Consider the following 72,089-nt stretch of genomic DNA (forward strand, 5'->3'; position numbering starts at 1 on the left):
TTCTTCAAACGTTCATGTCCCGTTTTACCGTTCTTGCATCGTTTATTGTGCCAATAAATGCACAATACCGTTCGTATATATTCATTTTCTACGTTTTCAGTTCCTGTTCTTTTTTCCTATCTAAGTCAGTAACGGAATGTTTTTGCCTATCTTTTGAATTCAAAACAAGTTTTATTTTTTAGCTCTATGAATATTTCCCTTTTTCCCTTGTTTAATTACAATATTCTAAAGTAAGTTATTTCACTTGAAATCAAAACATTTCCCACCTTGTTTTTATATCTTATAAATTCGTATCATCATTAAAATATTTTACAATAAGGGTATTTGTTAAATTATATATTACGTTTCTTCTTGCACTGAGTTTTTATTTTAATTTCTAGTAATCTTCAACTTTATCACTGAGTTTGATTTGAATTTCATAAACACACTGAGATGATCAATTAAGTTTATAATGGCCGTTTTTTTTTATTTATAGCATTATATCAGGGGGATAAAATCGTTTCTTGTTAATAACATGTCTATTCTGTCCAGCCGCATTTTTTTTTCTTTTTGGCGTTATCAATATTTTCCGTCCTTTTTACATTAGAATGCTGCCACAAATCTATTAATTTACTAGTTTTTATTATTTCTTTAAATGTTTTACTGGTTGTGTATTTTCAGAATTAGCACTTAAAGTTTTCCTATTTATTGTTTTCAGTGAATCACGAAAGTCTCACCCTATTATCGGGATTTCTACTCCGTGTTCCTTTATTATACGATCAAGCTTTTTTGAGAAAAAACTACTCGGTGGTGGCCATGGTACAGTAATCGTTGTACATGCATCTTCATGCAATTGCCTAGAGAGTTGAATGTAAATGCGGTTACCCCTTTCAAACTGGCAACTTATATCAGAAAGGGTTTTGTCGTTTCATCGAAATGGGGAAGAATATAAGTCACATTATGTATAAAAGTCTATAACTCTCTGTCATAAATCCAGTTTCTTTGGCAAATAGCAACACAAACCACAGAAAAACACTCCCCTAAAAAACCTATAAAAAAACAACCACACCAAAAAAGAAAACAAGACACAGCAAAACATAAAAACGTAATAAACAAAGCAAATAAAAATATAAATTAAAACAAAATCACAATTTTACATAAAAGTTTAACAGGTGAAGTTACACAGAAATTATGGGAATATTTAAAAAAAAAACAAACAAAAGAATTTGAGAACGATTCCACTGAAGGGATCGACCAGCATAATAACATATTTATATTTTATAGATCTTTGTTTTGTGCAATTTCAATCATCGTTTGGAAGGCACTTTTGGTTTGGAACAATTTAAATTATAAATAAATAAAATAAATAAGGGTTAAAAAGAGTAAATATATAAAACTCATCCTCGCACACTGGTTGCGTTTCATTCAAATTACCTACAATCGTATACTGAAAATCTACCATTAACCCTAAAGCTGGAGGGTCATGGATATTAAATTTCTAAAAACAATGGAAGTATAAAGTTTGCTAACATTTTTCATTCAAGCTTAAATTATATTTTAATTCTACTATTTTTTTTAATCGACAACGTATTTGTCCAGTGTGGTGAACGCGTTTTTCAACAAACGGTTGGCATTTCAAAGGAAACAAATTGTGTTCCTCTACTTGCTGACTTATTCCTTAGCTCTTATGAGGCTGACCTTATAGCTGCTCTGATCCGAAAGAAAGCATATCGTTTAGCTAGATCCTTTAATCTCAGTTTTCGCTATATAGATGACGTATTATCTTTAAACAATCCTAATTTTGGGGATTTGATACATCGCATTTACCCAAAAAAACCTGAGATAAAGGATACCACAGACACTGTGAATTTAGCCGCATATCTTGACCTATACTTAGAAATCGATGGTAAAGGAAAAATATTGATCAAACTTTACGACAAACGTGATGAATTTTCTTCTAAATTGTCAACTTCCCTTTCATCTGTGGCAATATCCTTTCAGCGCCTGCGTATGGTGTTCATATGACAACTCATACGTTATGCCAGAGTTCGCCGAGACTACGCAGACTTTTTGTATCGCGCTATAATTCTAACAAATAGGCCTTTGAAGCAGGGTTATGTTGCTTGAAGATTGCAGCCGTCACTACAAACGTTTTATGGCCGTCATTATGAACTCGTGTATCGTTACGGTGTATCCATCTGCACCATGAAAACTGATTTGTTCAACGTGTCATAGTTGTCCTATCCTCTTTTGTCTTTTATGAGCAACTCGGCGGGTTTTCTAGAAAAGCAGAGGACGCTCACCCTACCGGTGCACTTGGTCCATGCTCCCAGTTATTAATGGAGTCCGAGTTGCTCATTTGATTTTGTTACTAGTATGTATGATTTTAGTGACTTTATGTTCCTTGTTGTGAATGTTAGTTTTCCATGTCTGGTCTTTGTCCCTTAATTACATTCTTTTGATTATCGCTATAATTTTGGTTCCCTTTTAATATAAAAAAACAAAAACAAAACAAAACAAACAAACAAACTTGTATGTATACATTTATTTCCATTTGAATTTTAGTTTTATAGAATAGATAAATTGAAATCAGAAACATGATTCGATTCATAAAATTGAATTAGCATTTAGGTAGAAATTTAAAGATCCAAAACATTTAAGCTGATATTACAAAACTGTTATTTGATTATTGTTTAAGTAAAACAGCAGAGCACACCATGAACTCACCATCTCATGCTAGTTTTTTACTCCATTTACCAGATTCTGCACATTAAATGCTATTTTCTATAACTCCATGTAAACGGTGACGAAAATCACATGATACTTTTATTTGTTATGGGAACCGTCGTTAGGTCATGATTTGTACATTTGAATGTTGAAACGAAATTAATGACAATCAACACCTAATGAAACACAAATGTGTGTGGATATATTAAAAAAATGTATATGAAATAAAGTATAAATAAACGACTGTTTCAACATTATACCCGAGCACCTTGTCAAGTAATACATATAAACTTTTAGTTTGAACATTTCACTCTAAAAATTGGGTATGGAAGTATCTTAATGTGACTCTGTTGTTTCGGACAAAGGGGTCATATACTTTCATTAAAATGCTTGAATATTTGCTATTTTCAGAGCATTGAATTCAGTATCAAAAGACAACAATTTTTGGTGTTAAAACCAAAACTATATATTACCTCCTGATTCAAGTGTTTTGAAAAATCAAAAGCATAAAAGAGAAAACTTTGCATTATAAAACAACGTATGGAGATCCACGAAGTAAAACACTAAAATGCTGTCATGGATTTTAATACGTTCTACATTGGAAATTGCCGTAAGAAAAACGATTACTAGAACGAGACTCATATACTCTATTCAGTCGACACTACATAGGAAAATGCAGCCTTATTGTCGAGCATCGATCTTGTGTATTTCAGTTTTTTAGTTTATTTCTTATAAAAAGTCTTGATGACTTGTCACAAAATACAAAAATATAAATGAGGTGTTGCAGGGGATACATTGACATAAAATACAATGTACACACAATTGTGTTATAAACCACGTAGAATCGACTATGTAATATGCTATATAACTTTATGTATTTCATTAACAGTATAAACTCAATATAAAGATAGAACATTGTGCTAAATATTCACATACCGTATTTACTCCTCTCGTACAATATTAAAGTTCTCTTCAAATATTGTAACTGTAAATAAATTTCATATTTCATCTCCGCTTTCTTGTACCCTGAGATGAAGGGTTTTCCTGTTAAAGGGTCCTTGATTCGTTTTCACTCTGGCTATATAAGTAAATAGTTGTACTAAGTGCAAAACTTAACCACACATTCTGGTTGTGTTACATTCCAATGACATTTAATCGAGTGGTGTGCATCCACAGTACACATTATAGCTGAAGGACCTTGGGTTTTGTATCCTTTCGTACATCTAAATATCACCACTGACCCGTACTGATACCCTGTCAGGATTGATGGTTCAGTCAGTAGATCAGATCCTACCAAGTCAGGACATATGGTAGTTTGAAAAATTGAAAAGAAATGCTTATACTATCAAATTCTTCCTCTATCTGAATTTTACAGTGTGATTTTCTCCATTTATATCAGTTCTACATAAACTTTTTTATAAATATTACAAAAGAGAAAATTGGCTTCGGATAAGCATCTAATATATTGGAGTTATAGTGGTCACAACTTTTTTTACAACATAATTTGTATCAATACTCTTAAAATTGTTTTGTATTATCATTATGTATCAATTCATCAGATATATATAGTTCATATCGTCGTAAACTTACTTCTGATGTCACCTACAAAAGAAACGTTAACTCAGTTAAAACTTCCCTTAATGCAATTTTACTAGAAAAGTTTTAGTTTTAGTATGCCGAATTTGATGATAATTCTTTCATATCATTTTACGAATTGCGTCATATGTTATTTATCGAATTCAGTGATACACGCATACAGCATACTTAATGCATTGTAATTTCAAAAATGCACATAAATTTTGTTAACAAAAATATTTTTTTTTTTCGTTCATAATAAAATACACTTTAAAATTAAATGCTTCTGCAGAAAACAAAAACAAGTTGAAACAGGACATTAAAATGTTAAAAATCGACAAATGGGCAAACATCATTACAATATCAAGAATAATCTTATATGGATATTTTCAGTAGGATAAGATAAACAGATGTGGTATTCGTGACATTGGTAGATAAAAATTTCACAACGACAATAATAGAGGGAAAATAATGTAATTATATTTCTACATTACTATGATTAAAACATCGTAGGTCCATTCGTAAAATTTATCGGAACTACTTACTACATAATGAAACATTACAATTCTCAAATCGTTTTTCTTTACTGTTTATGTAGCATCATGGTGTAGTCTCCGTGTCACCAGGTGGTGTCCTGCAGTAGTTTAATGGCTCATTATGATAACTTTGTAAAGGTCCGCCAGCTGGAAGATCGGACGCCATGTTTCGACAATAGTTTCCGGAAATAGTTACATTTAGAGTTCCACTGTAAGTTGTGTCATTTAGGTTTTTTTTGCAATCCTGAGCTATGAATATGACAACGTAAAATAATTAATAATGGAACAATCGGAAAATTTTAGCTGATTAAATAAACAAATGTCCCTTGGAAAAACATAATATATATGTATTGGAACAAATTGGAACAAAACATCGTTCCCACCTACGAGGATGATAAACATAGAACCAAGGTCCTTTGGGCGAGTCGACGTCATCCTTTAGTGCACGACAGTAGTTCATTATTTCATATTGAGGATACTTAGTATTTTTCCACATTTTACATGTTTTATCAGTGACAGTAGTATTTTTTGTTCCATTGTACTTTCCTTTCCAGTTATTTGGATATTATTCAACGCAATCATCCCTTCCTGTAACAAATACAAGACAATAAAAAAACGTAGAGTATCCACTGCATTTTTTATTTCAAATTTATAAGCTTTGAATAAGATATTTTCTGACGATCAAAGGTTTGCCGTTATAAATCAAAATCTGTAATAATCGTAGACATGTTAGTCCACAATGCAATAATCAAGTGAAGTTAGAAAATGAATTTATCATCTTAACAAATATATAGGGCCTTTTAAACATTGACAGTTTACCGAAATTAATACGCAATCAATAACAAGTACTATATATTTAAGACGCTTTAATTGTTTAATTTAATGAAAAAAATATGTATGTATAAGAACACATCATATTTCAGTTCTAGACTTTAGTAAGGGAACTTCAACTGTTTGAAGTTTAAGAATTAGCTATAGATTCAAATGTGTAACTTATATATAAAGATCTCACTGTGTTTCTTTTGATTTGATAGAAAGGATAAGTTTTTAAAATAACTACGTCGAAACGCAAAAAAAAGATCACTTATGCGTATCGAATTTAATGAAAACCAGTTTTGTCACATATGTTAGTAAGTGCTTAAATGCTGGCCGATTTTTGATGAATGACAATGTTCTTTGTCATTTATTAAAAAAAAATAAACAAACACGATATATATACATTCAAGAGATAACGAATCGTGATATTTTCTATTACATGTCATTGAAACTGTTTGTTGGTAAAAGTATTAGCCTTAACATTTATGGCTGAGATACAACCACGCTAACCCTTACGGTGCAATTAGTCCATGCACCCATCTTTTAGTGGAGTCCGAGTTGCTCATTTGATAGTGTTACTTTGTATGTATTGTTTTAGTTACTTTATGTGTTTTGTTGTGTATGTTTTTCGTTTCTGGTTTACATTATTTTGATTACCGCTATAACCTTGTTTCCCTTGATTACTCTAATAAAACATATTTTCATTGACGCGAATTCTGTGCTCTATGTCTCATATGGACGCCGCTATGTTGAACCTTATTGTTTTGCCGTTTTCCAAGGAAATAAATATGAAGAACAAATACAATTTGACGAGGATTACAGACATCTGTTTTCAGATTCATTAAGGAATGTAATTTATGTATAAACAAGTTATACAAAAATTACCTTGCATTAACACGTTAACGGTTCGCAATACATCGTCCGGACTAGTCGACGTTAAAAGGTCTCATTGATAAAACCTGATATCACAATATAACCTGGATTGTTCAAAGAAAAAATCGATTCGGATCACCTGTTTAAACCAAATTAAAAAGATAGACAGAATGAATTCTGGAATACTTTGTAGCTGTTCAATTTAGTCCGTACTAGAAAAAAATCAACATTAGACTAAACTTAACATAAGTATATTTTATCTCTGTCAGGTTATTTAGACTCTAAAGGGTGATTCGATAAACAGTTTCGAGTATAGAGTCAGTGGCATTAGAAATGAGACGTCTATGTATAAAGGGGCGTAAAAGAAAACAAATTCGAAATAAAAACATTATTTCTAATACATAACATTTGCACTTTTTTCTGATTTGAAAGCGGGACTGATGTAGTTATCACGATGTTCATCCGTTCTTCTGTCACCCTGTCACAGGTTTTCCTTACAATTTACTCTGCCATTACTTACCACAGCCACTCTATATTGATTAGTAGAATATTCCATCACCAAAATATAAAAAAAAATGCATTTTACATAATTATAAAAAATAACAAAAGTTATGTAAGAAACATCATATGTACTATGAAGAACATACAGAAAATCCTTCGACGTTTTTTGAAATTATTGTTGGATAAAGATTTTACCACTCTCGGTAAACGCTTTGTAAGCATACATAATTATTACAACTTATGGTAGCGACAAATTAATGTTTTCACACCAAGGTTTCGCGCACCACGGTTTAATATATCAACACCTATAACACATGTTAACCAGTTTGGCTAGACTACAAATATCACTGAAACCTATTAAAGTTATTATTCATGACATTCTGTATTACATTTCTAGTATGTTCAAAGGACATTTGAGAGAAGAAGTTGATAGATGTTTTTGAAACAAGATAGGAAGTTTCGGAGTTTTTAAATTATATGATGTAAACCGCAATTTTATTATTATTTTTGTTTTTTTTTATTTTATTATTATTATTATTATTATTATTATTATTATTATTATTTATTTATTTTTGTTAAGGAAATTAACTCAAACATTCAAATCGAATTCATATATTATACCGAACAATAACACATAATACAAATTTATGGCTGCCAAAGGATAGTTTGGTCGAGTTGACAGAGTCAATGGGTTTATTTGTGGTAAATGAAGGCGATCAATTGACTGTGATCTGTCATTTATACAAGCGACGCGGCGGATGTATAATAGCGTCGCTACCGGTTCATACTTCTAGTTGTATGTGTCTCTTGGTTTTTCAAAGACATACATGCATGACGTTGTTGTGTATATTTCTTTGGTCAAGTTCCGATGAACATAGTGTTTTCGCCTGTGGTTTTGGCATAGTCTTTGTCTACCGGCTATGTATATCCTATTCCTCTTTCAAATCATTGTCCCATCACTTCTAATTTTGTATATAGAAAACGTGTATATCTTATGATGGAAGAACTCATGTCTTGCTTTATACATCTGGTACTTTTATAATGTAACATCGATAAACAAGATTTAAATCATTATTAGGTTAGGACACATTGCAGTAATTAAATAACAAAGATGTAACCATTTCATCATTATCATCCATAAGGTTATGGAAACTTTACCTGATGTTAATTCAATTTTTATTCATAATAAAAATTAATCAGCTTATATGAGTACACATGAAATGAAACCTTTAATAAATTCTCCCCGTGTTACAAAAGAGATACACAGAGAAATGGCGTGATTCTTGATGCTTTAAAGGAGTAAGAAAAAAATCTATAACATGCGTCTATTTATTTACGTTATTCAACATCACTTGACAAATTTCAATAAGATGAGCCTTTGCCCCTCAAAACCTCAAACACACACGAATAAGTATTCATTTAAATTCAAATTATATCAAATGTTTTATTCGGAGTAGAACAAAGATGAAAGCAACAGATATTATAGGAAAAAAAACTACGTGACAGACTAGGATTTAGTTCAAAAGATAGACTATAAACTATATTTAGTTCGTGAAATGTGAAAGGAAATATCATCGGTTACAATGTATGACTTAGTAAGCAATAACAGTATATCGGTAGAAAGAAGCAAAGTCAAAATAATAACAGTCAGGGGACGCGGAAGGTTGTCAAAGCCAAAGGGTGGTGTTGGGAATGGATTCTCAATATCATTTTAAATGCTCCTTTCGGCGTGCGTCTCAAACAGCCTCTGACAACTAAAGTCCAACTCCAACCTTTACGACGGGTTTACCAACTGGTGGACCTTGTCGGCGGTTGTGATTGACTGGAGAAGGGGCGAAGGCAAATCACTGGCGCCTTAACACCAGAAAACCTCGGGTAGATGGGGCTCGTAAACCTTGGAGGGTAGCCCATCTAGGAGAAGGAAAACTCTGATATAAAACCTCCGCTGTCTTGCGGCTTCACCCTTCGACAGGGGAAGGCTTCAGGAGATAAGCTCGATGGAAATCCAGAACTAGGAATCTGTAACTTTCTTTCTGAACTTCCAGGATCAGAACTTCTGTTCAGAAGCTAAAGGTGGGGTATCCCCTACAGAAAACCGAGAGTGCTGAAGACGGAGTTGTTGACACAGTCAGGGAACAGATTTAGTAGAACAAGTATAACCCTCATTTATAACTGACCAAGTCGTAAACTTGATTGTATATTGGCTAACAGAAATATTATGTGTATGTAATTAGGTGTAAATTTTCCCAATCTTTATAAATAATGAATATAAAATAAAAACAATTAGATGGTTGAGAAATGTTTTAGTTCATGTGTTACTGTAACTTAATATTTATAGATACAGTTACATGTAGGTACAAGTGGAATACAATTGTATTTTGTAAAAGTTTAGTCCTTTTAAGGTGGAGTGTGTTTTGTAAAATACAAGAAATTTAAACATTTGTTCTCCCTTTTCAGCCAATTGTTCAAATGTTGGCACAGGTTTAACAACTCATTGAAAAAACAATATTGAAACAAGGCCACATGACGAAAAGATGCGGCCGACAAAACCCGACGAACGGTCAAGACGAAAGAAAGGACTGACATACCAATGTATAATTTATATCACAACTCATACGTTATGCGGGAGCTTGCCGAAACTTTGTATACCGCGCTAGAAATCTAACAAGTCATCACTACAGAAATGTTATGGTCGTCATCATAAACTCGCAGATCGTTATGGTGTATCCATCTGCTCCATGGAAACTGATTTATCCGACGTGTCATAGTTTTCCTTCCGTCTTTTATCTGACCCGGACTTACATTTTAATGAGCAACTCGGCGAGTGTTTCTAGAAAAGCAGTAAACGCTTACTTTACCAGTGCACGTGGTCAACGCTTCTAGTTACTTCATCTTCTTTGTTATGCAGGTCTGTTTTCCATGTCTGGTCTTTGTGCCTGGATTACATTGTTTTGGTTACAGCTATAACCTTGGTTCCCTAGATTATTCTTAAAACATGTGGGTATAACAATTTGGTTATGCATGTATATATGTTTATCTTAGAACAGAAACAGTCCAAATGTAAGTTTTTACCGATAATATTGACATCACCTTGATGAAAAACACATGAAACCAATTGATGTTATAGTAAGTGTCTGACCTTGTTTAAGGAGGTAGACCTAGGCTAAGGGACACAATTCTATCGATTCTAATACAAAATAAGCACTAGCTATTGCACTCGAATTTAAGTTTCCTTTCAAAACAAAATTCAAAAGACAATTTAAACGAGGTAGTTGTCAATAAAGTCGAAGAAAATATTTTTATTCAAATTTTAACAGTATGTTATTTATGTGACGCCAAGTATAGTTATAGCGTTAAGCTATTTACAAACTGATACTTATTACACCTTCAAGTATATTGTCCGCTGAAATGTTTTACCAGTACTAAAACAAATGTTTCATAATTATTTAAATATTACCGTACCTTGAACTGTAGTTAGTATTCCAATGTTAAATATGAATAAAACAAAAGGTTTCAGCATTTTTACCACATGAAGACAGTACGGGTATGGATGTAGCCATAGACGGAAGTAAAATGCTTCACTTGTATGTGTTGTTATAGATGATACCAAATTATCTATAAATGTCAATATCAATATGTCACTGCTTAAATACGTTTATATTACAAATAAAAATAATTTGTAATGTGTTGTTCTGATAAATAATAAAAATTCATATGTAAATAAATAGATAAATAAATAAATAAATAAAGACAAAGACAAAATAAATAGATAAGAGCAAATAACATAAACTTTGACAATACATATATAATACAAATCAGTTTAAACAAAAACAATCATACAAAAATTTAAAACAGCTGTGTAGTCGATATTTCATTGTTTGAAATATATGGTTTTTTAACCTGTATGTTTTGTTCTATGATGTTAATTTCTTGGTATTTTATTAAAAACGTCCTTGTTAAAACGGTTAAATTTTCTGGCTATTACTGATACATGCGCAAACCAGATCACACCCATTTTGATAACGGTCTTACAAAGCATGTCATTTATACCAACGGGAGTATGTTTGATGCAGTCATATACAGAAAATATGGTTATGTTCATTTTAATATTTCAGTTTTAATCGTGGATCCCTAGATCTTTTAGAGGAAAAAAAAGGGTTTTATTTATCAAACACAGTAATTTGATAATCAGTTGACGGTTTCAAATTTGACAAGTAGCATCTGATTTTTTCTATACAAACAGGTGTATCGTATACGTGACAAATAGTACAGATATCAGGTTAGATAACAAAAAATCAAAATTTATAATGTAAATATTTAGTCCGACTCAACTATTTTTATCTATGATTCGAAATGATTATTTTTAACCTTCAGTTTTTTCCCAGATATGTTTATTTATTTATCATTAATTATTAAGGCGTCCGTAATAAATGTTTAGGTTTGTTCACGAAGAAATTTGCATAATATATTATGCATTCGTCGGTAAATCAAGACTTCTGTTTTACTTTCCGTTTTAGTTTCAGTTCCTACAATGTAAAAGGTATCCGACGTTATTGTTAATTGAAATTAAAATGAATTGACAGTCTCTGTGCTTTAACCCGTAATTCACTGAATGTCACTACAACGACAACTGATATCGTTGGAAAGATTGAAAAAAATCATTCTTCTCTTACGATTTATTTATAATTAACACTTACAAAACAAATAATCCGGATAAACCAAAGCCTAATTAGGGCTAATAAACATTTACAAGCAGTCTAATGAAACATTTTTGATTGCTAGGATGTCGACCGTTCGAGAAAGCTTCTTGACATTTGAAAGAGCATTTACATTCTAAGTAATGTTATCTTCCGACAAAATATCTTCAATAAAACGTAATATAATTTATGGTTCATCTTCTACATAAAATGTAATCAAATCTTTACCTGGAGAAAATGTGGGTTCATGTGTCAGAACCAAGCTTATATTCTAATCGTCTTCCGATCAAATTTACTAGGTACAAAAGGCTAACATATTGACATTGACCTTACTTTAAACTTAACTACCATCTTTAAAAAAAATCAGTAAATAAAGAAACAGCCTAAAAATGACAACAACAAATTTAAATATTGTATTAAAAAAAAATAAATTGTGCAAATTCTGAGAGTACGATTTCCTATAATTTGTTTTCCTTAGCATTTTCATGTATTCATTTTTGAAATATAAAAGCGAATATTTATTTACCAAAATTTGAACTGTCCTACAAAGAATAATCATAAGATCTAGGGGAAAATCAAGGGAACTATGATTCAAACGGTAATCATGAGGCTGTCATTGAAAGCTAACAATTACACGTGAAAAATACATACACACACACACACACGCACACAAAGTACATGAAGTAATCACATTTCAACGTACACAGGGACAAAAATAAACAATCTGGACAAGATGGACGATAGGTTGAGCGAACCATGCATTTTTGAGAAATGCAAGTTTCAAACACGTAACAACACCTTATGTAAGAACATACAACATGAAACAGGACACCCAAACTAAATGTAAAAAGGTTCAATACGGTTTACAAAATTTGCCTTTGTGAAAATAACTATACAATTCCACATTGATTCCAAAGGTTCTGGCTTAATTTACCCTCCTTGTTTTGACAAAAAAAGTTGTTATTATTATTACAGAACTACATTTTGTAAACCGACAATTATTTTATCATTCTCATGCAAACAAACTCAAAACTTTACAGAATTTCTTTTAAATTGCAAAGAAGTGCGTATCTTAAATGTTGAATTAACAAATGTACATACATTTACATTAGTAAAGGTATCTTTAAAAGAGTAATAAAAGGAATCAAGGTTATAGCGGTAATCAAACGAATATTATCCAGGGACAAAAACAGACATGGAAAACAGACATCCACAACGAAGAACATATATAGTAACTAAAATCATACATACAATGTAACAAAAGCAAATCGACAAATCGGACTGCACAAAACACTGGGAGCATGGTTTTGCATTTTACTTTTCTAGAAATACCCGCCGATTTGCTCATAAAAAGTAAAGTCCAGGGTAGAAGAAATAGGAAAGCAAAACTATGACACGATGAATAAATCAGTTCTCATGGCGGCGATGGATACATGGTAACGACCAACGAGTTCATTGTGACGACCATAAAACAGATAAAGCTTATTAAGCCTGTTTGTTATAATTCTAGCTCGATACAAAAAGTCTGCGTAATTTCGGCAAGCTCTGGTATAACGTATAAGTTGTGATATGAACACTCCATACAATGTTGGCAGAGATGAAAGGAAGGTTGACAATTCTGAATGAAAAGTCATCACGTTTGTCGTAAAGTTTCAATAGCCTTCCTTTACCATCGATTTCTAAGTGTAAGTAAAGATTTGAGACTGACTTCGTAGTATCTGCAGTATTCCTTTCTTTGGGTTAGATGCAATGGGATAGGATTGTTTAAAGATAATACATCAACTATAAAGCGAAACTGAGATACAATGTACTAGCTAAATGATTTTCTCTCTTCCGGATCAGATCAGCAATAATGTCAGTCTCATAATGGTCGAAGGAATAGGTCAGCAACTAGAGGAGCACAGTTTGTAACCATTGGAATGCCGACAGTTTGTTGAAAAACGCGTCCACCACATTAGACATTAATGTTGTCGATTAGTTGCCGATTAAAAATTCCTTCGTTTTTTAAACATCTTGCTCTGTATATTGGTTGTAAAGGGCGTTTGAATGTCTTTGAACAAATGTTCCTGAAGTTCATAAGTATCAGTATTTCAAAAGATCATTAGGCGGTGATGCATCATGTCAACAACGTACATATTATTGTTGTAATAAGTTTATATTATCGAACTTTTATTTTTCTCCCATTCAATTTTTGTATTTTAACGAACTTGAGGATCAGTATCGCAATCATTCACGTTGCAATTTCCGGATAGGGGTCCTCACTTCTAAAATCTAACAAAAGATCCGTGTGAAAATTCGTTAATCTAACACAATGATGCTTCAATACACCTTTAAGTAAAAACACCATGTCATGCGGTGTTTATGTCCATAAATTAAAAGTGCAAAAGTGGGAATCTTTTACGTATTTTTTTCAGTAGCCACCTTAAGCCTAAAGTGCCACATACAATACACATATAGTGGGTGCTAGCTTTCCAAATTCGCTATTTTGGTTTCTTACTTTCTTAACATTTTTTTCATAGTTTTTCCTGGGCTTCATGATGGGGTTAAAGTCTTTCCTTATTGCACTTTTGAAAATATTGATTCAAATCTAAATTGATCTCAAAGATTCTGTCTTAATTTATGGAACTTGCTTGAAAATGAGGCTGTTATTGTCATTGTAGATAACTACATTTTGTAAACAGATAAATGTTTGATCATTCTCACTCAATTGCTCGCACCTTAAGTGTCTATCCCAGTGAGAATCAGGCAGTTGGTGAAAAAACGATCATTTTGATAATGTAATTTGTCTATTGTCTGTTTCCACTATCAGACTAAAGAAAAACAGACAATTTTTCCTATCATGCTGGACCATTGAGTTACTATTTCGTTGAAATGCACTGAAAATGAACATTTTAAGCGAAGATAACTCTGTCAAAAACCTTATTTTTCTGAGATTCTATTGACATTTTTTTGCTCAAAGCCAGTGAGGCATAGATCAAATAATGGTCTTTTCAAATAGAAAAAGTATCCTTGAGAGAATTACATTTTCAGGGGTTTTGACATGCATGTTTCTAATTTTTCCATTTTGCAAACGTTTACACTTAAACTATTTCACTGAAAGGAACCTGTCTCTTCGCATGCTTCAGTCTTGTGTACTAGAACGGCAAATGCAATTTCTTGGTTGCCTAACAGCTGCATTGTAACGGTTATACAATGTGCAATCGTGTACGTACTGCAAATTTTAATTCTACCATGGATATTATGTGCGTTAACTACTAACAAGATTCTTAACACTTAATGTTGACTGGTGTCGACGTTTTTGAAAATGTTCTCCAATGGGTTACGATTCCATCCAAAGGCAAAAGGCGTCATCGAAAAAATGTTTTTCCTGATGTTAATGAAAGCAAGTTCGTTTGCTTAATGGCGTTAAGTATAAATAATGTCAACAGAAGAACTAAGCTTTATTTCATCAAATAGTAATCTAGGTTGACAGTGCTACATGACGGAGATTCTTATTAAACAAAATAATATGAATATAATTATTTGCTAATTCATCCAATCTAAACTCTATCAAACCTTCTAAGGACTATTCCACAAACAACATAGATCATTATGGCATTGAAAAGGCATTTCAGATAGCATATTGTCTATGCATTTACATTTTTATATCAATATTTTAAATGTAAATACCAGCAATTTTTTTGGACAAAAATATTATATCATGTCTATGATTTCTGCATTGTAATGTTTGAAATAAAAAAAAATAGTTTCAATTCTGGAAAAAAAAAAGCTTAGTTGAAAAGATACACAGTATATCGCAAATAAACTTCCAGTTTCTAACAGAAATGAGATATGTATCTACAATTTGTGGGATCTCTATTATTTCGATACGCCCTTGTGTACTTTGATAAGATGTGTACCGATATAATTTAATATAACACACATTCCACGATTTTGTTAGACAATGAAAGACTATAAATGATGTTTGTTGGTCATGTGCAGCCATTTTTGACAGATTTTCGGATTCCTCTTTTTTAATCTATTTCATAGCATTAATATTTTTTGTCATTTGTTGGAACAATTTGTTAAGTGTATGGAAAGTTCGGGTAAAAAGTAAACTATACTAAAAAACCTATTTTTCTTAGTTATTTCTTTTCTTAACTTCATTAAATACACATTAAAATGTTATTTTTTGAAGTTTTTATGAAACCGTTGTTTCCTCGGTGGTTTTAATATTAAAACGTCCTGACGAAACCTATGGAAAATCTAGAAAAACAAAATCCTTTTTCCGCCAAGATTTTAAATGCTTATATCTCAAAAACGACCAACCTGACCACACTAACCATCTATGTTTGTTCTTATTTCGTTCTATAATGAAAGATTTCAAAAGACTTCACAACCCTTTACAATCCTTGATATTCTTAAATAGATCTGTGAACATTTTTAACAGTTGGAAATTTGCTCATATCATATTGCAAAAAAGACTCTGATGGTTAAATATTTAATTTATAAATGTTTTATCCATAAAGCACATCAAGCATGTTTGATACCTTTATTCATATCATACTCATACTTTAAAAAACAAAATCTTATATCCAAATCGGTAATGAATACAGAAGCGTAAATGATTGGAAAAATAAGATACATAAAATCCTAGAAAAGACAGGAAATAAAACTTCAATAAAGTATGACATAATCTAACATTTAAAAAAAATGAAATCCTACTGGTTGATACATTTATTGCAAAACGTCAAGCATATAAAATGATAAGCTAATATAAGTTAATTATCCACGATTGGGATAATAAACTCAGTAAAATTTGTTCATTTACTTATAATTTACTACATTACATTAAGGAAATAACACACGGCATGCAATTTTATGTTTTGATGCATTTTTTTTTCGAACGCCACTAAGTTATCAGTATTTGGCAAATCGGGAAATAGAATTGCGTACAGGTGATTTTTCGTTTCCAAGGAAAAGCGTCTTTAAGGTCAAAGGGTAGAAAGCGAAACTATACCGACTGCGTCGGAAAAAAACACAAATGAAAGCCAACTGGTTTATATGTTAACGTCAAACATATCAAATGATAAGCTAATACAACTTAAATACACACGTTATATATTTTATATATTGATTGTTTTTACAAACTGCTAACTGAAGTTGGCGTATGTTTCGAACTGTTTCAGGTATTCAATGACAGCTTCATAAAGAAAACGGTACTGCTCCTACAAAGTAAAGAATATAATTCAGACATGATTGTCTTCTAATGATCTTAACATGCAATTACACCTAATTTTATACTTTTTTTCTGTCTTCATCCGCATACTCTGTAGTTTGTTTATTTTTGGAACAATACACATTTTGTTGTTGGATACAAATGGTTGTTTATCAGGCCAGGACGGATTTAAGCGGAGCGTGTGCCCCCTCCCCTAAAATGTGCAAAGCATGGGTTGTTAAGGGTAGATGTAAGATGTTTTAGGTTGAAAATTTAATTTCTTACTAATTTTACCGCACAAAATATCTACATTGCACCCCTTCTATAAGAATATTTCAATAATTTAACCTAAACAATTTAAATGTGCCATCGCATCTAAAATCCTGGATCCGCCTCTGTATTAGGCATAAATTATTTTAAGTTCTTCATTTAACACTTAATGAATCGTATAGAAACTACGATACCTTAAAATTGTAATTAATTTGACAGGGGGTTGGGCTTTGGGAATATTTGTGAACTAGAAGTTACTTTAGCTCAGTTCTTATTTTTTTATGAAGCAATGATATACGGTTTCGTATTCTTCGAATATGCTATAGTTATACATGTAACAGTATGCATTTATGTGTTCTTAACATGATTAAATTGAAATGGTGTTATCTAGATTCCACTATTTTCAGGGTTTAATGACTAGTATGCTTTGTTTCGTTTTTTTTTTATATGGACGTGTGTTTACTCTCGCAGCACTGAAATTGTTTTGCATACTCAAAAATGTGTTGCTCCCAATCGCTAAGGTGAATATTGTAATACATGTAAGTTTTCTATTTACCTACAGTCCCGTGCAGGTTCGGGTGTTAAAAGAATAGGCCTGCAGAAGCGCTAAGCTTGTCGTATAAGGCGACTAAATAGTGCTCAAAAACCTAGCCGGGGGCTAGGCGGTCTGCCCACAGAGCAACTAGGATGTGTGTCCCAGGTGGTGGAATGAGGTACCCCTGGCGTGTTACATGCTGGGGTTGTCAGGCTATAATACGGAAAACCTGACCGCAAACCATAGTGAAGCACCGTGTTGGGAAAGATGCCACGTTCCTCGCACGTTAAAGAACACTGCTGGGGTATTCGATAGGAGTAGGAACCTTTGCGCTCCGCCACAGGAGGCTTAATTCCCCGACCTTAACCATCACCCCTTTTTCCAGTGGCAATCAAAATTTGTCGACCCTATTATCCTTGTGACCCTAACTTTTTTTTTCATTTCATGTGCATTTTATCATCCATTTCACGTTCATTGTCTGAATATAGCTGAAATATTGCTGCTCGGGCGTTAGACCCAAACAAACAAAACAAACAAATCTATTCACTTACATAGTTAGATATAATTTGAGGTCTTCTATTCCTCATCTGTTGGATGGTATGTTTTATGTCAACATCATGTTCTATCCTCATTTTTTCTATAACAGTTGACATTACACAATAAAGACCACTCTTGTCACACCCATTTCTGAAATATTAAGAAGGGTTGTTACTTCAAACTACTTATAAAGAACTCTTCTTTATTTATATATGACAAAAGTATAACATGCATATCATTTTCAATGATTCATGACATATCGTAACAAATTGACAATCGTAGCTGTGCGGTGTATACCATTTCTTGCTCAATGAAACATGATTGTTTTGAACTTAAAACCACTTGATCGTTCGATTCTGCTGCATATGAATAAGAGATCCGCGCGGGTAGTCGTTGTCTCAAAACTATAACAAAGATTGCTTTTCGATAAGTACAGACGTACAAAATTCAAAAACCCTAAAATGCAAAAGCACCATTCTTTGTTTTGCACAAGGTAGAACATATCGGTTTCATACTTTGTGTTATTTTATATATACTGAAACTTACAACTTTTATTTTCCTATTTTCATGTACATTGCCTCTTTTAAAGATATGTGGTTTTTATTTGAAATCGAACGAAAATTTAATTTAAAAATTATAAAGGTTATAACGGTAATCAAAATAATGTAATCCCGGGACAAAGACCAGACATGGGAAACAGACATACATAGTAAAGAACGATAAGTAACTAAAATCATACATACAAAGTAACAAAAGCTAATGAGTAACTTGGACTCCACTAAAAACTGAAAGTATGGACCAGATGCACCGTCAGGGTAAGCGTCCTAATATACATTGGATTCTTGTTTACTTACAGGCAATGGACGAGGAGAGGACCTTCCCCGCTTTCCCTTCCCCGTGCATTTTCTATGTCAGTTATAAAAGAGAAAAAATCTTCGATGTTATCTGGTATGGTTTTGTCGTCATTCCAGAACATTTGCTGGAAAATGGTTACTCTCTTTTGGTCCTAGAAAACATGTCAAAATTTAAATTAAGAGTTATTTGTATTATTGTTCAGTTGCCTTTCAAGTAAAGCAAATGATTAAACAATGTACATGTGTGTATATATTGTTGGTGTGCCGTACGCTTTTATGCACATATTAAATTATTTATCACCAATCAGTTACTCTTAGAAATATTAAAATTCCCATTCCATTCATGTTGTGCATTTTCCGCATGTATCTTCTTCTTGAAAGTGGGTAAGTAATAAAAATAATGATTTATACATCATTACTATAATTGAAGTCATGTCAAGTCAATATGTACAAATAGCTTTACAAAACTTACATGATTGGAAGTTAAGGAAAGTTCCATGACTACATAATGTTTCTCCCGGCTTAGCTTCTTTTGTTTGATTTTAAACGGTCCTAAACTTAAATTTTCGTCTTTTTGCTTAGGCCAGTACACATCCTGTAAAACATAATCTCATCTTTGATAGCATTACCTTCTTTAAATGCAAGATAAACCGATTTGACATTCATTTGCAAGTACAAAGAATTTTTCCTGCATACTGCATACACGGATACACTTTTCATGAACACATATAGCTTAAAGTATTCCTTATCGGAGGTTTAGTCCTAATATGTTTAGTTTTACTCTTTATAATATTAACTGGAAGTTAAGCAGATAGCAGTTACCACATGGATTGCGTCGTCTCTCTATACAAGTGTAAGTAATGGGATATTTAAAATATGTCAATTTGCTGAATGAGAAAATATGAAACAAAGAATGTCTACGTACACAATGTAGCAAATTAAAATAAAAAACAAAAACACAAAAAAAAAGAAAAAACAAAAACAAAAAAAAACCAAAACAAATGTTATAAAAAAAACTAATGCACGAACGATATAAACTCCTACCCAAAAAAAAGGAAATGGTTTGCGAAAATCTATTTTATTCATTAACGCTTCATCGGTATTTACCTTTTGTTCATATTCGGTATTGAGCATGACGATAACTGAAATTCCATAGTCATAAACCAGCCTCCAGAAATCTACCAATGTGTTTTCCATCGGCATCTGGGTTACAACAAACGCTCGGCTGCTTTTGTAGCCCTGAAATATTTTATCGACAAAAATAATTACTTTAGAGTTTTAAATCTTGAAAGACTCAACTATTCGACAATCAGTTTCTATAAGGAACACATCATATCCATCGATTTGCAACTGTTTCAGTTAAGAGTTGAAGTATCGTACTAATTTGATTATTGTCGTCTTTGATGTGTTTTCGAATGAGCATTTACGGCATTGATGGAAAGAAGTGATGACCTACATAATGTCGGGTGACGCATTTCAATGACTTCATATTCAATAGACCTTCATTTTATTAGGAGCTTCATGAAGATATTTATCTCAAATAAGATAATCTGATATATGAATACGTTATATACTGAATAATACAGGCTAAAATTTGATTGATATGCCGTATCAAATCTCGACCTATATCACCGTCGGCCTGTCGTTTCAAACCGATAGTCCTATTCAAATCCAAGGGCTACATGTCATGTCTATTATGTTATACAGTTTAAATATACTTCAAGTGTGATCTTAGTAGGTATGTAATATGGATATATGGTATGTGATATACATCCAGGGGTTTGTTCCTAGTAGGTATGTAATATGGATATATGGTATGTAATATAGATCCAGGTGTTTGTTCCTAGTAGGTATGTAATATGGATATATGGTATGTTATATAGATACAGGGGTTTCATTTTTGTAATTGTTATGCTATATAGAATAAGTAATATAGGGTTTACAACACTTGTAATGTATATGCAAAAAGGGTAAAATTCAATGTTAAAATTTTATATATTAAAGTACACCATACCGGCAGGAAAACAGCGTTGATGTACTCATTGTGGCCTTCAACAGTTGATATTAAACGTGGCATTTCTGATTCCACTACAAAAATAATACATATCAAAGTAGCTCAAATTAAACTTTGTTTTCATTTACTGAAACAATTTGTATCTCAAAGATGCCAGTTTTTTAGCACAGGTTTGTAACCAATCACATGTAATTGAAAAGCAAGGTTAACAGGATTGCTTTTGATACACCTTACAAGAATAAAGTTGACAAATAAAACAAAGCATTCCATCAGAGTCAACGATATTTATTTCCTACCTGGGATTATATTACTGTATCTATTTTTTCCCCTGTTTTCGGAGTTCTTTCCTTTCACAAAATCATCTTCGTCATGTTTCCTTGACAGTGATGTAATAAGCTGAAGAATTATAACAAAGAAAAAGGTAATAAGAAATAAAATGCAAATCATATATTGTGGGCTTATAATTTTTTATTTTTTATTATTATTATTTTTTTTTTTTTTTGGTAAAAACAATACATGCATATAAAGTTATATAATCGCTGTCCATACGGTTATGGACGATGGCACAATACCTTTCTTATTGGAATTTAATGTAAATAATGAGTTTATCTCGCCGATTTTTTTTTCCATTACCCTTCATTTCCATCATAGCAACATCAACATTTAAAAAAAAAATAAGTGTCACATTGTACATGTATATTTCGATTTCAAATGAACAATTCAATATTGAAGGAGTAATCAAGGGACGAAGACCAGACATGGAAAACAGACACACAACAAAGATTATAAAAAAAACCCAAAATAATACACGCAAAGTAACAAAAGTTAACCAGCAACTCGGACTCCACTGAAAAATGGGAGCATGGATCAGGTGCACCGGTAGAGTAAGCGTCTATAAGCACCCACCGAGTTCATAACACTACATTACTTACATCATATTCAACGTGTAACTTATGTTTTTTCTTAGTAGAATCAAACTTCATCAGATCCTTATAAACTTCTGGGAAATCGTTGGTAGGGGTCCCAGTGTAAGGACACACTAGTGCTTCTAAGACAGCATCGTGAAGGAATACGTACTGGCGCTGATATGACAAAATTGAATTCGTAAGAAAAAAAAAGCGCGTTGACAATTACTGCGGAACGGTCATTTTATTTTCATTGGAATTTAGTTAATACACCTAGTATCATTTACAAAAATATACTTACGTCACACAGAGGGTGCAATTTGATAGAGCCACTAAGTTTGTAAAATCCCTGATTCCATTACTATTATTTAAAATAGAAATTTTAACTCGTAAACATACTAGTGTCCGAAAGTTATTTTTTGTAATTAATGCAACGATCCAATTTTGTGTGAAAATTTTTGTTGCTTGTTTATACGTTAGTAAACCTCCTCAATAAAGTTCGATTTATTGCCCCGGATTCACATAAGGACAACAAGCTAGTTTCTGTCAAACAACAGTGAAGCTTGTACATGTAGTTAATTCAACTTACAGCGGTCTGCACCATGTTTACTCTCTGTCTCCTTAAAGTCTCAACACAGCGAAATACATCAGCATAGCCCACTTCTGTTGCCTCGGTTACAGCGTAATCAAGAGCTATATATGTTCCCGTTCTTCCAATTCCAGCACTTAAAAATAAAGTAAAACATCATCAATACACCTCTGATAGATCTTTACATTAACGATAAGGTTGCAAACCACTTCATTTAAAGTAAAATAAAACAGTTGACTTCGTCATACTGCTACTTTGCTACTTTGTACATGAAAAAGACTGTTTTACCTGCAATGGACGATAACTGGGCCCTTTGATGAACTTTCTGTCGAATTAACCTTGTGTCGAAAATGTACAAGAGAAGACGAATATTTTGGTACATCTTTGTCTGGCCAAGCTGTGAAATGGAATTGTATGATGGTCTTCTTTTCTCTTTCCTTATAACATGAAAAAAGAAGTGCTGAATTTAAAAATTGATGTTTCATGTATTATTTATATAGGTTTAGCAGTGTAGCAAACATTATCGCTTAAAAAGGCCCACTTATATAAGTGTTCTTTTTTCTCTTTATATTTTGATTAACATTATTATTCATACTATTATACCTTGCAGCAATAAGCTATGTACCAAAGCTAAATTAAAGCAACAAGGTCCAATAGGTACTTAATCATTGACGAAAAAAATGTGTTTAAATGTTTTCCCAAAAAAAGGCCAGTACTAATATACTACTGACGCCTATAGAGCATGGATTTTTATACATAGGTTTACAAAATTCGCACATACAAGCGTATGCAATTAGAAAAAAAAAATATGATCTTGATCAATTGTTTAACAATCATGTCTTATATTGACTACCTTTAGCAGTTTGATATGCCTGATTGTGAATTCTGAATACATATCTTCTTTCGCCAATGCTATTACAATTCCGTCAAAATCAGCTGATTTTCCAACAGTTTCCGGCCAGTATTGGTTGCATTTTTGCTAAACAAATCACAATTATAATCGAAATGAAAATATAGCATTTATTCAGAATATATCTCTGTATGTTTTCTTGCGTGAAACATGAATTTCGATTATTACCAAATCTCATATAAATGTTCTAAAAATCTTTTAAACGTGGAGGCTTTCATGCAAATTGATCCCATAACAGATGAATTGTTTCTGATAATAATCAAAAACTCTTATTTAATTAGCAATGTATCTTATAACTACAATCTTTTGCGATTGTATAAAAACAGAAGTCAAAAGATTTTTAAACTGGCATTAAAATGTTTATCATTAATTTATTGCCTAAATACATTTTCTTAAAATGATAATTAATTTGATTTGCATAATTTAGACAGTACCTTGGCCTCTTCAAAAACATTAGTCAGCATTACTATTTTGCCACAATCAACCTGCCAAACCATTTGCCAAAATTCATTTACAGTATTGTCCTGCGGACCTAAAATGTTTATTGCAAATGTCTATTAATACTACCCAAAAATTTATAATTGTGTGTACTACCTTTTATGATGGATAAAAGAAATTATTACAGAAATTAAGCTACTAAATATTTGCTCAATTCAATTTCAACTGACATTTTTTTAATAAATTTCATTTGCATGATTTTTATAAGAAGCTATATTTAGAACATTTTGTTTTTACAACTTACCCTGTGATGCAATATACTTCTTTAATCGTCCATAACCCTGAAATAAAGACAAAATGGCACCTAATTAAAGACAAAAAGCACATTTCCACAAGCAGATACTGTTCATGAAAACCACTGAGCGATGAATGTATTTATGTTTTACTTGTAAATGTCAAAAAAGAATGATTGAGATATTTTTCACATTTTTCATTGACTGACACGTTGAATGAGTGAGGTACTTTTTTGTATTTTTGTTTTAAAAGTAGGTAGGTGATTTATGGGGTAATGAAGAGGCGACGAGGTTCCGTAGAATCAAATACATTTGTATTTAACTTTGGAAGGCGAAATCTGTCAATCTTAAATGTAATGGTTGCAGAAAAATAACTTGTATGTACAAAAAGTATCATTGGTCTATTCTGTTATTGAATTTTGAAATTATATTTTGAGCATGGACGGATTCCCAGCCGATACACAATAAAAGCATTCATCAATCTAAGACGATTTTCTTCAACTGTTTGTGTTTAGTAACTAATAACCAAATATTAATAAAACAGCACCATTTTTTTTCTTTCCTTAGCTTATATGTACTTACATTTACATAAGAGGAGTTGATATAATCGGATGTTAAATGTGGGCTTGTCTTTAAAACAACTCGAGTTTCGTCATCTGTAGCACAAAGTACACAAAAATATAGTAAAAGTGAATTAGATAAAAATGTCAAAAATTTGTATGATTAAAGATATAAAGAGGTCATTAAGTTAGATAAGGTAACTTGTATTTGATGTTTTTGATAATTTTAAATTGGGTAATGTTAATATCAATGAAACCACACGAACATGTTTCATGATATAACGCTATTATTAACCGGGACACAATGTTATCGCTTTTATTGATTTACTACAATTGTAATCTCTACACACAATATGTTCCATATGTAGTTATTCCTTTGTCTACATCGTGATTCTTGATTACATTTGTTTATGTCGGCTATGATTCAGGTTTTATTTGATTGTAATTTTTGTGATGCTTCGTATTCTTTTTCGAATTTAGTTTACGTTTCTGTGATATCATTAACGGTGAATGCATTAGGAAATTATCTGAAACTATTAAAATATACTTACAAGCGAAAAGATTTTTGTACTTATTTTTAATTTTATTTCCAGGTTTCATGGCTGCAGTTGTTGGGTACTGTAGACCAGTCTTAAATTTCTGTAATATCATTTGATTGTATTACATTGTTTCGCATCAGAACTATTTCTGAAATCTATAGTTTCAGAAAAAATGACCAAACATCCTCCCAAAACAAAACAAACAAAACAGTGGAATAACAATAACAAAAACACAACACAAACACATAAAGAAGACAAAAAAACGAAACACATACCCAAAACGAAACGAAAAGCGTCATAATTGTGCGAAACTCCGCAAGCTACAAAAGAACATTTTGACTGATCTTAGCTATAGGGAATACTATTTTAAAATGTTGATTGAACATATTTCAATAAATATTTTTAATACATTAAAAAAAACATGATTTAGGAACATTATTGATCAATGAAAACAGTTGCATTGATTTATCACAAGACATGTCACCAATAGTCGCGATTTGCATTTTAAATTTCAGTAACTTTCATTCAAGTTTTTAGCAGGTAAATTGTTCATATTGTTAATCATCATAGTTTGCTATGTGGCTTTTTACTTCCCTATATATCTTTTTTCTGATAATTAGATTTTTTACGATCAATATGTTTTATTTTGATGTATAGTTCTTTTTATGCATTTTCGACTGATATAAAGCTTTTAACCATCGATTTATATTCCTCTGATTTATAGCTCCTTACTTTCTAAATATCTTCTGATATTTAGCTCTATTTGTTCCTAAGACAAAGTTCAAAGGCCGTATGACTGGAAATTAAATACTGACTAACTGGCCATTCGTGAAAATATTTCAAAGAACAAGAACAATATAAAATAATCTATAGTTAGTGATTTTGTAGCTGCATTTTATTACGAAACACTGAATCGTCCCACTTAAAATTGTTTTTTTTTAAAGTTTAATCAGATGATCTGTGTATTATATCTTTTGAATAATAAAAATAATTCAAATGTATATTATGTTTTAAAACCTGCCTCCCTCAGTACATATCATTCAAATCATATGTATTCCTGCTTGGACCAATTTTATGTAAAAATCCTGAACATGTTATTCAAATCATGAAGGGTTATAACAAATGTACCACGGTGATAAATTATTGGTACACGAAAAGAATAGCAAAAACAGGTAAATTAATGAAAGTCCATACACTAAATGGCAATATCGTGGTAAAATAGTTTTCTTCATTTTGTTACTGAAATTTATATTAAGCACCCAAAAGAAACGGAACATCAAAACCTGCTTTCAAAAGTTTTCATAGGTCTAAAAAACAATTATTATAACTAAAACGTACCAAAAACTCGTCTTCAAGTTTTCCTCCTTTGATCCGACCATTTTCTACATAGTTATAGAAATCTTTAACTAGAATAGCTGTTTTTGACATCTGTGGACCTTCAGTGAAATCATAATATCCACCATCTTCATTCGTTTCGTTATTGTAAGTCCTGTCTATGCCAGAGATATTCATTTCTGGTGAAGGATCACGATTGTCTTCAAGTAATTCAAGACCTGCATTTCATGTTTAAGCAAATTAACTTATGTTGTATGCATAAAAATAATTTTTAACGATAAAATGAAAATACAAAGTACAGCTTCGTCGATCGAAATACACAGTATACCATAAATTAACTGTATTAAATATCAATATTCTCTATGATTTTGTCGTTTCACCTTCTTCTAGGAAGGCTAGATAACAGCAATATCACACAATGGACGATGTGATACCAACTTGTTATATGCAAAATTTTCCGTTGCGATTGACTCTTATGTGCTTGTTTATCATTTCTTATAAAACCCGATTAGTTATAGGCAGCACCCACACTGGCGACATACTCAGACGATTTCAGAATGACTGCCATAGAAATAGGAGCAGATGTGGTAAAACGAACAAATGCATTATCATACAACTGGGAACACGAAAAAAAAAGCACCAAAGTATGACGGAAGTCGAAACTTCATCGGCCGAAATATTAAAGATGAATCGTAGAGCAAAAGTTTTTTTTTAAAACTCCTGAAAATCGAACATCGCAAAATATCAGCTTGTTTGTTATTGTGCTGAAATAAATAAAAAAAAAAAAAAAAAAAAAAAAAAAAAAAAAAAAAAAAAAAAATGCAATTTTCAACTAAATACCTGATAGGCTGATTTCAGAATATTCGCTGTTTTCGTTTTTGCTTATGTTCGGTTCTTTGTAATTGGTTCGTTCTTCTTTTCTATTACTTTCACGTTGTCTTCTGAAAACGAGTCCTTATTATTTGTAACGAATATTCTTTAACAAAACGACAAAGAACCCATATTAAAAAATAATAATAATAAAACACACATTTACAGTGAATATTGAAACACTGAAAAAAAAAAAAAAACAGAAACAGAAACAAACAAAATATAAAGATATAAAGATTTTAAAACCCCAGCACAGGCTGCTGAGAACCTGGCATTGTTGATTTAGTTACCAATGTAACAACACATCGATTAAAAATAAACACATCGAACTATGAAAGGTTAATGGATGGAAATAGCGATTAGATATGTTTAAAGCTAAAAACTGTTCGTAAATACGCAATTTTCTGAAGCTAGACTTGCTTTTTTTAATTATCTTGGTTCATGCTTTTTTTTTCACGTTAGAACGTTTATCAAAAACAGAAAGAAAATATCGTTTTTGTTTTTGTCTAGTGTCAATGGTTGTATTTTCCTACCTTTTAGTTATGAATATTTTACAAAACATCGATATATGAAAACAACAACAACGTCGTCGATGTTCGTGGTGTATCAAAATATGTTTAATGTTAAGTTGGTTACGATTCGATCTGAACAAACTTTGGAGGAACAATATGCAATCGTCCAAATTAATTCAATTTTAAACTAATAAGATTTTTTTGTTCATCGCCTTCCCAGATAATGAAGAACGCATACTGGAATATGAAAAACGTTAACCGTTCATATTTATGCAAATGCACATGCTGCTTGCAAAAGGCAAGAGAGTTCTATAGATAAATTTAATCGGTTCGCATTGCATTGATAACATTACAATATCTTACCTTTTGATGAAGATAACAACAATTATTACTATTACAACAACGAGAACAGCTGCAGATATACCCCCTCCTATAACCGCTCCAGGACTAGAGCTTTGTGTAGAAGAATGCAAAAGTTCTGCAAAGTATATGTAATAGTGGACATGAGCAGAGATCACCTATTGAGGAAAAACTCTATCACTAATATTGCATTTACGTATAAAGATGGACGCATTAGTTTTTTTCTTCCCTGATATATCTTCTACCAAGAACGACGCCTGAAACACACCAGATGTTGTTTATGAGCGAAAATAAACGAACAAAACCGACAACTAAGCGCAATATGAGTTGATGTATCTTAAATCAAAACAAACCGAAAATAAACTCTTTAAAACGAAATAAATTACTATCTGTTCGGTTTATATACGTCAAATTGATCGAAAAATTCAGGGTAAATTGTAGCAAATTTCAGTTCAAATGGAAAACGGCAACTTATATTAAACACATATAAACAAATAACATATATACATTAACAAATGTGTTGTAGTGCTGTCTGTCACAGATGTATTCAAATTATGGCGCACGTACCATCGTTAAGTACTCGGTTCCCATATATATTTCTATTAATATACAATCTACAATACAAAATATAAAACCGTTTAGATTCTTTGTTAGATGATGTGATTTAAAAAAAACTTCGCCACTGAATAAGATAATGAAATGGAAGGATTACAAAACATTGATTTCAAATAATCTGAATGAGGAATGAATTCGTTTAATTTAAATGTATGCATAACGCTTACCCACGCATTCTGGTTGTGTTGTATTCCAACGGCCCATAACCGAATTTTCCAAATCAACCGTACACATTATAGCTGAAGAGCCTAGAATCCTGTATCCATTCTTACAGTCAAATGATACCACGGAATCAAACTGATATCTTGTAAGGTTCGATGGACGAATGATCAACAGGCCAGAGGTGTTCAAGTCTGGACATATGACAGCTTGAAAAAATAAATAAGTATATAATTGTATTTAAAATTCTCGGTGAGCACTTTAATTAGGAAATGAAAACTAGGCCAGACAAACAAGTCTGAAATATAAATAATCATCTTATAAAAAATAGTGAAACATTTATTGAACATATACAATTTTACAATTCACAGTAGCGCCACTAAATCAATTTTTGGGGCGACATTTATATATGTTGAAATAAGTTCTATGGAAATGAAAAATAACACTTATTAACGGGTATGTCGAAAAATTATTTGACCAATGTATGTTTGCATGTAGATGTTTTTTTTTTTACAGCACAATATCTTTTCATTTTTACAAAATTAAACTATATTTTTTTTTGGAAATAATACGTAGAAGATAAGTACCACTTTTCTTTGATTTTCATTTAAATTCAGCATTGTGACAATGCATTTCAAACATTAATTGAAATTAAGAATGTACGAATGTTATACATTTACCTATTAAGTTCCTTAATTATACTTCAAAACTTTCTTAAGTAAGAGAATCAGTGTTATTAAAACAGGATATATTTCTTAATATTTGTATTTTTTATTTGATTGCATGTGATTTAATGTATAAACAAGATTTTTGTTCATATATCAAGTAAATAAAATATGAAAGAATCATCAAGCGAACCAAAATTCTAGAGGAAATCAAGAGAATGTAATGACGGGACAAACACCAGACATGCCAACATACATACAAAAAAGGGACATAATACATACAAAGTAACAGACGTAATTAAGCAACGCGGACTCCACTAAAAACTGAGAGCATTGGCCAGATGCATCGGTAGAGAAGTGTCCTCTGCTTTTCTAGATACACCCAGCGATTTGCTCATACAAATTTAAATCCGGTGTAGACGGAAGAGGAAAGAGAAACTCTGACACGTTTCACAGACAGTTTTCATGGTGCAGATGGATACACCGTACTGATCCGCTAGTTCATGATGACGACCATAAACTTTTGTAGTGTTGACTTCAAGTTGTTCCGGAAGCCTGATTGTAAGACGTCTGACGCGATACAATAGTCTGAGTAGTTACAGCAAGCTCTGGCATAACGTGTGAGTTGTGATATAGAAAAAATACGCAGCTGCTGAAGGAATGTTTTTACAAACGGAAGTAAAATTGACAATACAGAATTAAAAGTCATCGCGTTTGTCGTATAGTTTGATCAATAGTTTTTCTTAACCATCGACCTCTATGTGTAGGTCAAGATATGAGGCTGACGTCACAGTGTCTGTAGTATCCTTTATCTCATGTTCTTTGGGGTAGATGCAATGTATCAAATCCCCGAATCTAGGATTGTTTAACAATAATATGTCATTTATATAGCGGAAACTGATACAGTCACTGTATTAAATGAACTTCCCACTTGCCCCATACCCCACTGCCCCATTGCCCATTCCCCATTGATGCATGCCCCATTCCCCATTGGCTCATACCCCATTCCCCTAGCCCACTCTGCCATTCCTCCATCGCCAATTGTCCCATACTCCATTCTTAATATCCCCATTCCTTTATTGATCCATCCCCCATAGCATCGACTTGTTTCGAAAAGAAAATCAGTAAATGTTTTATCAATCATACTTAATGAATAAGGATGTAAAAACCTCAACTTTACATTAATCAGTTCAAACAACAAATACGAAATTGTCAACGATTTGATCTGACGAATAGACACAGACAAATATAGTAACAGGATGCAAAAGGTTTTGTGTGTGCAATCAATATTGATTTTGGAATCTCGCTGCAGTCTGAAATTTACCGAAATCACGCGATATTTGCATTTTGTACATATATTATCGCCACTCCGAGCTGCATGAGAAATAATCATCCAATTTATTTTTTAAAACTATAGATATTTATATAAATTGTACTTGAATTTCATTTCTATAATGATTCTTAAAATGTATATTCTTGTTTTATTTAAAATTTAAAATAGGGAAACACTTTTCCAAATGTGTACATATTCAGTCCCAGTTTCACAAATAACATATTTCTGTATAGGTGCAAACAAATTCAATTTCAATGATGGACTGATAGTAAATGTAAACAATTGTCAAAATAAGCATCATATGTGTGACTGCGACACATTATTTCAGTCCAATTTCTGAAAATGACATATTTCTGCAGATTGTAAGGATGTGAACAATTTTGACTTCAATAATGGGCCAAAATTATTATTTGAAATTTTAGAAATGACAATATTAGCATCCGGTTAATGGTTGCGACACTCATATCTCAGTCAAAAATCTTCAAAATGACATTTTTTTGCAAAGTGTGTGTTTGCGAACACTTCTGATATACCTATTAGACTAAAATTATTGTAAAAAATGTTAAAACTGTCTATTTTAATATTATGTTGATGGTTGTAATACATATATTTCAAACTAAATTCTTGAAAATGAGATATTTTACAAAGTAAATGAATGCGAACACTTAAAATTACCTTTATGGTTTTGTATTATTGTTTGAAATATCAAAATTGTCAAAATTGGCGTCATATGTATGGCTGTAACACATTTATTTCAGTCTAATTTCTCAAAAAATATTTTTTTGCAGATTGTAAGAGTGCGAACAATTTTAATTTCAATAATGGTTCAAAATATATTCAGATGTTAAAAATGGCAATATTAGTATCAGGAAGGTGGTTATTACACTCAAATTTCAGTCAAAAATCTTTAAATGGCATATTTTTCAAAAGAGTATGTGTGCGAACAATGTTCATATATTTATCAGTCAAAAATTATACTCAAAAATGTTAATATTGTCTATATCAGTATTGTGTTGATGTGATGGCTGTGATAAATAGATTTCAGGTCAAATTCTTTAAAATTACACATTTGTTTGCAAATTGAATGAGTTCAAATGCTTGAAGTTACCTTATAGTCATATATTATTGTGTAAAATGTTAAAAATGTCAAAATAAGCATCATATGTGTGGCCGTGACACACTTTGTTTGTACACCTAGATACAAATATATAGTTCTTTGTAGAGATTTTTCATTCTTTGTAAGAAATAATTCCAAATTATCTTCCAAATATACAGAGGAAGATGTTTACCAAATGCTGAAATTTTTTATCGACAACATATTTGTCCAGTGTGGTGGACGTGTTTTTCAACAAACGGTCGGCATTCCAATGGGAACAAATTGTGCTCCTTTACTTGCTGAACTATTTCTTCACTATTATGAGGCTGACTTTATAGCTGATCTGATCAGAAAGAAAGAATATCGTTTGGCTAGATCCTTTAATCTCAGTTTCCGCTATACAGATGACGTATTATCTTTTAACAATCCTAATTTCGGGGATTTGATACATCACATCTACGCAAAAGAACTTGAGATAAAGGATACTACAGACACTGTGAAGTCAGCCTCATATCTTGACCTTCACTTAGAAATTGATGGTAAAGGAAAACTATTGACCAAACTTTACGACAAACGTGATGACCTTTCATTCAGAATTGTCAACTTTCCTTTCATCTGTGGCAACATCCCTTCGGCTCCTGTGTATGGAGTGTTCATATCACAACTCATACGTTATGCAAGAGCTTGCCGAAACTACGCAGACTTTTTGTATCGCGCTAGAAGTCTAACAAATAGACTTCTGGAACAGGGTTATGTTGCTACAAGATTGAAGTCATCATTACAGAAGTGTTTATGGTCGTCATCATGAACTCGTGGATCGTTATGATGTATCAATCAGCACCATGAAAACTGATTTGTTCAACGGGTCATAGTTTGCCTTTCCTTGTTTGTCTACCCCGGACTTGACTTTTTATGAGCAACTCGGCGGGTGTTTCTAGAAAAGCAGAGGACAAAGTAAGGGTACGAACAATTTTAATATCAATAATGATCCAAAATTATTTAAAAAAAGAAAAAAAATGGCAATATTATTATACTTTTCGAGGTTGCGAAAATGACATATTAATTTTTAATTGTCTTCTTCTTATTGCTCAAAATGTTTAATTTGTCAATATTAAAATTATGCAAATGTCTCCGACATAAAATTATTTAAATCCAAATATGAAAAAAAATTACATATGTTTATAAATCGTATGAGCGCGTAAATTTTCAACCTCTTTTAATTGTTGTCATATAATTATGATTTGTAAGTTGGTTGCGGAAAAAGGCAAAACAATTATTTTTGATTGATCAATCAGAAATATTTCCAACGCCCAATTACCCATTGTCCCATCCAGCACTGCCCCTTATCTCATTCCCAATTACCCCATGTGCCCTCTGATGTATCAGATCAGCCATAATTTAAGCATCATAAGAGTTAAGAAATAGGTCAGCAAGTACAGGAGCACAATTTGTTTTCAGTGGAAGGCCGACCGTTTGTTGAAAAATTTGTCCATCACACTAGACAAATAATTACGTTGTCGATCTCCAATTCTTTCATATTGAAAACATCCTTTTCGGTATATATGAAAGATAATTTGCAATTTGCTTTTCAAATCTCTACCAAGAACTACATAAATGTATCTATCTGTATCAACTTTTTTAGAATAACAACGATGTATAATGTTTCTGAGTCGGGATTTTAGCTGAGTATAAGGAATAGAAATATGAAGAGTTGAAAAATAATAGGTTTTAAGTTCATTGTATTCGGATAATAATCATGAATTTAGGGTTTTAAGCAGAACTTTTGAACTTTTCGGGATTCAAATACATATGATACACAATTTTAGTTCAATAATAGATATAATTATATTAATACATTTCATATTACAACATCTGAAATATTTATGAAATATAGTAAGTTTACATTAGCCCGATAACATTCGTACAAATTTAACATTTTTGTTTAAGGTGGCCAACAGAAAGGACCAGAATGAATTTTCCGTATTTGTTCTGTATAGGACAATCTTTTTTTCCCTTTTATTATTTTTCCCTGTAACCTGTCCTGCCTTATATTGTTCTCAAGATAAGCTTTCCTTTTTTTTCATAACAATATTTAACAAAAAAATAACATAGTACTCATACATAGATTAAACCACTAAATTTGTTGCTACATTGTACTTGCATTGCAACGAAAGTTAAGTGTGTAATATATATATCGTGCAATTATACATACGTTTGGACTACGTTCTATTTTCACTCTTAATACACGAATTGAGTCTTCGTTTGTTCCGCATGAAAAACACCCGATAGAATTGTTCGACGTTCATGCTTATGCTGAGCGCTTAGTGTGCGTCTAGATATCGCGACTGCAAAAAATCTAAATCTCAAAGAATTTTTAAACATACACATTTTTAACTCATCTTAGATAGTAATGTGAACCAAATTGCTAGTTCATGATACCGAAAAATTACTATATGATACTTATCAAATGCAAGGGTTCATTATATAACTCACCATCACATGTAGGTAAATGACTCCAGATACCAGATTCTGTGCACTGTATACTACCGTGTCCATTCAATACGTAACCTCTATCACATTCTACTTGTATTGTTTCTGGGAATTTCTTCATATGGTGCAATACATTAGAATGATTTAATGTAATAGCTGAACACACAATACCTATTTAAGTGAAATAGGAATATATCAGATCTCATAAGTATTGGAAGTGCAGATAATCAATAATGCTTTTGTGAAAAATAGAAAAAACAATATTTTAACTGATACATGATATGAATAATCTCCTGTTATATTTTTGAATGATATTTATAAAGGAAAAGTTTTTGTTTTTTTTATGAATCTATATAAAGCCGTGAACTAAGAAAATTTTCACATTGGGTATATAATTGAACGGAAAAACGAACCAACATGTTAGTGTTGTTTATGCATTGTATTTAAACATTATTAAAACAAACTTCTATACGGAAAACTATGCAAAGATGGGGAAAAAAAACTTATTATTGTAGATATTGGCACGACATATTGATCGACATGGTAACATAACACCCCGTTGAACTTCAAATACTTTTTTAAGATCATTTCATGATCTTCATCAATGCCGAAGTTTACAAAAAAATCATATTGATTAACACAGAAGCCAAAAAGTCCTTTCCGTTTAATGGGTTTAATCATTAACGGGAAGTATGGGTGTTTTTCAAGAAGCAGGATTAGTTCACCTACCGGAGTACATAATTTTGTGATAGTATTTTGATGCATTCATACTATTATACCAGAATTTATTTATTCCGTTCAAATGTTCTACATAACAAACTCCTAAAACCACCAGGTTCAATGTAGGAAAACACTTAGAAATGCAACAATTCGAGTGAAAACAAAACCAGTTTTATCGTAGGTAATGAAACAAGTTTCTTACATTTATAAACGGTTTTATCTCAACTGCATTATCATACATGTACCCATGCTGCACACTTTTATTTTTTTGTCTTATCTTGTTTTTTTTCCTTTTTTTAAACAGATAGTAAAGACGCTGAATTGCAATTTTGGATGATGTGTGGATTACAATACAATTCAAATTCGACCAATGAGAAATTCCTCTTGTCATGACCGAAGACGAATAAGTCAAATTTCAGAAACTTAAAAATATGACTTTGTACGCTCCACATTTCCCTTTCGTTAAACGTGTTCATGTATTGGAATAATTCCATTCAGATGTCTATTTTCTTATTGAATGTTATTAAGTTTTGGACATTTTAATGTACTTTGATCTTGAAATTTCTGAATTGTTTTTCCATTTTGATGGTTAAGATTGTACCAATATTAAACAAACTTTGACATGTAAAATGCTTGAATTCGATCAAAAGTAGACATTATGAATAAGAATGATACAGATATTATACAAATAACCATGTCATGGAATAGGTTTTATTATATATCATACCTTCACATGCAGGTAAAGAACTCCAGTTACCAGATTGTGTACATTGTATACTACTCGATCCATTCAACTGGTAACCACTATTACATTTTACTTGAATTGATTCTGGAAATCTAATACTTCGGCTCAGTACATTGGAATGTTCTAATGTGATGAGAGGACACTTAATGCCTATGGAAATAATTAAAAGTAGAAAATAATTCATCGTTTTACTTATATTGCACAATATTATCAAAAAGAGGGAGTCCAACTACCAACTCAACTACCCCTTTCTAAAGATCCCATACTGATGAACAATTCTATTCCATTAAGGTATACATACTGTGTTTTAGGAAGCACACAAAGAAAAATCAAACCTGCTAATTGTAGATGTATTTAATATAGTAGACTTTAAAATATTTAATGTTCTTCTTACGTAACAATGACACTGATACTGAATTATATTCTATCTGTATTCAAACTTTGTTTCCAATACAGCTTTAAAAGCAATTCAAAATTCTAACTTGATGACTACGCAATGCAATATTTTTTGAAGTACTATTGGTGCATTTATTGCTCAAGGGTTTTTTTTTTTATTTTATTTCTGAATAATTCAATTCAGGCATTATGGGACGGCAAAGCGAGTTTTGATCAATTGAGAATGACTCGCTAAGAATTTTTACGATAACGCGATTTGATTCTGCTAATTTTCAATATGTCGACAGTCAACAAGAAAACATTCTACGCCACTCTAATTATTTTAACTCTGGACCAACTTTATCTTAGCATCTTCTTATATGTGTTTATAACTATTCACTCTACAGACTTTTGTCTGACTCGGCTTTGGGTCGATCAAAACAATGACCTCAAACACTCAAGTCGAACATCTACTACGAAACCTCAGTCTTTAATCTTATCCAAGTTCCATGATTGAGAGAATATTTGTCAGGTTAATAAATGTAATAATGTCAGAAACGTACTTTAGTCTTAGTCTTCATATTTATGAAGATCGCCTCTGTTACCAGGTTTTTTATTAAGTTTTGGACATTTTAATGTACTTTCATGACCGAAGACGAATAAGTCAAATTTCAGAAACTTAAAAATATGACTTTGTACGCTCCACATTTCCCTTTCGTTAAACGTGTTCATGTATTGGAATAATTCCATTCAGATGTCTATTTTCTTATTGAATGTTATTAAGTTTTGGACATTTTAATGTACTTTGATCTTGAAATTTCTGATTTGTTTTTCCATTTTGATGTTTAAGATTGTACCAATATTAAACAAACTTTGACATGTAAAATGTTTGAATTCGATCAAAAGTAGACATTATGAATAAGAATGATACAGATATTATACGAATAAACATGTAATGGAATCGTTTTTTTTATAACCACTATTACATTTTACTTGAATTGTTTCTGGAAATCTAATACTTCGGCTCAATACATTGGAATGTTCTAATGTGATGAGAGGACATTTAATGCCTATGGAAATAATTAAAAGGAAAAAATAATTCATCATTTAACTTATATTGCGCAAAATAATCAAAAAGAGGGAGTGCAAGTATCAACTCAACTTCCCCTTTCTTAAGACCCCAAACTGATGAACAATTCTAGTAATTTATGTATACTGTTTGTTTAGGAACCACACAAAGAAAAACTAAACCTTCTAATTGTACATGTAATTTCTACGGTAGACTTTCAAATATTTAGTGTTTTTCTTACGAAACAATGACACCGACTCTGAATTATATTCTATTTGTATTCAAATTTTGTTTCAAATACAACTTTGAAAGCAATGCAAAATTCTACCATAATGATTAGGCAATGCAATATCTTTGGAAATACTATTGATGTATTCATTGCTCAACGGTATTTTTATGCATAACGGTAGTAATGATGACATTGTTCAACAAAATAATCAAATGCTTTTTGTAAAACTGTTTTTTTTTTTTATTATTATTTATTATTATTATCCTGTCAAACATATGTTTTATCGTCATTATCATAACATGATTAATGTGCTTAAAAGAAAATACTTTAAAATAAGGCTATTTTATCAGTGACACTGCGAACAGTTTATTGCATATGTTAACTGACTATTCACCTGTATTTGGGCTACACATTTATAATATGGTTCAATTTTCTCTCCACAATGCATTTTGCTTTTTATTGCTGTGTTGTCATGTAATTAATTTATATGCAATATTCATATTCTTTTATTTGTGTAGTTAAAAATGATACAAATAAGCGTGGTTATAATATCCGTCTAATTTGGTTCCAAATGTGTTCTTAGACAATTAAAAATAAACATAATTAAAATATTTAATTATAAATTGAAAAAGTCGGTTACGTGAATTAAATTTTTCATTATACATACATGTATTATTGTTCATAATATTTGTCAAATAAAAACATTTAGAATGTAATTTACCCTTGCATGAAGGCATATTACTCCAGTTACCAGATTCTGTACACTGTATACTACCGTTTCCATTCAATTGGTATCCAATATCACATTGCACGTGTATCATATCAGGATACCTTGTGATTATATTGCTTTTCTGTATTTTTGAATGGTCTATCAAAATGGGTGGACATTCAACACCTAGTTCAACAAGCAAAACAATGTGACGTATTTGACTCTTTATATGTAAAGTATGTAACATGTAAGACTTATTTCGTCAATATAGGTATCGTGAAAGGAATAACATGATAAAATTAATCACCTATGTAAATAGGGTAGACAAGAAGAACAAAACAGTGTGAGTTTATTTTTTAGAGAAGGTGCAGATGAAAACTATAATGAAGTTGCATCAGCAATGTAAACATTGATACAAAAAAAAACAAAAACAAAAACAAACAAAAACAAACAAAGAAACACAAACAATAACAAACAAAACAATAAACAAAGCAAAACAATACAGAAAAAAAAACAAATATTCACATACGAAGAAACTGTTTACATAGTGAACATGTGCCAAAATGTTAATTGATATGAACATTATTCTACTCTTAGATACCTAACTTTCATCGTTCCAAATTAAAAAAAAAATAGCTACGACGATTTGTCATGGAAATATCAGAATTGCACGGTAGGATCCGTATGTATATTGCGTTCAAATGAAAATCGGAAAACATTGTTAAATTAAAGTACCTGTTACTAGGTTACAGTTTAGAACACTTTCACAGCGGCATAACTTTTTTTTTCACGAGAATGTTAAGGAGTTTTCTTAAACATCTGGTTGATGTCTGATCACGCGCATAAAATATGACGTTTTAAGTTGGGAGAATTTTTTTCCCGAAGTAGCCAAAATCTTTGTAAATAACACAAAAGAATATTTTTAGTATTAAATGTAGTCCTTAGTTCTTTTAATCTGTACATTAACGATTGAATAAACCCTCGTCTTTATTAAGAAACACGACATAACAAAACTGACAGCCTTTTTTGTATTGATTTTGACGTCACAGAGCAGCTTGGAACGTCAGAGCACCTGTAGTAAACAAATAAGACGTCATGTTTGCATTGACCGAGACATTACACTTCGATCATCGACGAATTCTGAAGTCATACATGTTACCAGTACAACGTTTGGGTAAGTGGTATCTTAAAATCTTTTTTGGTATAAGACGGTTGTAACTATGTGCGGGACCGCCTAGTGGGGTTCATTCATCACTGACCTACTAACATGCATCGAACAACTGTCATCAGTTTCAAATCTTCATCTGCCGAAATGTGTATTGAAATGATAAATATATTAACATTATCGCAAATTGTAAATTGATACTAGTAACTGTCTGTTTATATTATCTTCTTTTAACAGTGTTAATCAAATTGTAAAGTATGTCTTTTAAATAAACACTAACTAAACAGGAATTCAAGTTATCGTTTTCTTTTCGATAATATATTCAATGACTTGTCAAATTGTTGTATTATGTGTGAAGAATTTTTTTGGATTCATTTCTACCCGTGTGGCCGGATGCGTGGCTCTTTAAATGACTGACCAGTGATTTAATTGCATGAAGGAAATGCTAATTTGAATTTTACTGTCTTTGTTTACAGAGAGATTTCCCAACTCCAAGCTGTTTCAAAACCATGAACAGCAGGGTTAACTTTACTTATGGTTGATAGATCTAGAACTTTGATGATGGAATATCGAGTATAGAATATTATCGAACTTCAACAGTTTTCAACTGAGACTGACAGGAAACTTGACTTATTAATTGTGAAATTGTGAATAAATATTCCCTGGAACTTAGATTCCGGATTTAATTTTGATTTCAATAACTGTTTGCAAAGTTAACAGAAGGAAGCATTTACTTGCCATAATTCATGTGCACATTATACATATACATTGAAATTGGATGTATTAGTGAAATACAAGTAGTTATGTGTTCAATGGAAAGTGCATTTGAAAAAAGGTTCTGTGCCAAATTGTGTTTTAACTGCATTCCACTTGATGGAGGTGTTAATGGAATAATATGCTATAGGACAGGTACAGTGATCAATATGATTAACATAACTTTCTATAATGTGCTAACACTTACTATTGTTTTGTATGTATACATACTTATTTTGAAAATAAAATGTTAAAAAAAACATTTCTTTTGCAATCTTAATCTGAACAAAAGTTGAAAACTCAGAAAATTTTAAGAAGCATTACCCTTTTTGTTAAGCATACATATATGTGTTAACTATGAACTATAAAAAGACCTTTTAGTATGTTCAAAGCCATATTATATAAGATTAAATTATTGAATTATTGCATGAATATACATGTACATGTAGCAATACTTATCCCTAGCATATTAAAGCAAATATACAAGTAGTGATGTATAGACATAAATAAAGCTAAATATCGCTAATTATGTACATCCTTAAAATAACTGTTATATACATGTATTCCTTGAATGATGATACTTCATTTACTACTATGGTGAAGTGTGTTTGTGTATATGTGTGTGTGTGTGTGTGTGTGTGTGTGTGTGTGTGTGTGTGTGTGTGCGTGTGGTTGGGTGGGGGCTATGTCAAAATAACTATCATTGAATTATTTTATCTATGTATGAAGAAAAAGCACCAAAATGTTGTCTCTTCTTATTTGGCAAATTATTCATCAACTTTAAGTATCTATGATGATACCTCACATTCCTTATAAAACAAATACTTTAGTGAGTTCAATGTGTACATGTATACTCGTGCAATGTCTTAAACATATTACATTTACACCAAATACTAAGCCGCTACATACTATGTTATTTAAAAAAAATAAACTTTCTGTATTCATTTGTGTAGCTTTTGGGGATTGAGAAGTCGTTATAAATTTCTAATGTAAGGAAATATTGCCACGAAATTGTTGGATATGGAATATTTTCTACGATACCATACAAAAAACGGGGTAACCATGTTATGAAAAGAGACATCTTTAACACAACTAGTAACTTTTCTGCAAGTTATATTATAAATAAGTACAATATTCAATAGAAAAATGTTTTCATTTTTCAAAAAATAAGAAATTTAAAGCGTAGTCTGCTATGGCAACTAAGCCGGTTGCTCACACGTATTTGTCACAAGCCAACGTATCTGAGGTCGCCAGTGCGTTTGTTTCTATGTCGCCACTATGTGTTAAAAGAATATGGTTAAGAAAATGCAAAAGTGCAGTGGCATGCGCTATTTCAATTTACTTGATTTATACTTCCTTTCAAAGAGCATATTTCATTTTACCAGAAAATTGTTCCGGGAATTTATCTATCATTAACGTTTTGTTTTAATATTCGTTAAAATACAAGGAAACACCATATATCTCATTTCATGCAAGTTACAAGCCATTTTTTAACTTCTATGTAGATATTTCAGACTTCCCGCAGCAATTTTTGAAAAAAATATGCATATTCATTGACCTACCATTAAAATTTGGATTTACAAATTTGTCATCTTCCCACTGCACTTTTGACATTTATGTGGTCCAACCAAGGCTTGATTCACTGATCACGTGACTCATTTTTATTGCACATTTTGACATTTTGTTGATCATATTATGTTTGGGAAGTTTAATTTTATCCCCTTGTATACTTAAAATATGACCATCGACGAAATTTTACGTATTAAGATGAGTTTGTAACAATTCATGACATTTCTTCTTAATACAACCGCGTTTTTTTTTCATTTTTTTTTGTAATACTTAATACTTGACATTTGAGCAAATTAAGATCGCTGTATATAATCAATTTAATATACACATGATGTTAAATCAAAACACTTACGCACACATACTGGCTGTGCTGCATTCCAATGACCTTTAAACGTTTTATCCGCATTCACCGTGCATCTTATTTCTGTGGGGCCATGAATCATATATCCATTTTTACATTTAAATGTTACCACTGAGTTATACTGATATCCTGTGAGGATTGATGGTTCAATCAACAAATCAGAACCGTTCAAATCTGGACATATGGTAGCTGGAAGTTTAATTGTAAATGTTAAAAGATTTTAAATTCAATCTTATTTTTTTGCATATTTCATTGTTCTTTATTACTGAATTCCTCAGACAATTCGGTAAACACAAAAATGAAAACTCGTGACCGTCACTGCTAACTATTTATTAACCAATACTTATGATACGTTGCTTAAATATTTCTGAAAGAAACAAGATCGCATAAGTTATATAACCAATATATCAGTATGTTTCTACAAAATGTGACGAAAGACGTTACAAGGCTTATTTCTGTCAAATGTATGTTTTAATAACTTTACTAGATATATCAATCACAATCTCACAGGATAATTATTGTTCAAAGACAATATTGAAATGATCTGTAAATTTGGACAAAAGTATTTATAATGAAATAGATATAACACATTTGACACACTGAAAATTACATATGGCTATCAAAAGAAATATTTTAACAAAATGTTCCATCATGTTTTAGTGCATGTACACAATTGTTATCAACATTTTGAGGGACGACCTTATAAACCTTCATACCAACTGGCACAAAACATACGCACAGACAGACTGAACAGCTTTGACATATAGAATTTGTTGATAGCTCTTTTAAGATATTGTATTTGTCTAAGATGCGTTATTCGTTTTTTTTACAGATCGTCTATGTTTACTGTTTTAATTTTTAGGCTTGAATTTTGACGTGTTGGAAATATCCCATTGTTGAAGTTTTTGTATTTGTTGCCGATATTTTGCACAATTAACCGGAGTGAACTTCTAGTATGTCATACTTCAATTCCTCTAATTGTTTTCTCATTAATTGCACATGGGTGTCCCTGCATGGGATAAACTTCCCTTTTACCCCATACCCCCATGGCCCATCCCCATTGCTCCATACCCCATTCCCCATTACCCCATGCCTCACTCCCCATAGCCCCATCCCCCATTGCGCCATAGCCTATTCCCTATAGCTCCATCGCCATTGCACTATCCCCCATTGCATCAACTAATTTCCTGTTGTCCATTCATAATTATTTGAGAATCTCGCCGGCGAGTTCGTAAATTACCAAAATCACGCAATATTTGCATTGTTTTCATGTATTTTCGTCATTCCGGGCTGCATGAGAAATAATCATGCAAAATATTCTTAAAACTATAGATATAGGTATAAATTGTGAATAAATTTAATTTCTAAAATTATTCTTAAAAAATGTTGAAATTGACCAGCTAAGGTTTTTTTGTTGATTGTTGTTATACATATATTTCAGACCAAATTCTTAAAAAATGATATATTTGTTTGCAAACTGAATGATTGGGAACACCTGAAATATCCTTAATGGTCTTATATTATTGTTCAAAATGCTAAAAATGTCAAAAAAGTATCATGTGTGTGGCTTTGACACATTTATTGCGATCAAATTTCTCAAAAAAAAATACATATTTTTGCAGATTGTAAGGGTGCGAACAGTTTTAATTTTAATAATGGTGCAAAATTATTGTTGTTAAAAATATTAATTATCATCATTACGTTGATGGCTGTGATTGTATATTTTAGACCAAATTCTTGAAAATGAGATATATATATTTGTTCTTGAAAATGATAGAGTAATCAAGGGAACCAAGGTTATAGCGGTAATCAAAAGAATGTAATCCAGGGACAAAGACCAGATATGGGAAACAGACATACACAACAAAGAACATAAAATAACTAAAATCATACAAAGTAACAAAAGTAAATGAGCAACTCGGACTCCACTAAAAACTGGAAGCATGGACCAGGTGCACCGGTAGGGTAAGCGTCCTCTGTTTATCTAGAAACACCCGTCGAGTTGCTCATAAAAAGTCAAGTCTGGGGTAGACAAACGAGGAAAGGAAAACTATGACCCGTTGAATAAATCAGTTTTCATGGTGTTGATGGATACACCATAACGATCCACGAGTTCATGATAACGACCATAAAACCTCTGTAGTGATGACTTCAATCTTGTAGCAACATAACCCTGTTCCAGAAGCCTATTTGTTAGAGTTCTAGCGCGATACGAAAAGTCTGCGTAGTTTCGGCAAGCTCTGGCATAACGTATGAGTTGTGATATGAACACTCCATACGGGGGAGCCGAAGGGATGTTATCACAGATGAAAGGAAAGTTGACAATTCTGAATGAAAAGTCATCACGTTTGTCGTAAAGTTTGGTCAATAGTTTTCCTTTACCATCGATTTCTAAGTGTAGGTCAAGATATGAGGCTGACTTTACAGTGTCTGTAGTATCCTTTATCTCAAGTTCTTTTGGGTAGATGCGATGATTGCAAATACCTGAAATTACCTTAATGGTGTTATATAATTGTTTAAAATGTTAGAATTGTCAAACAAAAAGTATCATGTGTGTGGCTTTGACACATTGATTTCAGTTCAATTTCTCAAAATAAAATGACATATTTCTGAAAACTGTAATGATGAGAACAATTTTAATTTCAATAATGGTTTGAAATTTTTGTTTAAGATATTAAAAATGGCAATATTTTATCTTTTTTGAGGTTGCGACGAATGAAAATTGAAAATAATCAAAATTTCATTTCGTTTAAATGGTCTTGTTATCATTGCACAATATGTTCAATTTCCCAAAATTAAAATCATACGAGTATCTCCGATATATTATTTCAGTACAAATTTTCAAATATGAGTATGAGCGCAAACCGTTTCAATCTATAATGACCAGAAATTAAATATTGTACAAATGTACTTCTGGTTAATATTTATATATGTATATAAATAAATGTCAATGAATAATAAAATGAGACACATGTTATCATTGAATTAATCTAAAACAAGCTTTTTTTGCTGTAATACAATTATGATAGGTACGTTGTTTGCGGTAAAAGGTAGAACAATTTGTTTGATTGAACAATCAAAATTATCCCCTCGCCTCATTCCCAATTGTCCTATTCTTTTACTCCATTCACAATGCCACATTCCCCATTGCCCCATTCCCTAATGTCCCATCCCCCATTGTCCCAGTTCCCATGACCCCTTGCCCCATACCGCATAAAATAGGAAGTTTATCCTGTACAGGTACCGTAACTTAGCAGAAATAACTTCAAACTTTAATGACATAGCAAATAAAACTCATAATAAAAAGGACGAAAAAGCAAATATCTACATAAACTTACATCTGATATCACCTACAAAGGAAGTGCAATACTACAAATCGCATAAAAAGCAACTCAAAATGAAAAAGTCAGACTATATTCCAGAATATTACAAAGCCACATACATCAGTTTACGACTTATGTCCTAAAATAAACACATTACTAAAATATAAAAATGTATTTCAATTGTTTTAAAGGCCTTTGACTTTGTGATTTGTCTTTAAAAATATTTTTTCTGTAGTGAACGAAGTGATACTGAATTTCTTCAAAACTAATACAGTTCTTAGTATTGACGTATTTACTGCAAACATAAATACAAGGTTGTGTAAATCTGTTACCAATTCTATGCAAATAATCAATCATTTATTATGCACAATACGTCTTTGCCATAAAAAAGGGATTGGTTTAATTGATTTGCTTTGATTTGTTGGTCTTCTGTGGTGTCCCGTTTTAAATATACATAAGTAAAAAAACAAATATGTACCACACAATGAAACATTACATCTCTCCCATCGCGTAGTTGTACTTGATGTGTAGCACCACGGGGTACTTTCTGGATCCCTAGATGGTGTCCTGCAATAGTTTAGTGTCTCATCATGATAATCTGATGGGTTTCCACCAGATGGAAGATTTGAAGTCAAGCTCCAATTTCGACAATGGAGTCCAGAAATTGTTATATTTAGAGTTCCGTTGTATTCTTTGTCATGTATGCTCTTTCTACAATCTTTATCTATTAACAGAATAACAGTAAACAATGTCAAAGTTAATTAGTAGGCTGTATCTTCATTATCAGAAAATTTATTAATATGAAAATACCATTTTTTTTAACAACTTCATTTTCAGTTTAATAAATGTAATAAGACAATTGAAAAACTCATGAAAACACACTTGCGGGGCATATTAATACATAGAATTACCAATTAAAGAGTGCACCATGATGACAGCTACAATGGATGCCATTAATTAAATACGCATAGAAGATACCAAACATACGCAAATACTCATTCATTACTAAATTATGATACATCACTAAGTACAATGTTGAACTATTTATACACTTACTACAAAGTGGCACAAAACAAAATTCCCAGCCTCCTTCAATATAACACCAAGGCCCTTTTACAGATTCTTTATCTTCCGTCGGTGCCAGACAATTGTTAATGTGTCCATAATGACTTAAATAAGTATCATTCCACATCTTACATGTTTTACCAGTGACAGTAGTAGTCATTGTCCCATGGTATTTTCCCGTCCAATTACTTGGATATGACTCAACACAGTCTTGGATTCCTATAATAAAGACAGATATGTACGATACAAACATGTAAATTTCCAATATTACTTTTTTATTTTGATTACTTTCTGTTTATACAAAAAAAAAAAAACAACTTTTATTTATGAGTCTGGTAGAATAGTTGAGCAAAAATATACATTAATCATTTCCAACTTGCCTATCTTCCATGCTCAATCTTTTTGTCTATTTTACACACACTTTTTTTTATATTTTATTCACGTAATTCACTATAATATTTCCATTTGATTTATACCACAACTGCTTTATTGAAGCTTGATATGTTTTTGTTTTGTTATGACAAAAATTTCATTCCTGAAAATTAATCTGTTTTCTTAAACCATGCTCTTTTAAGTTACCAATCATGTGTATTTGCTTTGTTTTTATGCTTCGATTATTTGTACTCTTTGCTTGGTTTGTGAATTGTAAAATATTAGATTTGTTAGGACAATGCTAACTGCTTTCAAATGTTTTTTTCCCAAACGAACTGATTCATTGTGTTGGATATTAACACTAATAGTCGATATTGCTGAAATTTAACCAACAAGGCAACATCTGCAGGATAAAACAACTTATCTAAATAGTTATGCAAAAAGACTGGTCTCAAAATAAATACAACAAAGACCAAAGTGATGAAAATTAACACCACAACATATGAATCCAACGCTATTATATAAAATAGGTGAGGTGAGGAGGTTCATTTTTGTATACCATCATAAACAAGAATTATCGAATTGGAAGCCACGGGCTGCAGAAAGTTCTAGTACATGTGTATAAGGGCAATAACACAATCACTGCACTGATAGTTTCTAGGTTAACATCGAAAAGAGTAGTAAAAATGATGTACGATGTAACAAAAGGCAATTAAAAAAAAAACAAAAAAAAAAAACAATAAATAAATTAAAAACCCTTAATGTAAATTTCTTGATGCAGTATTTTGTGTATGGAAATGGTGGATTGAGCTTGGTTTTATATATCCTGTTGTTCATTGAATACTGATTCGAATATGATAAAGAGAAACTTCAATTTTCACATTCAATGAAAGTACGTCTTTTTTTAAAACTTTCTGTTCCGCATATGAACAGACACAATCAACCAAACACGTGTAACAACTTTTTTGTTTACTCGTTAGGTTTTTATATGCGAATATGACGTGAAATTATTTAGTTTTTTTTTCAACTTCATAATTTGAAGTGCTTGGTTATTCACTTTGCAATGAATTATATCTACAAAATGACATGATTTATCACTTGTATACTTTATATTACCCACGCTATTTCGGCCAATTAGCCATTCATGATCCTTGCACAAAAAAAATGAAATATAATGAGTGCCACTCAAATTTTTATTCCCATCATATTTTTTTTTATCGATTTCCACGATTTCGTGTCGGCTTATGTATATATGCTTCCTAAATAGCGTCTTAGCGACAAAAATATAATGTTTTGATGCATATTGTTTGTCTGTTAGAAGCTTAAACATAATCGACAAAAAATATGAGGAAATCAGTGGCTGCCTTTTCCTATTATTTGCTGAAAAAAAGGTTTCATGTATTATGATTTTTAAAATCATTGAGAAGGCATGTATTGCAGAGCTTTGAGAAAAGAGAAATCTACCAATGCCCATTTGCGTTCATTTGTAGGAATCAGTGCACCTGGTCCATGCTCCCAGTATATAGTGGAGTCCCAGTTGCTCATTTGCTTTTTTTACTCTTTTTATGTACGATTTTAGTTACTTTATGTTCTTCGTTGTGTATGTCTATTTTTCTTGTCTGGTCTTTGTCCCTGGATTACATTCTTTTAATAACTTCTATAACCTTGGTTCCCTTGATTACTCTTTTATAGATCACCAATATATTAAACAAGTGTATTCACACTTCAGGTTGTGCTTTTCATAATTGTGTGCAGTACTCGTTTTTTTTTACCAGTGTCGAGTGTTTACAAAGCAAAACCTTCGATTCCGACATCTGAAAATATATTCGTTTGCAGTGATTAATATCTAATAAAAAAAGAACTTGCCTTAATATTGTGAGTTCAATAAGATTTATTGGAGTAATAAATGAATAAAAATTTGAATGATTTTACTATCATATGATGTACATTTATATGTACTATTTATATACGTTGTCGATATGCAGTCGATGTTAAACCACCATGTAAAATTTCATATCAAAACAAAAAACAAAACAAAACAAAAAAGAAAAAAAAACCATAATTTCGGGGAATAACAATGACTTTAGGACATGCACATTCCCCTTTCAGGTCACTTAGGGGTCAGTAAAACCAAGGAAGGAATCATTGTGTCATTTTGCTGACCTGAAATGTTTGGAGACATAAAAGATTACTGCTCAAAATGTGACACATCTCAGGGAATGACCAAAAGAGAAAGTAACGAAAGACACTCAGTGATAACTCCACCAGTGGAAGAAGAACTTTTTAGTCTCTTTATATCGATTTCAATGTATTGCGGAACCACGCGAACTGGACACGTGTCTCATTCGAATGATTTTTTAAATGCCAAAATGCAATCTGTTTAGACAGGCAGGTTTCACCCTATTTTACCTTATCGTCGGTCATCGATTATCTATCAATATTTTCATAAATATTTGCAATACTCGTTTTTAAAGTAAATATCAACTTTCTACGATAAAAGTCAAATCGCAATTTTGTGACTTCAATGTATAAAAGTATGAAAAATAAAAAAGAAAGGTAGATGCATTTGATGCATTGATCATTTTGTGGTGTTAATGTAAGTAGTTGTATATTTGCGAGATATACAATCTTGTCTGTTCTATACAAGATATAACTCGACTTTATACAACCAAGTAAAACACATTTCATAACAAGACATTAAACATACAATTTAATTTCATAACTTATTACATTTCACTATTTCCATTAATGACTGACCTCACTTTTTTATATCAAGATTTTTTTTTTCAGAAAAGTTCGAAAATGCAAGAATATGTTGGTTATTGGAGTTTAGAATTATTAGTTATATTTTTGTTTTGACACACCTTTACATGTATCTTCTATCGTCAAGCTAGTGATAATATCCATTACAATCAATGACTGTATTGTATAAGCACATGTGAAAGTATATCATCTATTAAAGTGTTCACTCATAATAAGTGCAATAGTTTCATACTGTATTCAAATCTTACCTTGAGCTGCTGTGAGTATTCCAGTATTCAATATGAAAATCACAAAATTTGTTAGCATTGCTATTTCATGAAGTAATTTCGTTTAAGACCCCACGAATATCTAAAAGACAAGAAAGTGGAGGCATTTCGTATATTTGTTTTTTGTAGATAACACCCAATTCTACAGTAAATATCGAATTCAATATAGCACTTTTTCAGGTATCTGATAAATACACACAACACAAAAAGGGGTTTTGGAAGGTTTGATTTGATGCAAATGAAAACATTACACTAACAAAGAAAACAAAGAAAAAAAAAAAAAAACAGTTAGACAATATAACCCAGACACAATATATAAGTCAACGTGACTTATCATTTTATCGTTGTTAAGAATTTCTCCTGTTTGGTCTACTTGATACTAAGTGACTGATTTACCTATGCTATTGAAGAGAATTTGTGCGATATGATAAAAGTCGTTATTGTCAAATTTAATGTATACACACATCGGTTATATTCTATGGTGATCGCGGTTATGTGTATAACCATGACACGAGAGTGGTGTTACATGTACTGGAATCAGAAAGATGTCATCAACATTCTGCACTCAACGTGAAGGATGTTTGATGCTTTGCATGTTCACAATAGAACGATTGATGTTGAATACTCAGTTAAAAAAATCAGAGGGAAATTAAAGTCATAACAACTTTCAGACAAACGCATGATTGAAATGTTACCAAGACGATTTTTTTAAACATTCGATGAATTCGATTTTGTTTTATTTATGCAAAACCTGAACATATGTCAGTTTGATGTGCAATCATTTTTCCACTTAAGAATTTAATCGAATATAGCTAGGAATGATCTTAATGGTTTAATGATAATTTTTAAATTCATGGTCCTTGCTTATATATGTTATTTCCACAAAAGGTGAAATTGCAGAAAATAAAAACCGTAAAAAAAATATAAAAAATATTATTGACGTTACTGGTTTTTTTCTTTATTAAAATAACTGCAAACAAAATAAAATAAAACAAACATATCGAAGCGTCGAATTTGGAAGGACATATCAAATATCCCTTCATGATGTGACCAGAAAGACCATATTTGAATGGAGATCTTTCCAAGAAAAGTGAAGTAGTTTAACCTTAATATCGTAAATTCTGAAGCCCTGCTAAAACCGTTGACAATATGGTACAATGAATGAAGTTAAGTAATATAAAATGATTGGCAATGGATAAGTCTTTGAAAAACGGTAAAATATTGTTCTTCACCCTTTTATTTTATGGAGGATTTTAGCCAATTGAATTTCGCCTATATCTTTGTTAAGAAACGGTACTGGAAGATTTAAAGATATTTCTTATACTAACTGGTTTAAAGATTATGTGAAAACAAAAAGCCAAATTATGGTCACTCGTCTGTATTTTGATAAAGTAAGCAGTTGGTTCAAATTTTTAATACAACATGAACAAAAAAAATGCCAAGTTAAAGGTCTAGTGCGCCTTTAAGTGTAGAACAATTTGATTTTTATTTCAGAAGGAAAAAAAATATATAACTAGAATTGCCATTGCAATCAATAGCGAGTGTTGCCCCCGGGGACCTTTTGGGTGCCCAATTTTATACTTGCATCGTTATGCCTATTCAATTCCTCTGACAGACCTATTTTCAAATTTGTAGTTATTCATGTTGTTGAGATAATGCTATATCATAGATTGCGACCTAAGGCAGCCATTTTGAAAATGGCGACTTTTCGTCAGAATTTTTGCTTTGATTCCGATGTCTGACTGATACGCATTATATTACTAAATTTCATTAAATATGTTCAATGAATAAAAATAACTGATGGTCGTCTGAAAAAAAATTCAGTTATACTTTGCCATGACAACAGACAACATATCGATTAATTTTTTTTTGCTTTATCCTAGAATTTGACAACTTTTACTTTTTGAGAGCGGTGGCATCCATTTTTAAAATGGCGGCAAACACGTTGCTTCCATTGTGAATTGAGCCACAAATTATTAATTGGAACGACTCAGAGAACCTAGATATCAATTTTCATCGAAATCTGACAAATTTAATTTTCGACCGCGTTGGCCGCCATTTTGGAAATAGCAGCAGAGACACAGCTGAATATTTTTTTTTATTTTGTTGAACAATTGAGCTTATTTCGTACACCAAGTTTCGTCAATTTCTGATCAGCGGTGATCGACATATATGATGTTCAAATTTCCGGTGTAAAAAACTGGTTACATTTAGTTCGGTGGCCATTTTGAAGAAATGGCGGCAGCCGGAAACTTGTTTTGAAGTTCTGCACCCTTCCAAGAGTAGTTCTAACTTCTTCAAAAGTTTCATCTGAATTGGACCAGCCACTTTTGAGAAAAACGGCGGACACATTTAATAAGTTTGATGACAGGAGAATTAAAATAAATATAATAATAAGAATAATAATAATAATAATAATAATAATAATAATAATAATAATAACATACGTTTCCACGAAACGTGTAGAAGTCGCCTCTCGTTTCTTGATCTGTCTTTTGAGAAACATATTGTCAATTGAACTGCTTAGTATTAATCGAGGCAGCGTAAAGAACGTGGATATCAAATTTCAACGAAACCGAAAAAGTATGAATTTTCGACCGCGGTGGCGGCCATTTGTAAATGCCGGTCGATGCATAGTTTACATTTCCAATTCAGTCGCAGATTCTTAATCGCGGCGACTTAAAGAATTAGATGTCAATTTTCATAAAAATCGGACAAATTTGAAGTATAGACGTTTTTTTGTTTTTTGTTTTTTTGTTTTTTATTTTTTTTATATATATATTATTACTTTCAAATTTTTTTCTCAGAAGGTACAATACATAATTTAAAAAAAGTTTGTAGTTATGGTATCGTGAACAAAATGACTATTTGAATTTGTGTTTGTTAAAACAACATTTACATTATTACTGATAAGAGAACTTAGGGGTTGGACAGGCACAAATTTGGTCAGGCGAGCGATTCAGGTTCCTGGGAGCCTCTAGTTTTTTTCTTGCTACTTCAATCCTAACTTTGTCTTTAAAATCTGTTCCTAGCCCCGCCCAATTAAAATACAAATACGTTATTGGCACAAACTCACAAAGGAAATATGGTTATGACCCAGTTACAACATATACATGTATGAGATGACTTAATTATTCAATGTTTGAACTTTGTGGTTGTGTCAAGCTGTGCCATGTAAAGCATTTAAATCTCTACAAAAATGAAGTACATCTGCATGTATTTATATACATGTTTTTATTTAGTAAGAATTTTTTTTAAGTGCAATACTGTACTATATTTTATGGAGCTAATCGTTATTATTTAATCTAATGTAATGTACATTTCTTTTTTCAGGTTTTGGATATTGTGAAAAATATGTTGAAGTTTATAACCCAACAGATATAGTTATGGGGAATAAATGGATCACCCTGTCTGTCAATATTTTATGTAAGCGTAAGATTCATAAACCACTCAATTTATTTTGAAGATTTTTTTCAGAAAGGTTTGGTTTCATTTGTAAATGTGCATGCAAGAGGACTACAACGAGAGATAATTACAATTATGGGTTTTACTTACAAGGAACATCGTAAGCACAATTTAGTTGTCTGTGAATGACAACTGTGAGCACCAAGTCAAAGTAGAAAGCAGTCACTTAAATTGATCTAGGAATTCAGCAAAAAAAGTGAAAAGTTACAGAAACAATTAATATTGGTTGAAAAATTATCTTTCGGAGTCCAACCCTGGAAGTGGCTACTTCTTTTCTCAGAAACATTTTCGTAGCCAGGAATTCATTAACATATTCATGGCATTTACCAGTCAGGGAGGTAACATATTCTTCTTTTTTCAGGAATTAATAACAATGCCATTATTGTATGGCTTAAGAAAAATGAGGAGAGGAGCGACCCTGTGCAAGATGTGGTAAAGTCTATTCACCTGACCACTGCCCAAAAATCTGTTCCTAGCAGGCAGAAGTTGGATGATTTTCACAAAGGTGTGGTGAGGAAGTCACAGGCTGTGACCATGCCCGCACTACAGCAAGCCTTGAAGGAAAAAGATATTGTTGTTTCAGTATCTACTGTGGCAAGAACAGTGAAACAACTGGGGTTCCGGTAATTTTTTACATTACTTATGTTTACAATAAGACAGTAAACTACTGAAACATCAGCAGTAAAAAGTATATGTAGTGCATATATAAATACAAACCAGATATTTTATTTTAATTTTGATAGGTTGATAAAAATCATATAACCAATTTTGTTATTTAGTTGATCAAACTGCGTGATCCTGAGATAAAATCTGTATATGAAATAGTACTTTGCAAGATATGTTGTTCTTGATCTTTTTAAAAATAAAAAAGGGGGATTCAAGGTTTATTCTTTCATTGTTTTTGGGCAAGGTTTTGCACAAATGTACAAAGTTTCTGAACAGACAGGAGTTCATATAGCCTTGACCCTACTATTTGTCAGTGTACTTGGCATGAAATTACTATATTGATAAAACTTAGATCTAGAGAGAAATCACTTTTTAGCTATTCCTATAATTTTCATCGGTACAATCTCATTTCACACAAGTAAGAGCATATGTGCGTTCCATGAAGATGTGATAAGGGAATGTTTAATCATGGCAAATTATACATGTACATGTACTTATCAAAATTTTATTTTCTTTTTCAGGTTCTGCAAGAATGCATCAGAGCGGAGATTCATTACATAACATCCTGACATTGTGCAGTGGCGCCATGCATACCTTCGCAAGATACGTAAGTTTAGGCAGCAAGGCCGCTATATCGTATACTTGGATGAGTCTTGGCTGAATACAAATCATGTGATTAAGGGACATTGGCTGGATGTTCCTAGTACCTCCATGTCAGTTTTTGAGCCACATTATAAAGACAGTTCTCGTAAAATACCTACGGAAAAAGGTACCAGATTGATAATCCTTGATGCTGGTTACAAGGATGTGGTCTGAACTTTGAATCTAAAACCAATAGTCAGGATTATAATGACGACATTAATAAGGAGCACTTTACAGAGTGATTCAAAGACACCCTCAATCTGTGGTCGTAATGGACAATGCTCCGTATCACAGCCACATTGATCCTTAATTGATGGTGCATAACAGATGTAGCACAAAACCTGCCCATGTAAGGAATATATATTGTCGGTGCTATTCCATTCTTAACCATCGGGACTTCAGTCAACCACTGATTTTGCCACCAGAAGATATAATTCAATAACCATGTCTTTGTACATATACTAGATTTTTAGATTTAATTTATCAATTGATTAAAATGCTTATTTTCATATCTTCAGCAATATAAAGAATAGCACTTTTTATTATATTTATTGCTTGAAATTAACAGTAATAATTTGGCACTAAAGTAATCATGAATTTAAACTTTTTGTACGTGAACAGTATGTATGACATGTGTAATTAACCTTCAAAGGCTCTTGTAGAGTGGACATGTTTGCAACTTATGATTTGTGTACATCTCAACATGATTTTCCTTAGCACACATTTGTCTAATCTTCAGCTACTGCTTGAAAAGGGATGATTTTTTAACAGTTGTTTGATGAATACATTAGCCTATCTTGCACACTCAATTGAATTGTGATATAAGCAATATCTGTGATACAAGCAATATCTGTGATACAAGCAATATCTGTCAAACAATTTAACATCTGTGATAACTTATCCTGTTAATAATTGAAATATTTTTTTTTTCGTTATTTGTTATAATTTAAACTTATTATATCTACAATCATGTTTCATTGATAATATTGATAACCTGAATGTTTACAATGTTTGATTCCTTGACTCTTCAATTTTAGCCAATACAGTTAATATTTTATATTTACTAGATGATTTAAATACATGTATGATAGTATTGAATTTGATTTGTTTAAAATGCACAATTACTTGATATTGTTATTGGAATGAATATATACATGTACCTTATCATGATGATATTTGAATTGTTAAATCATATTATAGTTGTTAAATGTTGTCAAAATTATGATCTATATATTTTCTCACCATGTCTCGACTCTCTCACTGAAAATTTGCAAGGTGTCTGAAGAAAGATTAATGAGTAATATGTGTACAAATTTAAAATTGAATTTTAGTAAGCCTTATACTAAAATTGCTCGTTAACCTTTTTTCTCAATCTACTTGTTTACATAACCCTGTTCCAGAAGCCTATTTGTTATGGTTCTAGCGCGATACAAAAAAGTTTGCGTAGTTTCTGCAAGCTCTTGACGTATAAGTTGCGTTATGAACACTCCATACGCAGGAGCTGAAAGGATGTTGCCAGAGAAGATGACAATTCTGTATGAAGAGTCATCACGTTAGTCGTAAACTTTGGTCAATAGTTTTCCTTTACCATTGATTTCTAAGTGTAGGTCAAGATATGAGGCTGACTTCACAGTGTCTGTAGTATCCTTTATCTCAAGTTCTTTTGGGTAGATGCGGTGTATCAAATCCCCGAAATTAGGATTGTTTAAAGATAATATGTCATCTATACAACGGAAACTGAGATTGAAGGATCTAGCCAAACGATATTCATTCTTTCTGATCAGATCAGCTATAAAGTCAGCCTCATAAGAGTGAAGAAATAGGTCAGCAAGTAATGGAGCACAATTTGTTCCCATTAGAATACCGACGTTTGTTGAAAAACACGTCCACAACACTGGACAAATATGTTGTCGATTAAAAATTCCAGCATTTTGTAAACATCTTCCTCTGTATATTTGGAAGATGATTTGGAATTATTTCTTACAAAGTATGAGGAATCTCTACCAAGAACTATATATTTGTATCTAGGTGTACCTTAATTTTCGAAAAAAAAAAAAAAAAAAAAAAAAAAAAAACGATGTATAATGTTTTTAAGTCGGGATTTTAACTGAGTATGGGGAATAGAAGTATACAGTGTTGAAAAATGTTTACATTCATTTCATGATAAAAAAATATGCCTACGACTCAAACAGCAATGTCTCCAGTAACAAACCCGTGTATATGTGTATATGTACATTCTATTACATACGACACATACCAGTACCGTTATTTACAATTTTCAAAATTTGTACAGGAACACCGCTTTGTTTACCTTGTATGCTCATCACTTTAATGAATAATCAAGGAAACCAAGGTTATAGAGGTAATCAAAATAATGTAATCAAAAAAAAACTAGGAGCATGGACCTTTTTAAATGCAAAACTACTATAAATTTAAAATTTTTGTGGGGTTGGAAAAAAGTAGTGGTTTGTGTAGGTCAGCTGAATATTTTGAAGTAGCTTCAAATTTCTAAACCTGTAATAAATTGAAATTTTCATGATCTTTTCAGTCAATTCATTCCACAATACAATGCAGTGCTACTGACAATAATGCACAAGATTACTCAACGTTTCCTCAAGTTTAAAATGGAAAGGAATCCTCCAAGTGCCTGTGTCTTCATAAATTCAGAGTGCGCTTATAAGGATTGTTATGAAATATTCAGGGATTCTATATTGCTATTAGTATTGTACATGTATATGTCTTTGTCACATGTAAACATGTTTTTTTTTTTTTATATTTGTTTCTATCGTGCAAGCGTTTGCGAAAAATGCGATGTGTCATATGCATATTTTGTACTGTAAACTGTTATCTCTCGTGCTTAATGATCAGGTAATAACTCAATCAGAATTATTCAAATAGTCCGACAAAAATACGTTGCATGTGAGTTACTGACAGAAAAATAAAATGTCTGAACCCTAGAATTCTGGCTGTCTTACTTTAAATCCAGTTTACAATTGCCTTAAATCGTAAATGATACACAAAAATAGTATAAACAGATTGAACAGCATCGTGTTAAAAGCGCCCGGCAAATCAGCTTTTGTTTACATCCAATATGGGGGAAATAATACGATTGTCGCCGGAGTTCGACGGGAACTTACGAACTTCGTTTGTAAACAAATCGTCCCATAGAAACCAAAACGGTGAATATTAGTTAACGATTTTCCCGTAAAATTTTTACTCACGATTTCAGCCAATAAACGACTCGTTGGTACTATCACGTCATGCATATATACGAACTATCTTCAAATTAGATAAAAGAAAGACAACTCTAGCGGTAAGTACCGACAGTTTCACAAAATAGAGCTTCAAATCGAAAATGTGCTGTACATAAGTTTTGTTTTCAGAACATTTTCACCTATTTCATATCACAAATGCATCCTTTCTCAGAATCAATTTTGAATAATATATTATTAATCGCAATACTTACGTAGAAATAGGTATTAAATTTTGTGAAAACAAAAATTCAAGATGCATGATTATATATAATAGTAATGATTAATCGAAAGTTTTAAGGTAGACCAGGTTTACCTGATAAAATTTACCTGTGCTAATTGTATCTTCATTGTGGATTAAATACTCGTGTATCTATCGTTTAAATTTGTATTTGAGTTGATCTTACCAATTTCGTCAAAAGTTTGTATTATTGATTGCCACTTGTTACATTTTACACTCTTTGATTGTAAATAAAATCCTGAGTCTCAAAGTTGAATGTTGCTTTTATTAACTGGAACGATTTAAGGGACAAAATAAATAAGAAAAGCGTCAACATTCATTTAAAAGAGGGAAAAAACTATTTTTTTAGCAATAGTTGATTTGTTTTGTTTTTTTTTTAATCGTTTTCTTAGCAATCAATTGTCCACTTAAAACAGACTGTACCCAACATAAGCTATATATGACGTAAACATTTCATTGGAACGAAAAATTAAGTCCAAGAAAGTTTACCCCTTGCTTCCCATATCATATGAGCTGCCTGAATTTTACGAAAGAGAGAGACTCCAATTTTCGCAGGAAATATATGATATGCTTTTAATAAATGTCTCCCTTACAAGTGTTAATATAAAATTGAATCTGTATATCCCCTCTCGTCGTGAAAGGAATGGAACATAACATCATATATTATACAGTGAAACCAGTCTAAACTGAAACCTGAATAGTCTGAATACATGTCTATACTAGACAGTTGTTAGTTTCTTTATATCGATTGCAATGTATTTCGGAACCATGCGAACTGAACACGTGTCTCATTCGAATCATTTTTAAATGCCAAAAGGGGATCTGTGTGGACAGGCAGGTTTCACTCTATATTACCTTATCGTGGGTCATCGATCATCTATCGATATTTTCATAAATGTTTGCAATACTCGTTTTTCAAGTATATATCGACTTTCTACGAAGGACAATTTATGAAAGATGAAGACTTGTTGAAAAGTGAAATCGCAATTTTGTGACTACAATGTACAAAAGTATGAAAAATAAAAAAAGGTAGATGCATTTGATACATTGATCAAATTTGTGGTGTTTATGTACGTAGTTGTTGTATATTTGCGATATTTACAATATTGTCTGTACTAATACAATATATGACACGACTTTATACAACCAGGAAAAACACCTTTCATAAAAATACATAAAACATACAATTTAATCTTATAACTTATTACATTACACTATTTCCAAGAATGACTGACCTCACGTTTTTATATCAGGATGTTTTTTTAAGAAACGTTCGAAAATGTAAGAAGATGTTGGTTATATGAGTTTAGAATTATTAGTTATATTTAGTGATTGTCTTGATACGTCTTTATATGTATCGTCTATCGTCCCGCTTGTGATGACATGCATTTCAATTAATGACACTATTGTATAAGCACATGTGGAAGTATATCATCTATTAAATTGTTTACTCATAATAAATGCAATAGTTTCATACTGTATTCAAATCTTACCTTGACCTGCTATGAGTATTCCAGTATTCAATATAAAAATCATAAAATTTGTAAGCATTGTTATTTCATGAAGTCATTTCGTTTAAGACCCTAGGTTTATCTATAAGGCTAAACAAGGAAGTGGACGCATTTCAGATATTTGTTTTTGTAGATAACACCCAACTCTTCAGTAAATATCGATTTCAAGTTAACACTGTTTAAGGTATCTGATACATACACATAAGACAAAAGGGATTTCGGAGGGTGTGAATTAAAATCTTTCATTTAGATTGTTCAATATGACTAATAAGTTTGGGTAAAATATATCAAGTCATTTCTCCTACATAAAGAAAAAAACTGAAAAATCAAAAACATGGTGATTTTTGAGGTTTTTTTTGTTAGCATGGCAACACAAACCTATCGATTTATAAATTTTTGCATGATATAATAGAGCTGACTAAACTCTACTACCACAACAATTGTCAAGTCCCTGTCCACCTAGGTTTCCAGGCTATCACAATGTCCTAAATTATGACCTACCCCCTTTCCGCCAAAGCGCCCCTCCCTTCATTTTGTTACAGCGTCCACATTTGTGGGATAAGGCCCAACTTCTGAGCAAGTTTCGTTCCAATTTCCATATTAGTTTCCAAAAAAAAGACGTGCGGACAACAGTTCTTCTGTACAAATAAATGTACATTAACAATAAGTCCCCGACACTTCGCGTTCGGGGACTAAATAATAATAATAATAAGAAGAAGAAGAAACAGTACTGTAAGATACGGATTTGCATACCATTTCGGTCGATAAAAAAAAACAAATGTGTAAACAAAAACAAAACCAATTATCCAAAGCAGATAAAAAAAAAACAAACAAACAAACAAAATTTAAAGTAGTTAAAATGCTGATAGAATCCTTAACGTCTATTTACAGGATATTTGCGATGATTGACAAACATTAATGCTTACAATGTAAACCATTGTTTAATCATGACTGTCCTTTATACATATACAAAGGAAATTCATAACTTGTTACTCGACACGTATACAATATAGATCTAAACAGAAATCAATTTCCTCTCGTTTATTGGAAGGCGTAGACATGAGAGATTTATGTTCAATTAAGATAGACACATTAACATACTTTCATATCTAAAGTATATTTGAGCGCCCCTTAAGTTTTAAGATTCGTAACACGACAGTTTTTATTTCAGTGATACAATATGTATTTACCGTTTCAACATATAGATAAAAGTACTTGTGTTCGATTAATTTCTCATTTTCTTGTGTATATAGTGAATGAGGAATGGGAATTGCATATTAATAGTGAAATTAACATTTCTTTTCATGTGGAATTGTATGCAGGTAAATGTTATATTTAGTAGTTACAAGTAGTCACTTTTATAATCTTTTTGTAATCAAGTGAAGCAATTCAGAAAAAAAATTCAGTGTTAATTGAAATGATCTTAAGCGTTGAAAATGTATTAATGAGATGGTAAAGAAACACTTAAACTTGGAAAGGAGGCCCGTTTAGAAAAAAATGTTCCTTGTACAATAAATAACAGAAAAAAATGTTATAAATCACTTGTCGCGTATCTGCATTGTCTTTTTAAAAATTAAAATAAAAAAAAAAATAAATTACATAATTATAAAAACGAAACCAAGTACTGTCTGTCCAAATTGCTGGTGGAATAACTTTTATTGCGGTATGTGTCTTTATCGGTTTTAATCAGAAACACTGTAAATAGTCCTTTATAGCAGTTAAAATGTATTTTTGTTTTGTAATTCAAGCTACCTCAATAGTACAAATTACTAGGTATTTCTGTAATAAGTGTTTCAGGAATTTTGTAAGTGTTAAGAAATATTTTGTTTTTGTATCTATGTTGCTAATCTAATATGAAACTGTACTAGTATACAATTTGTAAGTTTTGCACACCCTGTTTCTAGAACAAGTCTTTGTGCATTGTTCACAGTTTTAAAGTTCTTTAATTGGAATCCGAGTTGCCTATTTTCTTTTGTTTCTTCGTACGTATTGTTTCGTTTATTTTTATTTTATTTTATTTTATTTTTTGTTGTTGTTGTATCGGTTTTTTATTCTGTCTGGTATTTGTCTTTGATTAAATCAAGAATTTCGGACCCTTAGTTACTCTTTTTGCACGATTTAGCAGTGATGCTGATCACGATGGAGTCAATGCGTTACATGTAAATGTGATGAATGCGTGTTATTTGGGTTCATTCACCTGAAGTAAAAAAAATAAATGCAGAATTTTGTTATTGACCACGCAACAGAACTTGTGTAGTAGAAATTGCGTATGTGTAACGAGTGTAAAAAGACAAAACGATCAATTTTTATAACACCATGGGCAAAAATGTCGAGTAAAAGATCTTGTGCACCGTTAAGCCTGAAGCCATTTCCTTTCCTTTTAAATACAAAAAAATATATAATTGTCAAATACGGATCTGCATTTTTTTTCAATCCATGAGATAACAAATGTGGTAAGAAACCAATTAACCGAGGCAGAAAACAGTTATTATCTTTAAAAAAAGAAAGTAGTAAAATTTGTTCTTCTCATTTATCAAAACCTCAATTGCCGCTACAGTTTTTTTCGAAACGCCACCAAGTTATCAGTATTTGGCCAATCGGGAAATATAATTGCGATCAGGTGAATTGCGTTCCCACGGTAGATTGTTTTTAACGTCAACGGCTAAAAAGCCAAACTATACCGATTGCATCAGAATAACAAAAGAAAAAGAAAATTGAACTGGTGTTAAAATCTTCAACGCCTATTTACAGGATATTTAAAAAGATTGACAAAACAATGTTGCTAACAGTATAATTCACTAATTAATTTTGACTGTCCTTAATACATATGAATAAGGTTAAAGCTAGTCGTTCTTCTCTCTCATTGGAAGTCATGAGATAATTATGTTCAATTAAGACTATCAAATTAATATACTTTCTATTTTGAGTATATTTGAGAGTCTATAAAAACTGCTTATGGAATAAACTATATTGCGGCATGTTTCTAATAAGTCTTAACCATAAACACCTTTATATCAGTTACATTTAGTTCAATATTTTTGTAATTCGATTTACAACTTATTTTCCGTAAAAAGATCTTTGTTCATGTTAAGACATCATGGATCATATCCAATCAACAGTCGGTGGACACGTGGACGTCTGTGTGTATATCAGGTGTCAATACTGCTGTTAAGGAGTCATATACAGTATTCATATTGGGAAAATTTCCCATTCTTTGGTACATTTGCAATGAGGAATCTCGAAATATTGTTTTGGGCGATAGGGATTTGGATAACAAAATCATATTTTGAAGTATTTATTGATATTAAAAAAGAATTTGATTTCATTAAACATAATAGTTGAAATATTGAATATTTTTTTTCTAAATCATATTTCAAAATACATTTACATGCTCCAAAATTTCAACATATTTAACACATATATAGTTTAGTTTCAAAAATCAAATATTACATGTAAAACCCACACTAAATTTACGTATACACAAACTGACTAATGAAGTACTTCATACTGTCTTAAGTACCACGGTAGGATTTCTCCTAGCATTAAATCACATTAATATATCGGAATTATGGTCATGCATTAATCACGTCCTGATTTTTTTTAAAGACTGTTACTTAAACGTGTAGAATACAAACTGCATGTATACTGAACTAACAAATACATCTTTGTCATTGTTACGGAGGATGCATACAATTTAAGAAAATGGTTGGAAAACGAGAATCTATACACAATTTTCTTTGGTAACTTAAGTGTTGATTCTTTATCCCTCTGCTACATTTGAATTTTCTTGGGGATCTGTTACGGACACCTATCGTTTTTCCATAATTCTTTCTCTCGGATGTGTACTTTCTTGTTCTTAAATCAAATTCCAAAGTTTCATATGACAAACGCTACGTCAATTAGACTTAGAGGTTACCCGATTAGCAGAAAAAAAGTATTCGAATATCTGGACGAAATTGACGTTAGTGAAATTCACAAGAGGCCTGATAATATGTAATCTGCGCTCTTACCCAGGAGGCAGATAATATACAGTTATATAACGAAAATAAATGCCTGTATTACATAATGATAATTAATATATAGCACACTTTCATATATGCCGTTTCAGCTCTTAATATTTAATTCAATAAGTTTTTTTTTAATTTCATCCAAGCAAGTTGTGACAGGATCAATGTCTTATTTTATTATAATATATTTATCGTACGCGAACCTGTAAGTCCGTACATGTAGTACATTGAAACGTTTGTAGTTAATACACATGTTATATACTGTATTCAAATCTTACCTTAAACTGCATTAAGTATTCCAGCATGCAATAGTAAAATTACTAAACGTGTAAGCATTGTTCAAAACAAAACCAAAATAAGATTTTGTATGCAATTTAAAGCTAAACAAGGAAGTATAGGCATTTTGAAATTTGTGTAAATAACAAGCAATTCTTTAGTGATATTAAAATCTACAATAACACTTTTCAAACTACGGCATTTGTTACATGGTCTTTGTCCCTAAATTACATTCTTTCGATTACCGCTATGACCTTAGTTCCCTTGATTACTCATGTGTATAAAAATAAAAAAAAATATATCGTGCAGTGTATTTAGTATAAATATATAGATATTAAAACTAGATTTAAAAATTAAAATAAAAAAAAGTAAATTCAAAAAAATTAAATTTAATCAAACAAACAACAAAAAAAAACTAATTAAGTCACGAAAAAGTTAAAACCAAACGTTATACAATACTGTTGAAACAAAGTCTACGTGACTGTGTCGTGAACATTTTCTTGTTTAAATCCATCAACTTTATCAGTTTGCTTTGATAAGTAATTCTCTTTTTGAATCTACTTGCTATCAAACAATTTTTATTCACCTTGCCAATAACAATGATGTTATAAAGGCAAAGTCATCTTATTTAAATAATACACAATTAAGAAAGAAATGGCAACCCTTGTAATTGTAGTAATGCGTTGACAAAAACACGAGAATTTTGTTAGAATTTAAATACAATGTATAAGAGACAGTTTAAAGTTATGATAAGTAAGATCGAGTTTAAAATTAACAAAATAAAAAAACCTATAAAATTCATGCTAAAAGTAAAGCATGTTTTTGAAATGGAAATGATCTCCGGAGGACACAGAACAATGCCCCATTCCTTGTTACTCATTTACTTGTATTGTTCTATTAAGTGATATTTCGATCACCCTTTTTTGCGTCTTGCCTTTTTTCTTTGAATACCCTGGCCCTAATCTTAGGTAAACAAAACGAACAAATTCAATTTAAAACAAAAATAAGACGAAAATTTAATAGTGTTTTGCAAGAAATGTTGGTATGCATATACTTTTATTAACCTCCAAGTGAAGTGTATGTAAATTACAAACAATTACTAACAAGAAAAATGAAGAATAAATACACATGCACATCATTCTAACCATACAATACTGTTATATTACTGGATTACTGGAACAGAGTAGGGGGAAACGATAATTCTGCTTTATGTTGATAAACAAATACAGGTCAACATTGGCAGCTAAATAACGATACGATAAAGAAGACAATTCGGAGACATTTTGTCTATGTACATACCCGAAATCCACTCTTAAAATAGAGGCGATTGACTAACACAAAAGACAATTAAAAACATAAAAATAGGACATTTGCAAAATAAACAAGCCGATCGGAGTTAAAATATAGTGCTCCGAACGGTTAACATGTTCTGATCCGCCAGTCATTGCAGATCTACATGTACTGTTGTAGAATAATTATAGCCAGCAAGTGATCATGAGCTCAGCAGCAACTTGCTAATTAAAACATTCTTGAGATCGCCTTAAGTAAAAATTATCAGCCGAACTTGTAGCTCCGTAATCAACAGAAACGAAGTTTATAAGAAAATATGATATATTCACATGTAAAGCTTTATTAAATGAGAGATAGGCATAAGTATCTGTATTTAACTATAATTGACCTAGCACATACAAATTTGAAAAAAAAATCAATCTACAAACATAGTAATTTAAGAAAAATGTAAATTTCCTAAAATAATGTGAAAGTCAGACTTCCAAGTTATTACTGATCTATATTCCTATTTTCACAATTGCATGGTAATGTAAATAATTGTATTATGTTATGTATACTCCCTGTAACTATGGCATAGTTTTAGAAAAAAAATATAAAGTATTCGTATTCGTAAGAAATAAATGTTTATTTTTCGACAAAAACAAAACAAAAATAAAATTCGAAACAGTTAAAATGCTGACTTGAATCGTCAACGTCTGTTTACAGGGTATTTACAAATATTAAAAAAGAGTTTTGCTTACAATGTAATCCACTAGAAAAAAACCCGGATACTTGACACGTACATTTCAATAGATCTTGATATATTATCTTCTCTGTGCATAACTAAGATAGACATATAAACATATATGTTTATTATATTTGATCGCCTTTTTTGCACTTATCAGTCTTAACATGACAGTTTTAATTTCAACAGTACAATATATATATACCTATTCAACATGTAGATTACAGTACTTGTGTAGTGCTACTTTGTCATGTCCTTGTGTATATAGATATTGGGAAATGGATTTTGTGTCATTAGTGAAATTATGTATTTATTTTCATATGGAATGTTGCACTAGTAAATATCATATTTAGTAATTACAATTAGTCACTTTAACATCCGAGATACACCCTCAAATGTGGGAATTCATGAAATTTACATGTTTAAGTGTTAATGGAAACTATTCTAGAAATAGATTGTTAGAAACTATCAGAAATGACCTGCAATGAGACTCATAATGAATACGTATATATTTGGCCCAATGCAACGATAGAAAGTATACGACATAATCGGATCTTGACAAACTCCTACGTATATGAATTCGGGTAATAACGATTTGTCGGGGTCAAACTGTCGGTACAAAGATAACAATCTACTGCTCACAAGGTACGTTAGCAGTGGCTTTCAATAAAGACATGACGTAGAAATAACCGACAATACTGGGTAAATAATGATGTATCGACATCAACAAAGACTTAATATGTTTAAACTGGATGGTTAAATAAAACAAAATCATTAGTAAATACGTGTGTGTTTAGCTGGCATCGACAGCTAAATGGTTTCATACAAAAACGTTGGAAAACGTTACGACAGTAATGAAGTGTCGATGAACAATAATATATGTCTTATTTAAATGTTATTATTATTTTTTTGTTTTTTTTTAATTTAAATCCTAAATTTAGAATAAACTCGCACAGTCTGCCAGTGGTAGCAAATATCTTCGCTGGTCTGATTTTTACCTCAATGCAGTAGATCGCAGGCACATCTTATAAAGTAATATTACATTGTCTTTCCAAGTTGTCTTTGTGCTTATAACAGGACAGTATTTGATCGTTTTGTTTTTTTTTCTTTTTCGAGAAAGTAGCAAGAATAGCTAATTTAAAGGGAAACCCATGCCTCTGAACGGCCAGCAAACAGTAAACTAAAAACACATATTAATAAAAGGATATAAGTCAAACTTGTCAGTTGTTGTACTAAGCGCACGAATTATCAGCCCGAAGGCCGTTTTCATGTTTATATGTATAACCATTGACTTGAAGGATTGGATGAGTGTCAAATCTTGAACGATTCCGCAGTTAATTGGTTGTGTTACATTCAGGAATGAAACAGATTATTTTATGAAGCACGGGTATTTTGTGGCTTTCAAAGGCGATTTAAAGAATTTACAATGCCATAAAAAAGTTAAATTTCTTGTCAAGGCACTACACAATCTAATTGCAGCTTTATATTTCGACGTCATATATCGACACTTTAGATATTATATCGAAAATAAAATGTCCCATATACCATTATAAATTATATATTATGAGCAGATTGAAAAATGCAATCTATATGATTTGAAAACAGAAATATTGGCTTGTGCTTACAATCAGACAATAAGCCTGCAATATTAAATCATAATACTGATATTGTTTCTTCAAATCCTCTATATACAAACTATATGAAATTTGATTAACGACCAAGTAAAAAAGTGACTAGCTATTTCCCGTAAAATGTGTTCCTAGAATTTGTACTTTATTTGTTAGTTTTTAATCTGTACTAAAAAGTGTGCAAAACTTTTTAGTACAGATTAAAAACTAACAAATAAAGTACACACCTTGTATTTTACTTTCCAGAAAAAAAAATGTTTCCATAGCTCACGGTTTTACAGTTCTTCAATTGGAATCCGAGTTGCCCATTTTCTTTCGTTTCTTCGTAGGTATTATTTTGAATATTTTTTTTTATTTTTGTTGTTTGTGTCTGTTTTCTTTCTCTGGTATTTGTCCCTGGATTGCGTGCCTTTGATTTTTGCTAAACTCTTGGTCCCTTGAAAACTCTTTTACATGATTTGGCATTGATACTGATTGATGTAGTCAATATTTCAAATGTGATAAATACATGTTTTGTGGTTTCACTAACCTGAAGTCGCAAGAACGATTATTACACAAGTATTACATGCTAAAAATTATTATTGACTGCGCAACATCACTTGTGTAATAGGAATTACGTATGTGCATTGCATGTAAAAAGACAAAACGACCAATTTGTTTTTGATATGCCTCAGGATGTCAATATGACTTACGGATAGCCCATTTTAGGAGTACTTGTATTTGGAAAATTTCCAATGTTATGGTAAATGTGGTGCATATATAGGGAATAGGGAGAAAGGGGTGTGGATTGTGTACGTGGCGATAGGGATTTCCAATGGTAAGGATGGGAACATATCTCTTGAAGTATTTATTGATATTGAAAATGCATTATATTTAGTCAAAAATAACAGTTGAAATGTTGAAAAATTTAAAATTATATAATTTTATCTGAAGCTTTAAATATGTGATAAGGAAAATTCTTTGCAGATCTATGGAGGATTAAGATTTCTATGAGGAATCGGGAATTCTAAATATAATTGGAAATTAAGATAGGGGCCATGGAGAATGCGGAGATGGTATATTTTGGAAGTGGGAACTTTATGCCATACTAGAGCTGTATTGTTTATTTGTCATTTGTAAACTTGGGCTTTGCATAAACGAACGTTATGAACGTCCATGTTGCTTACGCAGTGAACCATTATTGTACAATTATTGGACACATACCAACATATTTGCAGTTATATCTAACAAAGAAAACGTAGAACATAAAATGCCTAACATCAAATATTTTGATGCACACATTGATACAGCATTTGCATTAATAATAATATTTAAACATTTTGCAGAAAACAATGCTATATGGATAACATATCGATATTTTTCAACGTTCTTCCTGATATATAATTTTAGTTTTAGGAACTACATAAAAATGTGTCTTTCACCGGAAATATTGTTGTACTGACGATCATGTATTCTTCTGATTTAACACTCAAGGCGCAGTTGCGCATGAGAACAAGACGTATCTCGGGGTTGTCACATGACATTATAACGTATAACGACGTCTGAGTCACAATTTGGTGAGCCATTTTGCGTCAGCCGTGTCACCGGTGTAACAGTGTTTTGTCACCATGTGAAAACGATTTACGCCGTCAACTGGGGTCATAATGCATCGAATTATATCCGTCTATACACTTTTAGAGCAATCGTTGCATATAAGTTATTTTTTTTCCACTTTTGAAGATGTTAAATTGCAGCTTTTGTATCGTTTCTTTTTTTTTATTGATTTATATTTTAATTTCTGGTTAAATCTGAATTGTTCAGGGTTAATTAGCAACAGTGTACAATTGGTGTAACCTTACGTAGTATTTTAGTAACGATATTACCTCACTGGGTTTCCCAATACACAATAGGCATGCATGTAAATTACAAATGACGCTATCGATCGTTGACAATGACAGAATTAAGATTAAAAGAATCTTTAAAAAGTGTCGATTTCATATTAGAAAAAAAGTATTTTTTGTATTCTAGTGTGCTTGAATTAAAAAAAAAATATTGTTTTTTATTTTTGGTTAGAATACTGGTAATAAACGACTTCGGATAAGTTTACGCTGTCATTCATACAGTGTAAGCCGACCAAAAGTAGTTAACATCCAAAACATCTATTTAACAATTGAAACAATCCATACGTACATTAGTGATCAAAATCGTATAGGTAAATACATTAGCTAGGTCCATTCAAATCCTTGATATACAATAAAACATTAAACAGGTGTTCGTGTTAGAAAGTGTTTAAGTAATACATGTAACTATATTTACCACTGGTCATTTTGATATCTTCATAATTTGATGCGGTTTCTTTCAGCATTCTTCTTCAAAAAGGGAAAAATAATTTAATATATATTGATTTGCTTTTACAACACTATTTAAGTTAATGTTTTAATCTAATCAGGTAGATAAATAAAAGAGTAATCAAGGGAACCGCGGTTATAGCGGTAATCAAAAGAATGTAATCCAGGGACAAAAGCCAGACATGGAAAACAGACATACACAACAAAGAACATAAAGTAACTAATATCACACATACAAAGCAACAAAAGCAAATGAGCAACTTTGATTCCACTAAAAACTGGGAGCATGTTAGTGTAAACGTCCTCCGCTTTCCTAGAAACACCCGCCGAGTTGCTCATATATAGTCAAGTCCGGGGTAGACAAACGAGGAAAGGAAAACCATGACCCGTTGAATAAATCAGTTTTCATGGTGCAGTTGGATTCACCATAACGATCCACGATTTTATAATGACGACCATAAAACTTCTGCAGTGATGACTTCAATCTTGTAGCAACATAACCCTGTTTAAGAAGCCTATTTGTTGAAGTTCTAGCGGGATACAAAAAAGTCTGCATAGTTTCGACAAGCTCTGGCATAACGTATGAGTTGTGATATGAATATTTTGTACGCAGGTGCTGAAGGGATGTTGCCACAGATAAAAGGAAAATTGACAATTCTGAATGAAAAATCATCACGTTTGTCCTAAAATATGGTCAATAGTTTTCCGTTACCATTGATTTTTAGGTGTAGGTCAAGATATGAGGCGGAGTCTGTAGTATACTTTATCTCAAGTTCTTTGTTTATTAGGTTTTTTAAAGATAATAAGTCATCTGAGAAAAAAAAAACTGAGATCAGAGGATCTAGCCAAACGATATTCCTTCTTCTGGAAAAAAAAACATAATGAGTTCATGGAATATGCGAAATTGGATTCCCTCTGACTCTACTATCGAGTCAAACTTCATATTGACGTTCCTCGGTATGAAATTGTGAAATGTAATCTATTTCGTTGTATGTCAAATTTTTATCAACAGTTTTAATGATTTGAATGTGGCTTGTAGAAATCAAATTAAATACCTGAGGTATATTACTATCCCTGTCATTACTGTAACAAAACAAATTGATAAACATCCGACCACGACTCCGAACACGCCGAAAGATATTCCATTACTGGGATATTTCGAGTGTGTATCTACAGTAAATAGAAACATTGAGCGCGCCAGAGAAAAAGTACTTAAGTAAAGTTAACTTGTTTTGTTATGTTTGTTTGTTTCTCTTTTTTTTTCTTTTCTGAATATTTACATGTACTACTCAAGTTTTGCACCACTAAAGTATTTATATACAAAATTTACACGATCTATTCCTGTTACCAGTGTTCAAGATCTAAAGGGAATAATTTTGGTCATGTTTTGTAGAGTTTCATCTTTTGTGTAAACTTTCTACCATAGTAAAGCAAACTTTACAGACAAACGATAATGTCATTTTATTGATACCATGATAGCTTAACTGGCTTTTCAAGAAACTGAATCAGGACAGGTCACCACGATTTTAAAAAAGAAAACAAGCAAAACAAAAACAACAATAAAAATAATATTAATATGAAACAAAGCAGATAAAGAAAAGCAAAACGTCATGATATAAACAAAATATATAAAGCGAAATGAATGCTAACTTAATAAAATTCATCATTCCGATTTTTATAGCGTACAACCCTCGACCAATAGCCTTGGAAGCAAGTATAGTTCAAACGCTAGAAACTGTTGAAGGGTTATCATTCTGGTGCGTCTGCAAGCTTATCTAAGATTATTAATTCCTTTCA

General features: G+C 31.6%; 2 protein-coding genes across 2 annotated transcripts; one reads left to right on the forward strand and one right to left on the reverse strand.

The window, feature by feature from the left end:
* Positions 1-16,056: 16,056 nt before the first annotated feature.
* On the reverse strand, positions 16,057-50,336 carry LOC148605283 (uncharacterized). The gene is made up of 26 exons (XM_088548551.1): positions 50,247-50,336; positions 46,855-47,082; positions 46,277-46,522; positions 42,467-42,664; positions 38,640-38,813; positions 36,228-36,395; positions 34,784-34,951; positions 29,205-29,405; positions 28,426-28,540; positions 27,521-27,621; positions 26,684-26,898; positions 25,358-25,445; positions 24,829-24,902; positions 24,258-24,294; positions 23,950-24,047; positions 23,459-23,584; positions 22,894-23,042; positions 22,606-22,741; positions 22,044-22,193; positions 21,408-21,507; positions 21,112-21,185; positions 20,205-20,336; positions 19,570-19,692; positions 19,098-19,249; positions 18,258-18,393; positions 16,057-16,911 (listed from the first exon to the last, which is right to left on the reverse strand). The coding sequence occupies exons 1-26, from the start codon at positions 50,302-50,304 to the stop codon at positions 16,837-16,839; spliced, it is 3,522 nt and encodes a 1,173-aa protein (XP_088404677.1). The 5' UTR covers positions 50,305-50,336; the 3' UTR covers positions 16,057-16,836.
* A 3,468-nt stretch (positions 50,337-53,804) lies between these two features.
* Positions 53,805-54,956, forward strand: LOC148605284 (uncharacterized). The gene is made up of 3 exons (XM_088547570.1): positions 53,805-53,829; positions 54,091-54,352; positions 54,917-54,956. Exons 1-3 carry the CDS (start codon positions 53,805-53,807, stop codon positions 54,954-54,956), a joined length of 327 nt encoding a protein of 108 aa, XP_088403696.1.
* The last annotated feature ends 17,133 nt before the right edge of the window (positions 54,957-72,089 follow it).

This window comes from Perna viridis, chromosome 10 (assembly GCF_037379345.1).
Source record: "Perna viridis isolate PV_CMFRI_1.1 ecotype Kerala chromosome 10, ASM3737934v1, whole genome shotgun sequence".
NCBI lineage: Eukaryota > Metazoa > Mollusca > Bivalvia > Mytilida > Mytilidae > Perna > Perna viridis.

What these genes read in the sequence shown, in the direction of transcription:
- LOC148605283 (XM_088548551.1), bottom strand. Translation starts at nt 50,304, where the DNA reads ATGCTAACAAATTTTGTGATTTTCATATTGAATACTGGAATACTCACA. An exon ending in AACTTGAAGACGAGTTTTTG is followed by an intron (nt 25,446 to 26,683) that starts GTACGTTTTAGT and finishes ATGATATTACAG; the next exon opens with AAATTTAAGACTGGTCTACA. An exon ending in ATGTTTTTGAAGAGGCCAAG is followed by an intron (nt 23,585 to 23,949) that starts GTACTGTCTAAA and finishes TGATTTGTTTAG; the next exon opens with CAAAAATGCAACCAATACTG.
- LOC148605284 (XM_088547570.1), top strand. Translation starts at nt 53,805, where the DNA reads ATGGGTTTTACTTACAAGGAACATC. An exon ending in TTTTACTTACAAGGAACATC is followed by an intron (nt 53,830 to 54,090) that starts GTAAGCACAATT and finishes TTCTTTTTTCAG; the next exon opens with GAATTAATAACAATGCCATT. An exon ending in GTGAAACAACTGGGGTTCCG is followed by an intron (nt 54,353 to 54,916) that starts GTAATTTTTTAC and finishes TTTCTTTTTCAG; the next exon opens with GTTCTGCAAGAATGCATCAG.